Source organism: Agelaius phoeniceus, chromosome 3 (assembly GCF_051311805.1).
Source record: "Agelaius phoeniceus isolate bAgePho1 chromosome 3, bAgePho1.hap1, whole genome shotgun sequence".
NCBI lineage: Eukaryota > Metazoa > Chordata > Aves > Passeriformes > Icteridae > Agelaius > Agelaius phoeniceus.
Window position 1 is genome coordinate 56372459 of NC_135267.1, and position 72089 is coordinate 56444547.

Genomic DNA, 72089 nt, shown 5'->3' on the forward strand with positions numbered 1-72089 from the left:
AGAAAAGATTTGAACTTACACACATGATTGCAATATCTTTTCATTTTTATTTTTAAAAAAAAAAGTGAGGGTCCTACTGCCACTTGAGCTAATTATTAAACCCACATTCACTGAAAAAACCCGAAACCTAAACAATTTGACTATGTCAGTTTTTATGAGAGTTTTAAAATTATTGCACAACCAGTATTCAATTTGCAACTTTCACATGCCAAAAGCCTTGACCATATAAAAAAGTCATCTCCTCAGCTGGACAGCTGTTTGAAATGCCACATTAATGGAATAAATGAGATTTTTAATGTAGGCTCAAGGGCTTAGTTATCACAGTTTCTGTTGCCTTTCTCTTTCCTATGTGACCAAGTGAAACATTAGGGTAGAAATTCTCAAGACTGCACCTATGGTACCTCATTAGATGACAACAGGCACGTGGGAGCAGCCCTCGGTGACCCTCAGCATGCTGTGAGCTGCAGCAGCAGCACTACAGACCAGCAGTAATGTACATGCTGCATCCTGGCAATTATTTTTAATGGGAAGTTGTACTGACAGCTTGTTCTTGCGACTCAACTGAAATAGAAAGCAGAGCAACAACATTTCAACAGGGATCAAGATCACGTCCAAAGGAAATTTTCATTTCAGTGTAGCTATTTTTTAGAAAATATGGATTTTTGTTGGAAACTATGCAAGGGCCACTCCTTTCTGAGTACATTGACAGTTAAAATAAATCTGATATAGACTCCTGAAGCCCTAGGAAATCAAACCCACCCCCCATTAAAACTGAAAGACTAAGCCCAATGTCAACATACATAACTGTATAAAGTAAAAAACCTAAAAAATTATGGAGAATGATATACTTTTAGTGATTTTAAGCTTAGGCATACTTTGCAAGTCTTGATGGTACTCAACCCTCACTGATCTATTACAGAAAGGAGGAATGACCCACACCTGGAGCCAGCCCTGCAGTTGGTGTTTTACCTATATACCTGGAGTGAACTGCCTTACCCCATGGACAGTCAGGGTGTGTACAAACACCTCTCTCATGCCAAACAAGCAGGGCTGAATTTAGTGGGAATGATTGGGAAGTGGCATCTTGGAGCCAGATGGTGCCAGTCCCAATAAAAGGCTCTGAAGGGCATCAAGCATGGATTTCACCCCAACAACACCAGCCCTCTGAGCAGGGCCTGGCTTGAGGGCAATGAGTCCAAAATCTCAGAATCAGAAAATATGCTGAGCCGGAAGGGACCCACAAGGATTATCAAGTCCAACTCCTGACCTGGCACAGGACCATCCTCAACAGTCACACCGAGCGCCTGAGGGCATTGTCCAAGTGCTTCTCGAGCTCTGTCAGGCTTGGTGCTGTGACCACTTCCCTGGGGAACCTGTTCCAGTGCCCAACCACCCCCTGCATGAAGAACCTTTTCCTAATAACCAACCTAAACGTCTCCTGATATAACTTTAGGCCATTTCCTCGAGTCCTGTCGCTGGTCATCACAGAGATCAGTGCCCGCCTCTCTTCTTCCCCGCACGAGGAAGTTGTAAACTGGGATGCTGTCTCCCCTCAGTCCCCTCTTCTCCCGGCTGAACAGACCAAATCACCCTAAAGGAGTCGCAGTGTCCCCCGGGCGGGCGATGACACCGCCTGCTGCGCTGCGCCCCCGGTGTGCGGGCTCTCGGCTGGCCTGATGCCCCGCATTGCGGGGGTTTCCGTGGGCATCCCGCAGGCACTGACGGACGGGAGGGGAAAACCTCCTCGGGAAGGGGCGAAGAACTGCAGGCAGGGACGGAGGGAAGCACCTTGCGAGGGCGACCAGCAGCCGGCGGCGCTGTGAGTGCAAACGCGCACCGGGGGCCGGCTGCCTGCCTCTGGCAGCACCGGGAGCGGGACCCCCGCCCCCGCGCACACCTGTGCCACCGCCGCCGGGCGGCTTCGGGGAAAGCCGCGCCACCGCCTCCGCCCGGGGACCGGGCAGCGGAAACTTTCTCCGCGCTCCCTCGTAAACACGGCCCGGCGCCCTCCCCCGGACGCTATTTCGGAGCAGCGCCGTGTCCTCCGGCCCCGCACCGCCTCCCTGCCCGCAGGGAGGGCGGCCGCGCCCGCCCTTTACCTGCAGGGGGGGTTCGGAAAGCGAGGGGCGGCCGAGCGGGGGTGACCGAGCGAGGCGGGAACATCCCGAGGGAAGGACGGGAACATCCCGCTCCCTCCTCCACGCCGCTGCCGGCGGGGGAGCGGGGGCCGCCGGTGTCCGCGTTCCGGGCGGGGCGGGACCGGGCCGCCGGGCTATTAATAGCCGTGTCCGGGCGGGCGGAGGGCAGAGCCGCGGGACCATGCAGGGGAACGGGCAGCAAGCGGGGAAGGGCCATGAGGACCACCTAGACGGGGTAGGGGCGGCTGATGGCGGGCTGCAGACTGCGGCTGTGCCCATGCTGCCGGCCATGGAGGTGGCCGAGGAGCCGGAGAAGCCTCCGGGCGGCAAGAGCAAGGATCCCAACACCTACAAAGTGCTCTCCCTGGTAAGAGCCGGGGCCGGGCGGGCGGAGCTGGGTCTCACCGCGCCGGTGGGAGCGGGGGAGCTGTGCGGCTGGCGCAGGTGTTTCGCCCGTCTCCAGGCTTCGGGAGATGGGAGACGAGCCCGTGGCGGGACCTCAGAAGCCTCTCGGTGGTTTTGGAAGAGGGTGACTGCCCTCGGGATGCCCGGGGCAGCAGTGCTACGGGACGGCTCCGCTTCGGGAGTCAGGACCGTGGCACTTGCGTATAGACAGCGACCTGCCTCGGAGAGCGATTCGTAACTCTTGATTTATTTTACTCTTTTGACGGTCCTCAGCGTTGAATCTTTCAAAATTCTTTTGTGGTGTCAATGGTTGTCTCGTCTTTCATCATGCGGTTTTAGCTGTTTGCTGCAGGGGGGACACCAGGGAAGACAAAACCCAGTTAAAATAGGAAAATATGGCTGGAAAAGCTAAAAAGAGTTAAAGAGCTAAAAGGACAGAGGAAGTGTAAAAACTTGCCTTTCTCTGAATTCGAGCTACCGTGGGTTGAAAGTTTGTCTCCAAGTGCTGTTGCGAGGCGCTTTTGGCCCTTGTTCAGAAGCCCCAGCAGCCAAAGCCATTGTTAGCAGGTAGGTCACTTTCCAGTTTTAGCCATGCTGCTGTATTATAATTATCCTCCCCATAGAGATGTGAAAATAAGACCTTCCAAACTGCCTGGAGTAATCATTATGAGGCTAAATTCATTATCAGGGTGAAAGAATTATGGTGTTCTTGGAAGGAACCTTTAGTGGAACTGCAGTAGACATCACTATGTATGTATGCATAAATAGTCCTCTATACATTGAAGCAGAAATGTCAAGGTACCTATCCAAATTTACTGATATCTTTCTAATCTGGCTACCTTTTCGAATGATTCATCCACCCATACCATTGTGACTACAGGTTGGTCATACTTTCTGACATAGCAGGAGGTAAATTATGTTTCTAAGTTTGTCAGAATGTTATAAGAAAAAAAAATCATGCAAAGGTCTATGGTAGCTTCCATGCAAAAGCTTTTTTTGACAACTTTCTGATGAAATGTCCCCATAAATAAAGGTTGTTGTTAGTAGCTCGTTTCATTACTTTGTTGTCTTCTGGGGAGATTAAGGTTGTGCCATAAAAGCCACTGCAGTTGGATGGTGAAAACAGCTCAGCTCTTTTCAGCCTTAGAACCTAGTATTGCTGTCCTGAGCTTTTTAGGCTCTAGTGCACCAAAATTTTTAGAGATGCACAGCTACTTAGAGACTGGAGTGGGCACAAGTTAGTGTTTGCAGTTACTTATTCTTCTGAATTAAGTTCTTATTTTCTAAATGCCATTCATTGAGAACTGGTAAAAATTTCCTCCTGTGCTCATGAAAGTGTCAGAGTGAAACATGTCATCTATACAAAAATAATTTAAAAATTCTAAATATTTATGGCCATACACTATTTTTTGGGGGTGACTGCAAACACAGAGATGATATAAGATATTCAGTGAGAACTTGGAAAACTTTCTAAATACTGCAGGTGATACTGGCTTGAATAAAACAAGAATGTATTTAACCTAAACATATCAGAAAGGGGCAAAATGGAGTTAGGAATGCTAGTTTGTTCTTTCTCAGAAACCAATGTATTTATGAAGCATTTACGATATCCAAATGTCCTAAAAAAGTGAGTAGACTTACCTGCTTGGTGTTTGTAGTTTTATAGTAATGTGAAACTGTTAAAGTGTCCAGATGTTAGGTAAATCTCATTTGCCTGCATTTATCCTGGCTGTATGCGCTATTGCCTCCTTTATTTATGTAGATAAAAAAATCCCACAAATGACTGCTTTCAAGTGAGCTTATGTTGAAATTTTCTAAAACCTCATTAACGCATTTCTGCTGATTAAGGAATACTTGAATCACTCTTCTTATTTTTCTGGAAAGCTGAGACTGGACTGCATTCTACTCTTCCTTCACAAGCACCTGCCACTTGCAGATGTCTGTGCAGTTTGTGAACCTTAACATTCCCAGCTCTTGTCCATGAGCCAATCTTACCCTATGACAGGGCAGCTGCTGCTGCTGCAGAGGGAGGATTCCACAAGTGGTGGATTTTACTAACCCACAGTGCTTCCCTAAGCACATAAAGCCACCTTTTTATTTACTGTCTTGCCAGTTTTCTAAGCTCAAACTTCTGTTCCTTTAAAGCCCAGTGAACTGTCTGTAGTGTCTCCAGGCTGTTATGTGAGCGAGCAGTATGCTGCTGCCCAAGAGCAGCATAACCTTTGCTTATGTTTGAGGTTTTCCCATTTGCCAGGAACTCAGGCATTGCATTTTGGTCTGATTCATTCATTCCATTAAAATAAAATTTTCCATGCCAGTCTAACAGCTGAAACATTGAGAGAAATAAAGTAATAATGTAAGAGAATGTTTCTTTTCAACAGCTTCAGACTTTTTGTCAGAACTGGAAAACTCATTTAAACTGAAGCTTTTGTTAGAAAAATTCTTAAGGAGTTTTGCAGCCTGAGGATTCCAAAGTAGAAAAAAACTGCAAAAAAAATTCCAGGTAAAGTCCAGACTGAGACATTGCTAGTGTGTTAGTCTCATCTAAAGAGTAACTCAAGCATTTCAGATTGCATAAAGATAATAAATTGTGAAGTTTAAAAAATGCTGTGGAATGCACTTAATATTTTTATAGTCTGTAAGTTTTTTCCCCCTTTTTTCATTAAGGCTGTCCAGTGTTTCTTATTTTTTTCAAGGCACATCCTAAAAACTAGCCAACTTCCAACATTGGGCAAGAGATTGAACTGAAAACCTCTTCAGATCTCTTCTAGCCTTATCATATCATAGAATGGTTTGGGTCTGAAGAGATCCTTAAAGATCAGCCAGTTTCAACTCCTCTATCATGGGCAGGGACGCCTACGCTAGACCAGGTTGCTCAAAGCTCATCTATTCTGGCCTTGGACACTTGCAGGGATGGGGTATCCACAGAACTCTGGGCAATCTTTTCAAGTGTCTTGCCACCCTTACAATAAATAATTTCTTCTCAATTTCTAATATAAACATACCTTCTTTCAGTTTAAGGCCATTTCCCCTTGTCTGATCGCTACATGCTCTGTAACAAGTCTCTCTCCTGCCCCTGCAGGTAGTGGAAGATGTAAGGTTTTCCCTGGGCTTTCTCTTCTTCAGGTTGAATAGCCTCAACTCTCTCCACCTATCTTTACTGAAGAGGTGGTCTAGCTCTCTGTGTATCTTTGTGGCCCTCCTCTGGATTTGCTTCAAGAAGTCTTAAGAATTCCTTTTATGCTGAGGGCCCCAGAGCTGGATGTAGCACCCCAGGTGGAGAGTCTCACAAGAGTGGAGTAGAGGGGCAGAATCCTCTCCCTTGACCTGCTGGTCACACTTCTGTGAGTACAGCCCAGGATGCAGTTGGCCTTCTGGGCTGTGAGTGCACATTAACAGCCTGTGCCCAGCTTTTCATCTACCAGCACCCCCAAGTCCTTCCCTGCAGGGCTGTTCTTAGTGAGTCCTTCTCCCAGTCTGCACTCATCTCAGGGATTTCCCTTACCCAGGTGTAGCACCTTGTTTTTGTTGGACTTCATTAGGTTCTTGTGGTCCCACTTCTCAAGGTTCTCCAAGTCCCTCTGGGTGTCATCCCATTCTTCTGTTATGTCAACTGCACTGCTCAGTTTTGTGCCATCTGCAGACCAGCTGGGGGTGCTGGGTCACATTGGGCTTCTCATCCACTAACAGTCCCAAGTCTTTCTCCTCAGGGTTGCTTTCAAACCATTCTCTGCCCTGCCTGTGCTGGTACTGGGATTGTCATGAGGGATCACACACTTGGCCTTTGCACAGTCCCACCTCTCAAGCTTGCCCAGGCCCCTCTGGATGGCAATCCCTTCCCTCCAGTTGATGGCACTATGCAGCTTGGTGTCATTGGCAAACTTGCTGAGGGTGCCTTGATCCTGCTGCCCATGTCACTGACAAAATGTCCAGCAGTGCTGGTCCCTATGCTGACCCTGAGGAAGGCCACTCCTCACTGGTTTCCACTGGGACATCAAGCCCCATAGCATAGCTCATGAGTGTGACCATCCAGCCGGTTCCATGTCCCTCTGTCAAATCCATGTCTCTCCAGTGTAAAGACCAGGATTTCATGCAGAGCATGCCAAATGCTTTGCACAAGTCCAGGTAGATGATTTTGGTTTCTATTCCCTCCTCCACCACTGCTGTAATCCCATTTTAGAAGGCCACCAAATTTGTCAGACACAGTTGGCCCTTAGTGAAGCCACAATAGCTATCGCCTTCTTATTTTCCATGTGCCTTAGTGTAGTTTTCAGGAACATCTGCTCCATTATTCTATAAATCTGGTTTCAGTCATCCATTGGTTGCTATGTTAAGCTTTTATGAATCATAAACCCCTATTTATCATAAATAAATGAGACAATCTCTGCCCAAGGGAAAATTTCTGTTGCCAGTTCATATTTGCCATTGCTGCAGTCAGCAAAGAGTCTAAGTGTTGAAAAAAGATCTATTGGATGTAAAGATATTCTGTATGAGTCCTGAAAGGTATTCACCACTTCATTTGAAAATAGCTCATAGCTGCTGGCTTTAGGCTCAGGCGGGGAAAGATGGGTGTGCTATGTCAGGATTTTGGAGATAACAGTAGGTTTGTCTGGTTTTGTTATTTGGTTCTTTTTTTTCCTCCCCATAGATGAAGATGTGGGAACAACCTTCTTTTATTATTATTGGGAAGATTGTATTCCTGTTTGGTTGTTTTCATGCTGATGGTTTTCCCCTTAAAGATGTTTGAAGGTACCCAAACATTTGTATAGATTAGTACTTGAAAACAAAATTATTAATGTGTATCCATATTCTTTTTTCCATAAAAAACGCAGAATATATATTTAATTACCCAAATCTTGTAATTTGGACTGTGGTTATTGACTTCAGCTTACTTCAGTGTGGATATTTTTATATGTATCAGTCAGTTCTCAAGCACTGGATTGAAGGATGCTGTTGTCTGAATTGGAGGGGCCTGGGTGCCATGTTCAGTCTTTAATCTATTTTTGGCTCTCAGCAAACCATTCAATTTCATCCTTTTTTTGAATTTTGCTTTATGTGGCTTGTAACTTTTTCTTTATTTTTCAGTAGGGAAAGGTGGTCCTTGCTGAAATTACTTGCTTCCATGGCAGTGCTGGACTGAGCTTAGATGGGACTTCTGAGATCCAAGAAACACCACACATCTCGACAGTAATATTAGAGTAACTGTTGGGTGATTTCAATTTTTTGGCATTAAACATCCCTTGGTGAAATATGAAGTAAAGAATGATGGTAACAAGATTGCCATATTTTTAATAGACTTTGAAACACTTTCAGTTTAGAAATATTAAAAGAGTTCTTGGCTGATTTCCAATATCTTAATAATTTGTAGGAAAATCTCTTCCAATGTTGGGAAGCAAGGATAATTTACAGCTGTCTTCTGCCAATGTTAGAGCTCTCCAGCTTCCATTGTGACTTGGTTTAAAGTCTGAACACATGGTGTTTGACAAAACATTTTTTTTATTGAGTTACTGTTGATATTGCTTAAATGCATTAATTAGAATAAAATTGTAACTATACATACAAAAAATAAAGACATTGTTATCCAATTTAAGCCATCAAAAGAAAGTTTGGGGTTTGAATTTAAAAATCATAGAGCTGAATGTTTCTCTTCAGTCTACTCACTTTTTAGGGAAGACTTTGCAAATAATTCTCATTATACTCAGGGAAATGTAACCCCAAAATTCCTTTTTTGCCCTTCAAGTGGCAATTTTCATGCTGGGTATTGAAGACAAAAGTCATAATCTTGCTCTATACAATAAAAAAAAAAAAAATAGAAATTTTAGCTCTGAAGAGTTTTGAGGGTTAATTTGTATTCTTGCTTTATTTACACTTCATAGAGCGAGTTGGCATAACATATCCTAAAAGGCAGAAGCTATGTAAAGTAAAAAAATACTGTCCAAAGAAACACTTGCAGGAATTAAGGAATTAGAAAAAAAGAACTCAAATCAAACAACAGTGAACACAGATAAACAAAACCCAACACCAACTACAAAACCAAAACAATAACAGAGAAAAACAGCTCCTCAAATTCCACTTTTATAAAAATCTTCACAAAGGGAGAGTAGAGACCATCTTTGTTAAAAACTGTAATCAGAACTCAGTTTAAATTTTATTGCCCTACTGGGTTGGACTTGGATGCACAATCAAAGGGGTGATTGAAAATTTGCCAAGCAAACTTCAGCTCGCTTTCAGCTGGGTAGTTTAGGTATGGCTTTTAGCATCAATAAAACAGCACAGAGTTTAGGCTACCAAATAGTCTCTTCTGTAGCTGAATTGGAGGATTTAAGCCATGCAGGAGGTTTCAGTCACCCCTTGGAGTGCAGTGTGTGTGGATGCTTCTGGCTGCCTGGACTCCAGCTGGAGTGCAAATCTTGGGAGAGGCTGAAGCACACCCAGCCGTGTGACTGATGCATCTGTCAATGCTTCTGGCTGGCTGGATGCCTGAAAACAGGCACACTGGCCTAGGAATAGGAGTGTAGAATTAGGGAATGGAGAATGGGAGTGTAGATTAGGCCACACTGTGATGGCTCAACCCTTTGGTCCATTCAGGCAAAATGAGTGAATTGGGTTTTGATTGGTGTTGTGTGCTCATACTTACTGCTCCAGCATTCAGAGTTCTGATGCAATCTGTGACTTAGGGTTTCCATTACATTTCTTTAATTTTGCAGTAAAGTTTCCAGTAAATCTTTGCCTACCTGTCAGGCACCAGGTGAAGGCAGGTCATGCTGGAAGAGAGGGTAAAGCTGTATCCAGTCATGGCAACAAGCCAGTGCCCTTATTGGAAAGGGACAGTCTTGCTGTGTGTGAGCCAAGTGAGCACAGTGGATTTGGGGACACCAACCAGGTTCAGCCAATAGTCTAAATTGCCAGGTGAGTCTGTAATGGTAAGAGAGGTCCAAGGTAAGGGAAGGCAGACCTGTGAGTTTGGATCAACAGAATAAATGGCCAGGATGGACTTGACTGCAGTGTGGCTGTACCAAATTCCAGACAGGCCACAGAGGTAAGGCTGGCTAAAACAAGGAGTGACTCTTCTGAGGCTTTCTCTAGCTTTTTATTGAAGAGCTATCTTCAAGACTGGTTGAGGTCTCCCAGATAGTGCAGATAACTGAACCAGTACCAGAGAACTGGCCTCAAGCACGTTTAGCCAAATTCCTGGCAGAAGGGAGGCAGCTTTTGTTCTGAACACCTTCATATAGTTCTGCAAAACTCTTGGATACTAAAATAACAAAGAACACAGTTTAAGTGGATAGGCTTTCTGTAGTAATAATTTTGTCTTGAATTCAGAACAACTTAGGTACTGCCCTAAAACTTGGATTTCAGTCAAGGCCAAAGATACAAAAACTGTGCAGGGCTTCCTTCCAACTCCTGCTCTTCAAAAATTTTCCTTTGCATTTTTTTACTGGTCTCACTGGAATTACACAGAGTGAATTGTTCTGATTTGACTTGCAGTAGAAGCTATGTTATTGTTCCTTCCGGCTGAAAGGAGGAGCAGAGTAAATAAAGGCTTTAAAAACATGAAAGGTATGAAGAGTTTCTCACCTTGGAGCTGAAAATAGAAATGAGTATATTGGCAAGTATCACCGTGACCATACCCTATGATAGAATTTGTCAATGTGCTGCATCACAACACTGTCCCATTTGAATGAAACAGTAGCAGATGTAATTTTAAGAAAAGCTTTTTTATAATGTTGAATATTGGAATGATATTTTTACATTGTTTTGATATACTTCCTGACCTCTTTTCAAAAAAACACTTTCTGCACTGAAAAGCAAAAAGTACTTTTCTGCATAGATGTTGCACAAGTCACCTGTATAAAAAGTTACCTGTAAGTGGGTTTATAAGGCAGCAGTGGCTTTCATGGTAAATGGGGTGTGATGGAGGACAAAGAAAAGTAGCATAAGTAAGGATTTTTTGCAAATGAAATAATTTTAATTGTTTAACACAGTAGGTTAGCTAAGGAGAAAAGGAAGTAATAAGAAAAAATGTAGAATTTGCATTTCTGAAGAAAGTCAGTGAGCATAACCTTGTCACAGTTCTGCTGTGTAATGGCATATAGGCAAATCAACCTATATAAATGCTTTCTAATGTGGTGTAGTCTGTGGATACAAGTTTGTGTTAAACACTGGTTGCTTTTGTTCCTAGGATAACAAAAAGAGTTGTTATAGCTTCTTCAAGAAGATCAATAATCCAGCCTGGCCATGTATATTTCATTTCACTTCACTGTTTAACGCTGGTAAATGGGCCAGTTCTAGAACCTTCTTCTGGCTCAAATATGTTTCCATGTTGTGAGGTATCAAAATTTGATAGTCTACCTTTTGTTTTTTGAGGGGCTATATTCAAAAGGTGCTGAGGTAAATAATGCCCTCTTTATCATCCCTTGTCTTTGTTTTGGGAAAATGGTCAAAGGATTCAGGGCTGAAGATGTGTCTTTGATCGATATCAGTGTACTTAGTAAAGACTTATAATGAATAACTGAAATTGTTTGAGTTGATCTTAAAGGTCTTTTCCAGCCTAAATGATTGTATGAAACCTGATTTGTCCTACATTCTTCTCATACTGCTTGTGGTTCTGCAATTATTTGACACTCCTAATAATCTTAGTGTTTTACAGGATTTCTTCACTTATTCTTTAAGGTCATTTTGTCTTCCTGTGGAAGTTAATATTGCTGTCATGGTGGCAGTTGTAACAGTATCTGACAAAGAAAAATGGATGTGGATATAGGTTTACTTGGTATATTTTGTGGTATAATCAGTACCCTGTAGAAGCCACCCCCTCTGTACTCTGTTCTTGTCACAACTCTCATGACAATAATCTAAACAGGAAAAGCTTTGGCTTCATTCTTGAAAAGGGACATCTGGAACAGAAGGGCATGAAGATGGCTCAAGGCTATATTTTGAGATCCAATTTTGCTTTTATTTATGATTCAAGTGCCAGTTGTTTGCAAAACAAATTTTAGTTGGCATAATTACTAACAGTTTCTTTCCTTTCTATGCAGTTGTGCATTCATATGTGGTTGCCACTAAAGCGGATGACATGCAGTGGGCTTTGTTCTGTGTTCTTAGTCTACTATGTTGAATAAAAGAATTGTGCTTGAAATTACAATGTTTAATTTTTTTCTCATAACATGAGTTTTCTTTCCTTAGGTCTTTACAAAAATCTACTTGCTGATTAAATAGTAGAGTCAGCTGCTACCTGCTTTTTGTCAATTGAAGTTTTATTTCCCCTTCTTCTTGGCTAGCATATTGTTGCACTTTAATTTTTCTCTAAATTCTCCCATGATCTTAAGTGCAGTGAAAAGGTAACAGCTGGGGTAAAGCTTTGATAACAACAGCTCAAGTGCTAATGATTTCCAGGAGAGTATGTACCTTCACAGCTGGGCAAGCAACAAATAAGAAAAATATTTTACATTCCAGCTGACTAGATGACAGATGCTAACTCTTCTATCTTTTGGTATCTTTTTGTTAAAAGTAGATGCTTGAATAGTTTTGGAAGGTATTAGAGATCTATAGTATGATGATAGTCTTCTGCTGATAATTCTCTACTGAGTGAAGTGTTATCACTCTTTGGTGAGCTGTGTGAAGGCTTTTATAATACCTTACAGTGGCTCAATCTACATTAAAAACACTCTTGTCCTTTGAATGGCCTTTGGTTGCAATAGCACATAATAACAGTCCTGAGAACATTCAATAGAAAGAATGAGAGTAGACGTCCTATGTGCCTCTTTGAGGAAGAAAAACAATAATGCCTATGCATTTTCATGGTAAATAGTTCTAGCTCTCAAAACGTTTTGGGTGTTATCTCCAGCATTTTGATCCACTGACTTCAGAATTATTTAGTCACCTCCAGTGTTGTACAACAGCCAGGACCTGGGAGCCTCAGCGATTCTCCTCCTGCTGGCCTCTATGAGTGGAATGTAGATCAACAGAATCAAGTCTTTGTAGACCATAAAAATATTTACAAATGTGGAAAGAAGAGATGACTGGTGCAGAAGGAGGTGGTGCACTTGGTTCAGTGCTGATTTACTTTTTTTTTTTAGGTGATTTACTAAAGTGTTACTTAAGTAGCTGTGCTGATGTGACTGAAGTATCTACCTCCTTTCAGTTTATTAAACTTTATTAAGTAACCCCTGCTTTTGAATAAAACGGAGCTGTTGGCACGGGGTTTATGCTGGTTTAAAAATAATTTTTACAAGCATGAGTAAGTGTTCTGCTGCCCCTGGCAAGTGTAGATAAGTGTAGTTTTTTTTTCCTTTATAGAGTATGCTGTCTGCATTTTTAACTGTCAGAAGGTGACACTGTTCTTGCTTGAAATTCATTATTTGTTACTGTGTTCTTTACATTTTTGCAGGTGAAATTCTTTCTCGAAGATATTTTAGTGTTAAGGTTCAGGTCAGTAATCATCTATTCTAGGTGCACAAAACAGTGAAAACACAGCATGCCTTTCTCAGATCCCAGTGGTTTTGGAAAATTCCATGGGTTTTCTTAATACTGGCATTACAGACCCTGTCTAGACATCCTCCCTTCATGGATACGTATGACACAACTGTGAGAACCAATCATGGAGATTAGGATGGAAAAACATTATTTTGCATGGTTTCCTTGATAATTGCATAGTTGTTAATGGATGTATCTTAAACTTTGGAGTGACAAGTTTTGTTGGCCATGGAATACCACGGATGAAGGAAGGGAGACAGAAAGCAACTGGGTACATGGCAGGCAAAGAGTGAGGAAGATCAACACAGAAATAAATGTAATTCAGCATGATAATTCCTTAAAAGAAGTATCAGTACATTCTTTGCCAAAGAAAATACAGAATACAGAATACAGAATGAGGAGGGGAATGGGGGAGGTGGACAGAGCTAGAGAAGAATGAAGAGAAAGGGACAGTAGTATTAACTGTGTACAGGAGGACTAAAATGTGATAGGAAAGGTGGCAGTAGCTAAGGCCAGTGAGAGATTTCTTTGTGTGTCAGTAAGACCTGTACAGCTGAGGAGTCTCTTTGGGATCAGGTGTTTGCAGCCTGCATGCTTTGGTGACTCCAGCCCTTCCAGCAGCTCCCCAAAATTACTGCTGAAAAATTCTCTTCAGCTGCAGCTCTAGAGATGAGTGAGGGAAATTATTCTCTTCTCTAACCATGCTATCATATTTCCATTTACCCAGCTCAAAATGAAAGGCTTTTGAAATAAAAGGCTTTTGAAATGTTCTCGGGATTGCAGTGTTCCAGACTTTCAACCACCTATTCCCAACCATTATAATTGTTTACAAAGCAAAGCTTTTATTGCTTCCTCCCACGTAAAGGAAGCAGTGATGGGACAAAGATTCATCCCTAGATGACAATGTTTTTGTGATTCCAAAACAAACTTTCTAAAAATTATTTTTAAACCAAAAAAGGACATTTTCTTCTCTGCAGTTGTTACTGTGTTGTTTTAAAAACCTTTGCTCAGATGCGACATTAGAACTGAATCTGACAGTTTGTGCTAGTAGCCTCATAAGATACAGATCATAAAACTTTAATTTTCTACCTTTGTGTATTACAAGGCCAGGTTCTTTAATTTTACTTGTTTTCCTATGAAATATTGGATTCCCATATTCTTTCTTAATGGCATCTTGTTCTCAATTCTTGCATTCTCTTTTGAGTGGAAGAATATGGCTGAGAGAGAACAGGTAAGATTTCTTCCTATGGTTTAAAAAGGCAGATTAAACCTTCAAGGCAGGTGTTATGTTGACAGTGTGGTAGTAGCTAGAGCTTTGAATTTGGTGCTTGCTGCAGGTTGCTAAACAAGGTCCTTGTTAGTAAACAAGCATGCATGCAGCTACTTGTCTTTGTATGGATTAAAAAAATATACAATCTTTATGTAGCAGGCTGCAGCATCTCCAACCTGACCTACCTGTATGTAAAGCAGGTCAGGTAAAATTAGTAACCTACTTGCTGTGGTGAGGTTTTCTTATAGAATCACAGAATGGTTTGGGTTGGAAGGGGCCTTAAACATCATCTAGTTCCAACCTCCCTGCCATGGACAGGGACACCTTCTACTAGGTTCCTCAAAGCCCTGTCCAACTTGGCCTGGAACACTTCCAAGGTGTCCACAACTTCTCTGGACAGCAGAGATATGTTGCAATATAGAAAGAAGCAAAGTAAACTGGTTCATCTTTAGGGTGCAGCAGTGAGATGCAGTGAGTATCTGGAACTTTAAAAATAGTTTAAATATTCTTCATCATCTACAGAGTTGACAATCTTAGCGCCTTTCCACTGACAATAGGTCAACTACTGGTGTAACACCTCTTACTGTGCCTAGTCAGGACTGCTGCTGCTGGCCAGTATTAGCTGCTCATTACTGTTCCAGCAGAACATTTTGCCATTTGTGTGGATAATATCCATGTGACTGAAGTCATTCAGGCTCAAAATAAAGCTTCAATTCAAAGCCTTAAACAGTAAGCTGCAATTGCATGAGGTTCCACTGGGTTAGATTTGGCTGTCCTAGAACACTGTCAGATGTTTAATGGGTAAAATTACCGTTTTTGTAAAAAATCTTTATTAAGTGTTAAAGAAGGGAAGAAAGAGAAAATCAGAAAGGAGGGGGAAGCTTTAGTGTTTTGCAGTAAAATTTTTTTAAAACAAAAATTTAAGCTAATGGGACTAAGGTTAAGAAAACAAAGGATTTAATGTAGTGAGTCGAGATTTTCAAGATCTTAATATATAATTGCATTTAGTATTGCATTTTATAGTATTTTGTACCCAAAAGAGTACTCATTTGCCTCAGTGAATATAATCCTTTTGTTTTTGCTTCTTGGAATTATGTTCATAGAAGCATAAAACTGACAACCTGGAATATAAGACAGGTTGTGATGTTTGTGATAAAACTGTTATTTTATTACATTTGGTGCCAAAATCACAGAAATTATTTGGGAGAATTTTAGCGAAGTTCTATCAGCTTTACATTGAGAAGTTGCTGTCGCTTTTGGGTGGGTTTTATGTAAATTTTATTTTTGCATTAGTGATTAAACTCCTGCATTACCTACACTGAAACTCCATCAGGGAATATTAATAGTCCATTTAGTGGCCCTGCAATGTGTTTTCTGTACAGGGATGCCTTAGGTGGCCAAAGTCCCATAGGTCGTAGGTCTAGGTAGCTATTTGAAGATATGGGAACAAAGCTGTTACAAATAGAGTAGCTGTGGGTTTTGCTTGTTTTAAAGCATGTTTGTGTTCACATCTCAGAGGACATTCTACTTCTTGATCTTAGTAGTAGGGCCTGGTGGGAGCAGAGAAGCAATAAATCTTCACCCTGAAATAAAATGTTCTCAACCTGGCTTTTAGAAGATAAATTAGTCCATTTGTAATTTAATAATAGTAACAATAACAGAATAATAATGTTAAAAGGACAATAACAGGTCTTGCGTTCTCCACTGATTTTGCTGGGCTTTGACATCTTGCATTTGAAGTGTCACCTATCTCCCTGCCCGCCTGCTCTTATCTAGGTGATATTTTGTATGAGGGATTTCAAGAGTCCAGAACAATTTACATTGAAGATAATGTTGTTGATACTGATGTAACAGAAAGTGTTGATGCTGCACCTGTTAGTATTCTGATTTCAAAACAACAAAACAAAAAAAAAACAACCAAAAACAACAAAAAAAAGAAAAGTACAAAGCTCTGTACTTGTGTTCATTCTTGATAGCTAGGTTTAATGGAGACTTGTATATTTCTGTAAGTTTTTTCAGATGCAGGTGAATAGATGATGCTAGATTTTTTTCCTTTTCAGTCTTTTATTATTTTGCTTCTTTCCCTGTCAATTCAAAGACTGTAATTTAACTGAAAAAATGCTTATTTCTTTGCTACGTGTGATGTTGAATAAGATTCCAGTGACTTCCCTGATTCAGAATTCGAAGCCACAGCTTCATCAGATCCAGTCTATTGCTCAATTTTAAAATAAACGGTACTTTGAAATATTTTTATATAGATTAGTTTGGTTTTTGATAATTTTTATTTCAAAAATTCAGAGTAATAGCTGAATTCCAATACTACACATTCCAGAAATTGCTTTCTTACTGTCTTTATTAACTGCTTAGTGAACAAAATTGCATAGTAAACTGTAGAGTTGTTAAAAACAACACAAATAGTTTTTAATTACTGAAGTATCACAGTATTTAAAAAGAATAAACTTGAGAAATAATTAGGTGCATTTTAAAATGGAAGGAATTTTTGCTGCATCACATTATGATTCAGGCATCCTACTCAAGGCTGACTCAGCAGAGTTTACTGATGGGAAAGGAGAAAAAAATGGACAGAATTGTGTAGCCAGGTATGTGAAGTTATTGAAGTATTGCTTCAATGTGATTTTTCTGCAGAAAACAGTGACTGGAAAGGTGGTATGAACACTCGTTCCCTACCGAGATCTCCCCAAATTCTTACGTATAAGAAAGCCTGCATTATTGCAGCATGTTCTGTTTCAGGACTTCTGGCAAAGTTATTACATTCTGCACTTAAATAGAATAGCTGTTGTAACTGCATTCTTGACTTCTCTTTGATTACTGTCTAAGCACTGATAGTACACATACTTTTTCAAAGAGTTTATGGGAATAAAACCAATACTTAATGAGGTTAAAAGAAATCTGTTTCTGCATTTGAGTAGGCATTAAATCCTGCTGTGACCTGCTGGACCAGGGTAATACAGTGCTTGTTCCATAACTTCAGTACATCCAAAATCCATAATGAAAACAGCTGTAGTTTCTGGTCAGTGCAAGACACTGTGGTCAGCCTTAATGTGACATCCCACAGTTGCTTACCATTGTGTGGACCCAGATCTAGTATGAACTGGATACTAGGAAGTGGGAAAGGGTTTTCCTGCCTAAGAAAATTATAGGTATCACTTAAGGGCTATGCCTTCTGTTTGTCATCGATGGTTAATGGCAAAACTTCACCCTCTTAGAACAACATACAAGGAAGGAGTGGAGTAAAAAAGTTTTCTATAAAATGTGTAAGAAATAGAAATATATCATCATGAAAGAATGATATAAAGAAATCAAGGAAGACATGATGATATATGTCTATGCTAAAGGACTTGAGAAGAAATGATATACATAGGCCCAGTTGTGACGAGCATGTTCACACACTGCTAATTAATTGCAAACAACGTATCTACTTGTGGAAGTGAAAACTGCCAGTGAAAACAGTGAAATCGGCCTCTAAATCAGCATATTTATGAATTTTAGTACAATTGTGTAGCATTACAGAGAAAATGAGCACTTTCAAAACCATTTAGTGGTAATTTAATATTATTTCTTTTCCTTCCTGTCCCACAGGTACTCTGTGTCTGTGTGTTAACGACAATCCTAGGATGTATATTTGGCCTGAAGCCTAGCTGTTCAAAAGATGGTAAACACTATGTCTTTTATTTAGTAATGTTACTCAAAAATTCCTTTTTTTTTTTTTTTTTTGGTGAAATAATTTTCATATTATCAAAATGCTACCCCCTTCTTGCTGCAGGAGGAGGATTGCATGCATTGCTTGAAGCAGCATCAGTAAGAGTGGAATAAAAATACCAGAAAATAAACCTCAGGTGTAATCAATGATTGTGTGTACTCACTTGAGAGGTAAAGTGATCCTGGTACTCAGTGTCTGATCTGGCAACTTCCATGTATCCCAGCTGTCACTGTGGTGAATGGCTGGCTTTTTTCAGTTCACCATTAAAAAAAAACTAAAATGAAACAACAAAACACAACAACTTCTATTTCATGTTGTCCTGGAACATTTGTTTTTCATCTTTTCCAGTCAATTATGGAGGTAAAAAAAAAGGTTATTTTTTTTACTGGTTAGAATTGTAGCCTGAAAACATTCCTGGTGGAATTCCTCTGTCTGTTTTCTGTTCTGAAAAATATGTGGTTTTTTTCAATAGTGAAGTTTCTTCAGGTAGAAGGTTACGAAAGATTTTTTTTTTTTAAAGAAATTAGGCTTCACTTTGGGAACAACTATGAAGAATAATTTCAAAGCTGAACATAAAATGATTTTCAACAGAAGTTCAGTTTATACAATTTCTGTTACAATATATATAGGTTTCTTCTCATTTTATTACAGCTCTGCAATATTGGTTCATTAGTATCTCATTTTCCTAATATCACACACCTCAAGATTCTTCAGAAGATGAGCCAAATGATGGATTTCTCTCACTCCCTTCTGGTGATTGCTCAGGATTAGACAGTGTGACCAAATCCTTTATTTTTGTTAATCCTTCACATCACTAGTTTCTAGTTGGGTGGTGGTGGGGTTTTGTAGGGTTGTTTGTTTGTTTGTTTTTATTGTTTTGTTGTTGCTGTTTGGTTGGGTTTTGGGGTTTTTTGTTTGGATTTGTTTTTTAAATTTTTTTTATGATCATCCCCCTGCTCTCAGCAACACCAATCTAGTGGAAGAATGCTATGTCTTTTTTTGATATTGAAATTGAACAAAAAATAAACCTGTGAGCAGTATACTCATGTTTGTATCTCTTGTGTCTGCTTTGGAACAACCATCCTTACATCTTGAGACCTTACATACTCTGAGGGTCTGTACTCACATCTTCCTGTGACACAGGGGCGAGGACAGTCACAACTAGCTTTTATTTCATTGGTTTCTGCCAGTACTGAAACACGATGTTCCTGCTAAAAGAAAACAGAACCTTTTGTTCAATATGATGAAAAATTATTTTTGTTCAGTAAGAGGAAATTAGCATTTGGTTGGATCAAGTGTTTCCTTTGGCTGCCACTGTTTTTGCAGCCATCCTGTACGTTGGAATCACCAACTGTATCATTTCACACGTGGGCTGTGTTAGTTTCTTTTGCATGTTGACTGATTTGGGCTCAGCCACTGATATCTAACACTATCCAATATTACAGTGAAAACCTGCAAAGGTCGCTGCTTTGAAAGGACCTTTGGAAGCTGCCGTTGCGATAAAGATTGTGTCAAGCTTGGAAACTGCTGCTTAGATTACCAGGAAACATGTATACAACCAGGTAAGGATGGAAGAAACTGAGGGAGCAATCTCTCCTGCTCTTTGACTGGGGACAGCTCAGCACGTGTGAGTACTGCTCTGGTCAGGGCTTAGTTCAGATGGGCTGTGAATGCAAAATGGGGCTACTGAGCAGCAGAGTGTTTCTGATGCCACTCATCTTCCCCGTTTTATACTGTGCTGCATTCCTGGATGGAGTTGCAGTGATGATGGTGGTACTGGGGACTCCTGTGGAAACATCAGGGCTCTGGTACAGCTGCTGTTTCACACAAGCAAAGGTTGTATTTCACCCAGCTGGACTACTTAGGAGCTGACAAAGCCAGTAGGCTGGCTTTCCCATAGCTCTCCTGTGAGAAGAGAGGCTGCCACAGACTGTGCTGCTGCCCTCCCCCTTGGAAGGAGGAGGAACAATGGCAACTCGAGGTCTTAGCCAGCTTTTTGTTTGCTGGTGGTGAGACAACAGTAACCCGCATTGTCCCTGGCATCAGGGATAACTCCTACGTTCTTGGGCAAGCCTGGAATAGAAGTGCATTCTGCATATTGCATTTGTCTGTCATCGCCTGAGTGAAAAAGGGGAAGGACAGAGCAGCTCTGTGAAAGCTGCCATCTCTCCCTACCCAGCTGCTCAGGCCCACAGCCTTGCTACTCCCCTGCCTGAATGTGAAGCAAGGGTCATGAGCATGAATCAAGGCAGGATGACAAAACAGATTGCACTGGTGAAGGATTGCGAAATGAGAAGCAGCTGCCATGATTTGCCAGAAGGCAAAGGTCAAAGAGACAAACGTGTGAAAAATACCTAAGAGAAATTTTACAAGGAAAGATGTTAGTGTGGGTAGAACAACAAATACAGCAGTTAACTATTTTCTTTCCTTTGGTTTTGCCTTTATGCTTCAAAAGCAGCATTTCTTTCAGATAAGTTTTTTTCTTCTTACTCCTCTTTATATACATTTGATTAATTTCTGGGTGAGACCACACAGATACATTTAAAATTCCGACGTGGATGTTGAAAACCAAATGATTAAACTGAGCTCAGATCCCTGCTTCAATTGACTGCTACTGAAAATCAAGTTACACATATATAGTTGATATATCTAGGTATATAATTGCATGGGTTTTACTCTGTTTTCTTACATCACTCCTCCTGAGTATAAAGGTTCTTTAGAAACAAACTGGAGAGTCTGTCTTAGCACTAGGAATATGAATGAATTCATTGGTGCTGGTTTTTGGGTTTTTTAAAATTAGACCTAACATCAATGGAGAATAAAATTCTAATTTCCCAATAGTATCATGTAACTCGAACCATAATAGATTCTTCTCTCTCTCATGGAAATAGAGATCTATTTGATATTAGTGGAATTACTGAAAGTGAGATTAATCTCCTGACAATGCTTTTAGGGATCTCTAATTGCTAGTCATGTATGAAAATTATTGAGTGTCTTCTGCTCAAACATTTAGATTTGGCTTCCACGTTTCTGTATCTGCACTAAGTATTCACTCAGCTGGTAAATTCACTGGTGTTTATCCTCACTGAATGTAAAGGATTTATTTGTGTTTATGACTGCTAACAAATCATAGAATCACAGAATATGCTGTTGGAAGGGACCCATCAGGATCATGAAGTCTGACTCCTGACCCTGCATAGGACAGGCCAAGAGTCACACCATGTGCCTGACAGTTTTCCAAATGCTTTTTAAACTCTGTGAGGCTTGGCACTGTCACCACTTCCCTGAGGAGCTTTTTCCAGTGCCCAGCCACCTTCTGGGTGAAAAATCTTTTCCTGATGCTTAACCTAAAGCTCACCTGACGCAACTTCATGCTCTTTCCCTGAGTCCTCTCACTGGTCATGAGAATGAAGAGCTTGATACCTGCTCCTCTGCTTCCTCTCCTGAGAATGTTGAAGACTATAATGGAGCTTTTCCTCAGTGTCCTCTTCTCCAGGCTGAACAAACAATGTGACCTCAGCTGCTCCTCATAAGGTTTCCTCTCCAGACCCTTCACCATCCTCATGGCCCTCCTTTTTGGGCACTTTCTCATAGTTTAGCACTTACATTGTGGCACCCAAAAATGCCCTCAGCACTGGAGGTGAGGCTGCCCCAGCTCAGAGCAGAGCAGGACAATCCCTCCCTTGCCTGGCTGGCCATGCTGTGCCTGATGCCCCCCAGGACACGCTTGGCTCTCCTGGCTGCCAGGACACTGCTGACTCATGTTCAACCAGAACATCCAGGTCTCCAGACAATACAATGTATTGGAATATGCCATTCAGAGAAACCAATATTGTTCTCTAATAAAATCAGCAGTGGAGCTGAAGTCAGTAGGTCTTCCTGTGAGCTTATGTATAGAGTCTTAAATAGTGGCAGTGATGCCTATTACTAAGAGGTGCTGAAAGAGGCTGGAGTGGCTGATGATGACTGGTAAAATCCACTGTGACTTCAAATGCAAGTCAGAATAAATTAATGCTGCTCAGTGTTTTCTAGGCATTCCAAATTCAGGCTAATTTTTTTTTTATCTGGTGGAGTTTTGGGGCTTTTTTTTATAGTATGAGCTTAACAAATTAAACCCACATAAATTACCATATTTTAGAAGATCTGTAAAATGAATTCTTTCTGATCTGTGGTATTTATACCCATATGCTGCATAGTTGTATTCAGATGATTGTGCTCTTAGATATTTACTCATGGGTGTTCCTACTTCCTGAAGTGCTAAAGTTTGTGATACTATGCATGTATGAGATAACTCATTATCTCTATTACACCTGAGGACTATTTCTCAGTGAGTAGAGATTTGAGACTGAACTTAACACTTGCTTTATTAGTTCTGGACTTAAAGCAGTATTAATCATTGTGCTGTCCTTCTCTCTCACCTGTTTTTTAGCCCACATATGGACCTGCAATAAATTCAGGTGTGGAGAAAAGAGGCGACTAGAATATCGTTGTTCCTGTTCAGATGATTGTGTGGAAAACAACGATTGCTGTGTTAATTATCAAGCTGTTTGTAAAGGTAAGTATCATCAACAAATTGCTACCCTCTTTCATATGTACCTAAATTTGTGTAAACGGAGCAAGAACATAATATGACTTTAAAAGCATCTGGTAACATGAAAAAAACCTTGCATCTATCAGTAAGAATGTACTGTCTTAAAAAATATATTGCATTCATTTGTTTTAAGGAGAGGCAAGCTGGGTTGAAGAAGAGTGTGAGAACATTACTGAACCTCAGTGTCCGAAAGGGTGAGGAAATTTTATATTTGCGTAGCTCTGCTCTTTGCTTGCATTTCATTTTTGACATTGTGCTCCCTGCTGTGCCTTCCTGGGACCTGCTTGCCTTTTACACACACAGTGAAAGCAGCTGCCAGACAGAGATGAGCACCTGGTCAGCCAGCATTTGGTGGTGCTTACCAACCCACCAGGTTGCTCTATCTCAGCAATTGCTTGACTTGCAAGATTTGCCTATTCCTCAGTCCTGGTGTTTCTCACAGATATGTGTGCCCTGGGTAAATCTGCCTGGTTGCCAGTCATATTATTGACCTACGTGTGCTACAATATCCATCATTCCAAATATTTTGGGACCCATCCAGCAATCTTAGACTCCTGTCTCCCTCTCTTGTCTCTTTAAAAGACCTTTCCAATACCTTGCATTTTCCAGCCTCAGGACTGCAAATTGTGGGCAGATCTGTGTTCCAGCTCTACCAGGAGTGGGACAACACTATTTGCAAGCTGTCTGAATTACTTTCTTTAAAAGGTGTAAAGTGCCAAGGGATCCTTGTATTCTCTGGCTCAGCTCCACATTGGGCCTGCTCCTGCAAGTTATGTATACAGTGTGTGAGGAATGACTCATGTGGTTTATGGCATCAGCACTCAGGCTTGAATAGTACAGCAAAGCTCCCAGCCAGGAAAAAAAATCTTGTATTACTTGAACTGTTTTTGCTGTGGGATCTTCTGACTAAGTTTGTAGTTAAAGTTGACTATAAACTATGGCTGTATATCTAGGCTGTCAATAAAAGGGACTTCAATTCTAGGTTGATTTATGTTCCTGTAGTAAATACTTACTAGACATGTTATGGGACAACTATATTCTTTTCTGTGTAGTATCAAAAAACACACACCTTTTTATTTTGATTTTGAAATTATAGCCCAATGGGATATTTCTAGTAAAGTAAAACCATTTTATTTTGTGCTTATGTCATTACAGTTTTTACTTAAGATATTTAAATCATGCTATTTTTATTCATTGGCCTTATAATACTGTCAAACAAAATACAAATATTTCCATGTGAAATATTTCATACCAATTGAGTACCCTTCACTCTGATTCAGAGCACTAACAGTTGCTGAACTTTCAGAACCTTCATCAGGACAGAAACTGGAGCTTCTGTCCAGCTTATAGTCCAAGTCCCCAGTAATCCCCTATGTAGGAAGGGGTGGTTCTTGAAGTTTTTGTCGTTGAATTGTGTTCTGAGTTCAGGAGCCATTTGGGACTTCTTGCTGAGAACTGAGTCTAGAGTGATGATTTCTCTAACAGGGTTAGGAAGTGTTGCCCCCAAGAGGTTGGTAAACAAAGAGTCTTGTGCAGATCTACAGTCAAAGTTACTGACGTAAATGCTGTAGGGCAACTCCTGTTGGTTAACATGTTTTTAGGGTTTTTTGTTTGTTTTTTTCTGTTCAGCTCATGAAAGGGATACATAGTTACTCCTCTAAAATTGTTTTAATCCTGGTAAACCCCAAAATGTTGCAATAAAACCCAGCCCAGGAAAGGGTGATGTGTGGTCAAAGCTGAATCAAACAGTGTTGACTGAAGGTTCATCTTGGACTATTAGCACACAAGCCTCTCCCAAAAGTAACAACTCTGTAAACAATCCACTTCTTCCTATGCTGTGTGGTAGACAGTAGTGCAGGTGAATTTAGTTGCAGTGCTCGTTTTGAGACTTCAGGATATCAATTCTGATTCTGTGCATATTAATACAGCATATTTTGTGGGTTCAGAATGCTGGTTTTATTCTGTTTTAGTTTTAGCTGGGTTTTAGCTGTTCCTGTGGTGCAGAATGGACAAAAGATGATACAGCATTCAATGAGGTACTTAATCTGAGAAATCCCACTGATTTCAGTGAGATCAACTGCTCACTGATTTCACTGATCAACAACTTAAAATTAAGTACACAACTAAGTCTTTCCAAAACTGGGTTCTGTATTGTTTAATAGGATTATAAAGTTAATAGGCTGTAAGACCTCAGGAGTGATCTAGTCATTCCTACCATTCTAGGAGTGAAATCATACTCAGACAATTTAAACCTACTTAAGCAGGTTATCCTAGTACTTACATAGATGGCTTTACTGATGACTTTTTGCTGTCTTTTTGTCCTCATGTGCTTCAGGCCTATTACTATTTGCCCTATCTTCATTGAGCTGTAGGAGCATCTGGTTACTTTCCTCTTTGCTGATCTCTCTTTATATTTGGGAATTGCTCTTATGCCTCCTGCTGAGGCTTTCTGTAGATTTAGTGGAAAAGAAAGCTTTTCCTCCTGTGCTTTATGTCTGTATACAGGCAGTATGAATGTGTGTGGGATGACAAGTCTTCTGTGTATTACATTAAGATTTTCAAGGGAACTTCCTTTTCCTTCCTATTTTGTTTTCTTTCTATTTCTTTTAATTATGGTCTAACCTGCCTGCAATGAGGTAGGTCAACTTGGCAATGTGTTCCATGGTTCTGGCCTCTTGATCATCCAGAAGACTGGTGAACCTACTAGACCACAGCAAGCCTGTGTTGCCTGCATAATGTTTCCATAGAACCCAGTTTATAGGAGGGGATAATTGCTACTGCATTTCCTTCAGTTTGGAGTCAGGATGTGTGGGATACCTATTTATCCAAGAGCTGTGAAACATGCTTGTCTTACTGTTTGGACACAGCCAGCATGAATCACCAACAGGACCAAAACTTGAGCCTCCCAGGCTTGCTTGCTCATGACAGCCCATTCATTCAGTAGCAAGCACAGTCTTGGCCACTGACAGGAAAAATGCGTGGAAGTGGCTGCTATACCTCAGAATGGAGCTTGGGTCAGTTTGTCTGGGGATTTTACTGGAGCTGTTCCAAAGACAGTGTGGTTTAACATGGTCTGTCATGCTTTGCTTCCCTGAGCACTAGGGCAGATCACTAAATATATGAGTTTTGGCATGTGTAGAGTATACAAGAAGTGAAATGGGCAATTGCTGTCATTGTGGCAATGGCCTATTTTGCCAAGTTTAATTTTACATGTGAGAAGGGGTCAGTAGCTAGATTTGCAGACAACCAAAACATGTATTTAACAGTTGGTTTACTTGTAAATGCCAAACCAGAAACAGTTGCGTAAAGTCCCTTTCTAAGTGCTTGTTTTAAGTTTGGTGGGGTTTTCTGGTTTTGGTTTGGGTTTTTTTGTTTTTTTTTTTTTTTTTTTAAGTTAGACTTGTTGGTAAGTAAATTGAACAGACTTTGCCTCAAAGCTTGCATTTTATTGCACAGAACTTTGCAGTGAAGATTTTTAGACCTCTGCACTGAAGTGAATCAATTTATTGAGAAGGGACATGGGGAAGGTATTTGCAAAACTTGAGGAGATCAGAATTTGTGGTGCAAAAAATACTTGTAATATGGGCAAAGGTAGTGCATAAAGCTTCCTTACTCTGTTCTGCCATATGGCTTTAGTTTTGACCTGAAAATTATTCATTTCTTGTTCCCACCTGTGCCAAATAAATTAAAAAACAGGCTACAAACATACATCTTAGAAATGCATCTAAAGGTTTTATTCTACCTGAGGTATAGGGTAGGCTACGTAATAATTCTGAACTAAGTATAAATCCTTTTGGCTGAACTGTTGTCCAAATTGTTGATTAAAATTTTCTTAGGATTGACATGTTTTGGTTGCCCGACTATTCCTTAGTTTACATTTGTTTGACTGACACACAGCTTATAAATTTTTCATTTGTAAATGGCTCTTCAGATTTTTTTTGTGACGTACATTACTAAAGAAATTGTCAACACTTTATAAATAATATTTTTCTTCTATCCTCACTGTTTTATTTTTGGAAACTAGAGTATAACAAAGTTTTAAAAAAAGTAAATATAAAAAGGGAAAATGAGCTGGCAATAAACCAATATTTTAATGTTATAATATTATAAATAGTAAATTGTTTTATGAAATTCCATATTTTCAATAGTTATTGCTGCACAGCAGTGATTTTTTTTCAGTCTCACATGCCCTCATGTCTATAGGTCAAACACAGGGTATGTTTTCTTCAAGGAAGAAGTTACTGATGTTACAGAAGTTACTATTCCTGTCTGTGATGCAATGTTTTAAGTACTTACAGTTGGAGAGAAATTGTTTGAACAGGGCTGAATGTGGGAGCAAGTCAAGACTGGAAAACATAGGTCCTGTGGAGACTGGAAGGGGAGATTTTGTTTTTGTTGGTTCCAGTGAAATCAGTATCTGAATTTATCTGTAAAGTTCCTAGCAGAAATGCTGTTACGGTGTTTCCAGTCCCAGGGCCACATTTTTGAGTTTGGAGATTGGTAGGACTTTTGGAGCAGTAAGCAAGTTCTTTTTGGTTGGATAATCTTCCTAAGACAAGAGGAAAAGTATGTGTTTTAGTTGCTGATTTAACATACCCTGTACATTAGACTTGTTTACAGTTCTGTGCACTGTATGTGTGTATATATATATATAAAATCATTTTCTTTCATCTAGGTTACAGCTTGTTCAGGAGGAAAGTGAATAAAGGAAAGTTTGGCCTTGCATTGCCTTATTTCTTTCCCTGCTCTTAGCTCGTGGTGGGAGAACAGGGTTGGAGGGGCTGAGTGTTGCTTCAGGGGACTGATTTCAAGCTAAGGAGTACCAAACCCACCAGATGGATCACCTGAGCATCTTAAAGGTGGTTCACCTTAAAGGTGTGCTTGAAATCAGGCCTTGCAATGACTTTTCTGTGCATGCCCTGCTGCAAACCTCAGCCTCTTGGGGCATGGATTGTTCTGCCCACCTTTGAGCAGAGGGACTGGAGCAGTTTGCTCACCACTGTGCCAGCAAAACTTCTGCTGAGGAGGATTTTCTTGCCCTGGCTTATAGCCCCATAATGAACACTTCCACTGTCTGGGGAAACTTTCTTGAAATTAGTGATAGGAAACTGTTTCTCAGAGTCTGTCTTTTAATACTCAATTTCTGTTTGTTCAGATTTACCAAGTCTCCAGTGTTACTATTTTCATTGGATGGCTTCAGAGCGGAATATTTGCAGACTTGGGGTGGACTTCTACCTGTTATTAGCAAATTACGTGAGTAGTTTCTTTGTCTAAGAACTATTATGATGTCTTTCCTGAAAAAAAAACCACAAATGCAGCTTTCCTCACTCTTTAAAATCCTCACTCTTCTGCCATTATTATGGAAGTTGTTGCCCTAAAGAACACCCATGCACAAAGAACTTCTAGTGTTGGAGAGTGGAAGGGCAAGAAAGAGAGGGCTTGAGGAAAGGGCCTTTTTGATTTTTAGTGAAATCTTATAAGTTATAGCCCCTTTTATATTTAGGAGATGGGGTTTTTTGTGCTGTGAGGTTATTTATTCAAAATAGAAGTAGTTTCTTTTTACTCTGTAATGCATATCATCTCATATTTAGGTGGAATGGTTTTGGAAAATTAAAAGCATTTGAATATATTTGGAAAAAGAAGACATAGAAGGAATAGACTAAGAGGAGATGATATAGGAGGGCTGGTAAAAATGAAATGAGTCCAAGAAAACCTTAATTTAACGAACATTTCCTGAAGAAATATTCCTCAGCTTTTTTAGTGTCTTGATTTGGTGGTGTCTAAATAATTTTACTTTTCCTGTTTCTGTTTTGGCTGTGGTCTGTAGAGAACTGATGGTATTTCTTGTCTGAAAAATATGCCAATCTTCTTGACATTCAGAAATTACTACCTGGGGTGCCTGGTTTCAGTTTGACTAAAAATAAATCAGTAAAAATACTTGCTTTTTTACACAGTGGTTGGTACAACTTGAAGCATTCCAGAGGATAACAATTCGCAGATGTATCTGAGGTTTTGGGTTCTTTTTAGTTTTGTTCCATGCTAGAATAAAATGAGACATTTGCAAAGTTTTCATTAGCTGCAGTTATAAAAAAATATAAACTGGAGAAAATTTCTGGGACATTTCTAGGAGAGGCTGGCTAGTACAAATTATTCTAGCTCTGCCTGAGATACAAGATAGAAGTGTCACAAAGCATGTGTAGGACTTCCAGTCTGCAGTATCCACTTACACATATAAAGTTTCTTCATTCTTTGGTCTGGATAGATTTCAGTGGGACTTCTCTCATTGACTTCTATAATTAACTTGCTCTCTTTGCACTGAGCCCATGACAAATTCTGACCACTAAGAAATACAAATATATTTGTATTTCATCAAAGTCATTTCACGTCTCCACAGCAACAAGGTTTTTGATGGTCAAACCGTGAATTTTAACAGATTCTTATACCAGAATGCCTAATAATACATGTTTTATATCCAACAAAATACTTGCCCCAGTCTGGGGGCAAGTATTAATTCTGCATTATGCTTACGGTTCTAAAGTGCTCTGGATCATTTTTTGGTAATATGCTAGGAGGGCTTTGCTATACAATGTGCTATGGGATCTTCAGTTTTCTTCTTTTTTCCCTCATAGTAAAAAATTGGTGAAATACTCAGATAAAGCAAATTTTCTTTAGTAAGAGAAAAATATTCTCATCAGTGAAACTTGGTGTCACTGAGGTGTACATCCACTCTGAGGGCCTGTGGCTTCAAATCTCTTATGTGCTCTATGTTCCATGTGTCCAAAAATGGTCATGGCAGTCATATTGTAAAAATAAACTTCTCTATGAGTGAGTAAATACTCCTGTAAGACTTCACTGGTCAGAAAAGGGTAATGAAATCTATTCCTCTGTGTAGGCAGGTAACAATAGTGAATAAATTGCTTGACTATTGCTGAAAAATTGTATTAAATAATTTTGGAGTTCATAGCTGTCCATTTATAGGACTATTAAATTTTCAAAAAGAGTTTAAGAATGACAGCATTTACAAAGCAGTGAACAGCTACTCACATTCACTACTCACATTCATGGGACTGCCTGATTCTGTGTTAAATTAGGACCATGCTAAATGCCTGGATTTTCCTCTTTAAAGCATTTGATGATAAGTGCAGAATTCCAGTAGATAAAAATATTGCCATTATTTGGTCCTGTTAATTCAGCCATGCTTACAGCGATATTCTGGTGTCTCCTTGGAGAAATCTGTCAGAGTAGATGCCTGTAAGACTATCATAATTTCACTTCTATCATGTTTTGTTATATGTTTGCTCTCCCTGCTATTTGAAAGATGAACAATTCAGCATGGAACTGAGGGATTTTAGTGAAGCAAGGCATAGTCTTGCTGTGAGCATGTGGTGTTCAGAGAAGACATTTTCATATACAATTATGCAGTGATATTTTAACTTTTAGATAAATGATTCTTTTGTCTTAAAACATCTTTAACAAAGCCAACGAGCCAAAAAGAATAATGATATCTCTGATGGAAAGTCCTAGCAAAAACTCCCTTGGATTTTTGGCAAAACTTTTTAAGAGTGTTTCTCTATTACTTTAAAAAGCAAGGGAAAACAAAACAAAAGAAAAGAAAACAACCTCCCCAGACAGCCACATCAAAAAACTAAGATTTTGGGAAACAGTCTCAACAACAGATTTGGAAGTAGTTGAAATGTGCTAGGTGTTTTCCAGTAATAAAAGAAGATGCAAGTGATTATTAGTTACTTACAGAACACAAGTGTGGGAGGTGGTGCCTGTATGACTTGAAAGGATATATTTTTCTGGCCTGGCTTCTTTTATCCTGATTAGCTGAAATATACTATTTCAACTGAAATCTAATTGAAGCCCCAATCCAATGAGTTCAAAGTGCCTTGATGCAACACTTCCTATGTTATGAAGCCTTTAATTTCTATTCTATTTATATTATATATAATTACCCAGAGTCAGTAAAGATGATGCAGTGATGTTCTTCTTATAGGGTCATTAGTTTTGGTTCTTTAGCATCTGTTGAAACAGTTTTGCTATTTTTTAAGTTGTCATGAAAGCATTTTTTTTCTTTCTGAAAATTGGGGCCCACACATTTGCTGATGAAAATTTAGACCCCTTAAATAAGGCTTGCCCAGTTGCTTTGGCCTTGCTAATGCCTCTTCATACTAGCAAATACTGTATACTAATCTCCCTAAAGCCATATGATTTGTATATTGAGATAAAGAAAACTTTGACATTAATCCTAGAATAAGAGCTTATTTTTTATATTTTAAAAGCCCCACAAACAAGAAAGGAAGACTGCAAAACAAGCAATCATTTGACAGATGGCATAGAGAGCCAGGCACCACTGTGTCAGTGGCCGCTTCACCTCTCCTCTGGGAGCACCCAGGGTTAAGTGTCTGGTTGGTCTCAAGCTGCAGACTGCATTTACTGCATACCAGGGCAACTTTGGAGAGTGTGATTTCTTTCATTTTTGATTCTTATCTGTACATGCTTTTCACAAAGGCTGTAGGTTTTGCTCATGTGACCATTGCAGTCAGACATTAGACATAGATAAAATTTGTGTTAATAGGCTTTTAGTCAGGTTGCAAATTAATATGGGAAGAAAACTTAAGTATCAAGTCCACAATTTTGAAGAGTGAAAACTTTCTGGAAATATATTATGGTTTTGGGTTTTTTTTTAATAGCTATACATTGAGAGAAACTTGCAAGCTATTTTTTTCAGTAATTTTGCTGAACTTTCTTTGTTACTTCCTCTAGAGAAATGTGGAACATACACTTCCAGTCTGAGACCAGTGTATCCTTCAAAAACCTTTCCCAACCATTACTCCATTGTCACAGTAAGAATTCTTGTATAATATGTTTCCACTACTGTTCATTATCAAGTTTTCTCCAAGGGAATAGTACATTTTGATGTGTTATTAAAATAATTTGCTTTCCCTTCAGAATAGGAAAAATGATGTATTATATTTATGTAACTTAGGTTAACAGCTATTATATAACACTGCAACTAAGTGGCCAGATCTAATGTTAGTAAATCCAGTCCTTCCAAGAGTAGCTGTGAAAAATCCCATATAGCCAAAACTTCACATCACTTTACAACTCCTCATTTGTGTAAATATTTGCACTAAATTGTGGTTTCCACTCTTGGAGTGGGAGCAGCCTAACTGCTTTAAGTTGCCAACCTTATTCCACTTCATTAAGGTATCCTGGCATGATGAAAAGAAGGGTATGAAATGAGAGGAAAGATTTGAGCATCATGCTGATATTGGCTCTGTGTGATGGACTGTACCTAAGCCTGCATAGAAATGTCACAAAGCTGATCTTGTAAATTTGACACCTCTTGCATGTAGAAGGAAAAAGAAAAATTGAGGTTTTCAACACAAATGCAGGGTTGGAATCCAGGACATCCTTTTTAGTTTCATCGTGCCACAACTAAAATTCTATCAAATACTAGGATCTGCACTTTCTTATCTTCCCAGTTTGTCAAGACCTTTGGTAGGAGCACAAGGTCAGGAATGAAGTGCTTAATTGTGTAATCCTCACAAATGTCCATGACTGAATATGCAGCTAACAGTCGTTGACCATGCCCAGCAGCCATGTGAGGTGTACAGTGCAGAGGTTTATCTCCACTCCTCATTCTTGTGAAAAGTAGCAAGGTCCTAATGGTGGTGGTGTTTTATCCCTTATAAATGTAAAAAGGAGCTTGCCTGATTAAAGACAGAGCACAAAGTCTGCTAAAACTACCCAAGACCTGGTGCCTGCACTTCTTGGACTGCTCATGTAATGATTTTCTAGAACTAGAGCTTTTGCTCATGTGATTGAGGTTTAGCGTAGGTAATTGCTTTATCTTTGGTACTAGAGATACAACAAATGTGTGAATTCAAGCAGTGTCTTTCAGTTTGATCCCAAAGGACAGTGCCCAATATTTTTTAAATCTCACTGAGAAGCAAATAAGGATTGGAAGGGAGGGCTTGGACGCAATGAGAGATGATGCTGCTAAATTTGGGTCCTGAGCTACTGGTGGAGTAGAAGTCACCAGCAGAGTGACTATTCAATGGATATATTTGTCTAAAGGATATGTCTGAGTAGCTGGAAGGTTCTTTTCCTTTAGAGCATTGCAACAAGGCATACTCTCAATTACAGGGGCTGTATCCTGAATCTCATGGTATAATTGATAACAAGATGTATGACCCCAAAAGAAACGCATCCTTCACCCTTAAAAGTGAGGAGAAGTTTAACCCACAGTGGTACCAAGGCCAGCCTGTAAGTATTAACACCCTTCTGAGAATGTACATCATCCTGTTATGTTACTTAATATGGCTTGGATGCATAGTGATGTTGAAAGAGGACAGGGGGTAATTCTAAGTCAGCCAAGAAGCGTTACTCAGCACCACTAGGAATTGCCGTACTAGAGCCAAAAAATAACAAATGAAACAAAATGTAACAGCTTTTGTTGAATTTAACGGAATTTTCCCTAAGGAGAATTCTGACTTAAAATAGCTAATATAGCTACCAGATTTTCATCTGTTTTTATGAGTGGGCTTGCAGTTAAACTTCTGTGAGGAAATCAACAGACTGATAAGATTGAGTAATAAGAAGCACTAGTAAAGGTTTATGGTCTGCTTAAATTTCTTCTAAGTCCGAAGATGTGGTTTTAAAAGAAATCGTCTCAGCTCAATCATACAACTATGGCAAAACTGATGACATCACCATGAAAATGAAGTGGCATGGAAAAATTTTAGTGAGCACTACCTAAAGAATAGCAAGGGACGAGATGTAAATATTTAGTGTGTGGGGAAGACTGGGTTTTCTTGTTGTTGTTTGGTTTATTGTTGTTGCTTGTTTTGTTTGTTTGGTTTCATTTGGTTGTTCTTTTTTTCCTTGAGGAGAGAACACACAGGTGTAGAACTTGCAGTCCACTGAGAATAGAGTGATGCATGAGTTAGGCAGGAAAGATGCAGAAGGCATAAATCTGTAAACCATGAGAGCAGCAGTAAAATCAAAAGAACTGACCAAAATGCTGTTTCTGTATGTCAAGAGTATGTGGGTAGTATGTCCTTGGAATATTCCCACCCCTTCTTTTGTCACTGTTTTCTGAGACATTTCCCCTTCCTGGTGTTCAGCCATGGTTCCATCATTGCATTTCTGCTAATGGTTCCTACCTCTGTCCTGGCTCTCCGTGGCATTGCAGCACCGGGGATGTGAGTGTTTGCCACAAGGAATCAGCCCACAAGGTGTAGATGGGCTGGAGATAGTGATGACAGGCAGGATGGACTGGAGTGCTCAGTGGAATGATTGGGTTCTGATCTCACTGAAGGGTGTGGAGTTGGTGAGGGGCCGTGGGCCTGGCAGGCTCTCAGCTGGTTCAGTGATGGGTGCTAACCATGGTGAATGTTCTCCGGCAGATTTGGCTCACAGCCATGTACCAAGGGCTGAAAGCAGGGACCTTCTTCTGGCCTGGGTCTGATGTAGCAGTGAATGGAACCTTTCCAAACCTGTATGAAATATACAATAGGTATGTAAACACCTTTCTCTTGGAGGAATATTTGACTTTAACGATTGCAGTGGGACAGATGCCAGAGAAAACATACTTTTTTCCCCTACTTTTCTAAATAATTTTGTACAATGGGGAAAAAAGGCTAGGATCCAATTAACTTTGTTTCAGTATAATGTAGAACCTTTGTTTAATTATCTTTTCATTCCTCAAGAAATGTTTTAATGGTAAGATGTGTAAAAATCAACTTTAAGCATAACCAGCTTTGAAGCTCTAGTGCTTTACTCTTTCTATTTATACAAACCTTTTGTGGCTGGTGTAGAATATTTCAATCCAAACTTCTCATGAGTGAATGGATCAGGCTTTGATGTGATATTGTCAATGGAAACTAAAGTTTTACTGTTGACTGTGGTAAGCTGTTCCAATTAAAAATTATTTTCGTTGCAGATTTGAAAATATTAAGGCACTCATATTTTTGTCAGTGATTGCTCTTCACTGCAATTAAACATTTTCTGCTTAATGAAAATGTTTATCACCATTTATTTAATAATCTCAAATCTTGCCCAAGAAATCAGGCTTTTCATTTCTATCTTAAGATCATTTTCTCTTCTTACACCCTTCCAACAGGATGGAATTTTTGAATCTTGATTTTCTGCCTATGTTTTCTTCCCTAGGAACTGATGATGCACTGTTACTTGAACTTGTGTTAAACACCGAATACTTACTTTGTGGTTGCCTCATGTTGTTAAAAGTCAACATGCTTATTGTTGGTTTACTTCAGTAATTGATGCAGAGATCTACTTTGTAACATAGTATGAAAAACTTTTATTCAACCCAACCCTACTCCTAAACTAGCAATTTTTCAAAACATAATATAGAAATAAAAGCCTGTATGTGACTTTGCACCTTGAAGCCAATTATTTGCTTTGTATAATAAGGATAAGCACTACTAGAATAAGCATTATTCCAATCAGTATTTAAGGGAGATTCAGATCAGGCCATAAACTCCTGTAGAGTCAGGCAATTAAGATAGATAAATTTGTATCCTACTAAAAAGTCTGTAATGATTTTTTTTTTCTGCTAAAGTACAGTGATTTTTTGGTAATGTATGGCTAAAAGATTTAGCTCTTGGAAACACATGGTTAGTTGATATTGCATTATTTTGATGCAGCTCAATCCCCTTTGAAGAAAGAGTGGTGACTGTCCTTCGCTGGCTGCAGCTACCTGAAGATGAAAGGTAGGTATACATTTGTGAGTGTGAATTCCTGTTTGAGTGGTACTGCAAGGAGTTACTTTGTAAACACAATTTCTGTTTTAAATAATATCTTTTGCTTTATTTTAAAAATGTTAAAATATTATTTTGGGCAAACTTGTTTCTATGACTGAAGACTTTTTAAGTTAAGTTGCATCTTTCAGTTTAATGTATTTTTCCTCTGAATGGCAGCATTGTTTCCAATATGTGATCTCCATTGTTGAAATATAATCTCTTCAAACTGTCTCAACATGTATGTAAAATATTACATTTTTGGTACCGTTTGATATAGACCACACTTTTACACTCTGTATTTAGAAGAACCAGATTCCTCGGGCCATAAGTTTGGACCAGTAAGCAGTGGAGTAAGTAGTTTTGTAGTTTCTTATTTTTTTTTTTTTTTTAAAGCTTGACACTTTGCTCTGACTCTATAAGTTCCATAATTCATGTTAGGTTACCTGAGATCATGTGAAGTATGCTTTTTAGGAAAAAAAATTGCAAATAGACAGTCCATCCATGATTAACATTGACATAAAGCATATAATAGCCTATTTAGTATGCCTCATTTTTATTTTCTTTATTTCACTAACTTTTAAATTACCAATGTATGTTTGGGTATGTCTTGTATGTTCTTTTATCTGCTCCTACTTACTAATGGTTCATGTTGATTTTTGGCAGGGGAGGGGAATGGGAACAGAATATTTGTATAATTTCAATTTAGCAAGAACAGAGGTTTGCATAACAATGTCCAAGTTGTGGTGGTGACGTATTTGTGTACAATTGTCATTAATTTTCCCCCAGTCTCTAAACTAAGGTTAGGTGGATTTTGGCTTTATCTCCCTGCAGTTATAATTTATGCCTTCTCAGACAGAGACAGGTAAAAGGAACACTGGCCTCATCACTGTCTGTGATTTATTATATAAGTAAGAAGTCTTTGGGACTGCTACTGTCTTAAAAAGTACTAAATAACTTTACATTTTAAAATATGAAAGTGAAAAATTGAAAGGAAAAAGTTCTTGGAAATTCAGGACCTTTGTAAATTTATCCCATCTTGAACAGTCAGGGAGTTTAGGCATCATAAGTAAGTATTTAGCCTCATTGGTGGCAAGAGTAAAAAAGCTCTTGCCAATTCCTCTTGAGCTGTGGGTAGTTGCTATTGGTGTAAGGAAGTAGCAGACATAATTAGAACTGCAGTATGGGAACATGATTAAATTGGTTACCTTTTTCTTTGCTTAATGAGTGGATCTAAAGTTCTGTATGTCAGGAATGCTCTGGAGAGGAGAAGCCTGAGGATTTGCATATAGTCCCTGCAGAAGCATCTCTTCTTCTATGATACAAAGCAAGACAGCTTGTACTAGTAGTTTAGAGAGGTGACAGAATCACTTCATTGGAAAACACTTTTTTTTTAACCTCGCAAGTATTCAAAAGTAGCTCCAATGCTGTATCTCTGTAAGTGAGCTAGGGCCCCAGACCCCTGATCACAAGCAGTGCTAGACTGTGTAGACAGTGTAGACTGTGTATACTGCTAGACTGTGTAGACTGTGTACACTGCTAGACAGTGTAGTTCATTGTTTAGCTTTTTCAGTTTCTTTAAAGTTGTTTGACTGGATATTATTCTCAGAGCACAACTTCAAGGATAGTTTGCTCCAATTCTCAACAGGCATTTTGAGGAAGGGTATTGCAGGCTTGGCTTCCTCTATTCTATCCGGTACAACAGTATCTGCATTCTTTGTCATTCCCTGCTGTCCTGCATCCTCAATTTCATACTTTAAAACCACCCTCACTGGTTATAATCTGTGAGGTGTTTTTTGTTTGATGCTTTTGTTTGGGTTTTTTTTCCTTTCTTTTTTAAAGCATCTGCAACTGAAATAGCACAAAGAAATGTGTAGCTGTGTCATGGTGCAGTATGCAGAAAAAAAATTTGGCTAAGTGCTGTATAGTGTAGATATAGCCAATCTTCTGTAGGCAGAGGTAACTCTGAACAGTGCAGGTGATGTGCAGTCTGCAGGCTCTCTTTTTTGTTTAGATATATTTAACAGTAATTTTAACACTTACTTTACATTCCTATTTTTGTCCTGCAGGTCATTATGGCATTACAGAGAGTGGACAAAATAGTAGGGATGCTGATGGATGGTCTAAAGCAAATGAACTTGCATAAATGCCTGAACATTATTTTTATATCAGATCATGGTAAATTTGACTTTATAAAATATATCAGAACTTTGAAGAACTGTCTTTATAAAGTAATATTCTGAATTTATACTTATATGTTTCTGGCAAGGTTAACAAAGCAAGTAATACCTATAAAATATGTTTTATATTATCAAGATGATATGACAGATAATCAGTGTGCGAGAGAGTCAGACTATTTTATGAAGGGGTAAAGAAGTGGAGCACATAGGAAGGAATTAAGTAATTTTCATATTTTATTTCTAATTCCTTTTGTGACTATTACCAGATGATAAAAGAAATAGAATAAAAAATGTGAACTGTAAAAAAATGGATTTAATTTTCTTCTGTCTTTTAACTACACTGCACAGCAACAGTTTACAAATTACTGAGGAACTGAAAAGACAACCTGTATCTTCCTTTTTATTATCAGTTCCTTTATACGTTATTAGAAGACTGTGAATATGAAACTCTGATTTATTTGTCTAGCTTTTCTGTATATCTGGAATTATTTCTATTAAGTTACATATTTAAGCATTTTTTTCTACTTCTTTTCTTGACAAATGAAATATAACCACTCTTTCATGCAGCACAAAATTGACTTGCAAAGCTCTTTGCCACAGGGAATGATGCAAGGCAAATATCTGTACAGGCTTATAAAAATTATGACATTAATCGAGCGTAAACCTGCCAGGAATTATTTAAAGTAGGAGTTTAAATGCAATAAACAACTTGAAGCCTCTTTCTGAAAATTGATAAAGAGCACAGGGAGAAAGACCAGTCAATAATTCTGTGCCTATTGGTTATTTCTTTAGATATGTACTGAACATTATTAGGTAGGATACTGGGCTGAATTATTTGGTCTGACCATTACTCCTGTTCTTAGGCTCATAAGAGTTTTTTTCCCTTTAGAGAAGAAAGTTTGTCTATTTATTAAATTGGAGAGTCTTTCTCAGCTGAGGAATTGGCTCATAGTGTTTATCTGTGCTTGGTTTTTTATCTTCTATGCATGACTATTATGGTCTTCTTGGGTCAGATGCTTTGGGATTGCTGATAAAAACACCAGAGAAATTACATTTCTGACTTCTACAACTAAAGTTACATGTCTCCTTAGCAAGGTGACTCTACACTGATATTCCCATTTTCAAAGAAAATGTATTTCCTTTACAGGGATGGAAGTAGGGAGCTGCAGAAAAACAGCATATCTGAACAGCTATCTCGACGATGTCCAAGATTTCATAGTTGTACCCGGTCCTGCAGCTCGCCTAAGACCTAATAATGTTCCAGATGAGTATTTCTCTTGTATGTAGTTGCTAAACTAACTTTTGTTATTGGGTTACATGTTTTTGTACTTTTCAAATACAAGCATAGGATCCGCATATTCCATTAGTAAACCTGAGTGCACGCCACTTAGCTACAGTCTGGACAATGATGAAGAGGAAATACTGAGTAGCGTGTGCACTTGTGTTTTTCAAGACCATTTGACTTTCCAAGTCTGAAAGTATATTTGAATTCCACATTCAAATACATGAAAACATTTTATGGGCTGCCTCAGAGTTACCAACTGAAAATCCCTCCTGCCTTGTGAATGGCATTCCTTCGAATAAGATCACCCGTGCACAAGACAGCCCAAAAATCCTTCCTGCATGTCTCACCTCATTTCCTAATTTATTAAGTTTTGCATAAATGTGCAAAATTTCTGTCTTAGAGAAATGTTAAATTGTTACTATCATTTATATATTATTTTGAGTATTATGTTTCCTAGTTATAAAAAATTGGCCTAATGGCCTGACTCAGTAATTGGGTAAACTGCAAGTAAACATAAATAATAAAATGGAGTAAAAAAATCAATGAATACTTACAGATTTTAAACTCTGATTTGTTAAGCAGTCTTATTTTAGGCAAACATTTAATCCCTACAATTTTTAGTACTTTTTAATGTTGAGTGCAGGAGCTTTCTTCATGTTTCATAGCATTTTTTTGAGGGGAGGTTGGGTTTTTTCTGTTGAGATTATTGTTCTCTGTGCCCTTTAAGACTTGTAGACCTCAACCCCAGTGACTTTGTCCTATTTACTTCGCTGCTTGATGCTGTTCTAAACTGTTTTAAATGTTTACTTGGAGAACATGGGAGTTAAATGCAGTGTCAGGTTCTCCCTGGAGAAGTTCAGGAAGAAGAGAAGTGGCGCATCTCCTCCTTTGGACATGTGCTCTGTTACAATGAAGGAGCATAGCTGTCTTTGTAGCACGGCGTGTATCTGTGCAGGAATTATGAATGGTTCTACTGCCAGGGTAATCCTTTAGGTACTTGAGTCAAGTGTTGTAGATCAGAGTCAGGACAGAGTAACTGTGAAATGTAGTTGGTCCTGTGTTACACAAAATGCCAAGCTACATGATGTAATGGTCCCTTTTGGCTTGAGCCTAAGCATCTGAAACTTAGCCAGCTGGTGCTTGGCTTTCTTTCTAAGGATAGCTGCTAAACAAAACCGCTGTCCTGGTAGTTGCATTTGTGTCTTTTCGTTTAAAGGCTTATTAGCAAAGAAAAATTCACCTTGATTAACACAGCCTTTAGTTGCTTTTTTTCTGAAAACTTACTTCTTGGTTTATTTTTCTAACTGCGGCTAATATAGTTTAAATGCAAGTATACTTAACTTTTAACTCATAAATTTAACTAAAGTTTAACTAATATAGTTTCAACTTAAAGCTGTAAATAAGTAATCAAAGGGAAGAGAGGGTGAACTGAAATTTTATAAAAGCAATAGCTTGACAGTTTAGGAATTATCTTTCTCTATATGGTTTTCACTCTGAAAAAATAATTTCTTACGCCCAGAAATTTATTGAAACTTATAATTTGTATTACATGATGGGAATGTTTTCATTTTACATCTGATCTTTTTAAACTTAGGTGACTAATACTTACATATGATTCTTCCAGTTAATTATGAAGGCATTGTCAGAAACCTCACGGTAAGTGTTATTTTATTTGTTGCTCTAGCTTAATTTCTGTTGACATTTACAAGTATTTTATAGCATTAGCTGTTTGCTGGGCAAGTTACATACTATATGTACTTTGATTCAGTGACAGGATGAGGGGACATAATCTCATACTGCACCAGGGAGGTTTAGGTTGGACATCTGGAAGAATTTTTTCTAGTCGACAGGGTGATGTTTAGTCATAGTTGTACTTGATGATCTCAGAGGTCTTTCCCAACCTAACTGATTTTGTGTGTGACCTTTGGTAAACAGCAACAATAACAAAAGTAGTTCCACACAGGGGAAGGTGAAATTTGAATAAGGTGACATGCAGCTATTGGGTTGTGCATTAACTAAAGCTCTGTGTTCATTTCCCCGTATTGTATTATGTGTATTGTGTTTTTCTTCCAACTGGAGAACTTGTGTATCTGGACCATACTAGCTGAGGGCCACGTCAGTGTAAAGCTCAGCTCTATTGCCAGGATACACGCAGGATTTTCTTGCTCACACCTTTTTGATAAACAGCTTTGAGAGAGGATATTGAATTTTATTTTTCTGGGGGGGGATGTCAGTTGCAGTGTAATGAATTTGCTTTTTTGCTCTGTCCCTGGCTTCTGTTCTCATCCCTGCACTGTAATCTGTTTGCCTCTCATTTGTGCAAACACTGCTGTTGGTGAGAGCAATGCTGTTTGTATAGATGACTTCATTGAAAATTTCCAATGTTATGGTAGAGATTTTGTTTTTTTTTCCTTTTTAAAATCATTAATGGATCTTGGTTCATAAAAAAGGTTATTTGTCCCTGTGTGATCAGCCTAAAAATCCTAAATATCTGTTACCTTCTCTATTACAGAGCTGTAGACTTTTTGCACTGGACAATCTCTTATAACTTGTGAAAGTATCATGATGTTCATGTCTTAGTGTAATTCATTATTAATTCTATGCAGTACAGTTTGGTTCTATACAACTGTAGGCTGTAAGAAAAAAAAAGCAAGTTTTGTCCATAATGCAATATTAAATATCTTTTAATAGCTATTGAATCCAAATCCAGTCAGTATTTGTGATTTAAGTATTCATTCATATGTCTCAGATCTTATGACTCCAAACCTGGTGGAGTTACATTGTTCTTAGTGGAAGTTATTGCAGATCATTTTCAATTGATGTGCTTTTTAAGAACTGTGCATGACATAAAATACGCATTTCACCAAAATTTCCTTATGTTTTAATTTAAACATTGCAGTGCATAAAACCAAACCAGCCTTTCAAAGCTTATATGAAGCAGCTGCTGCCCAAGCGTTTCCATTATTCCTATAATGACCGGATTGAACCGCTGCACTTTTATTTAGACTCCCAGTGGCAGCTTGCTCGGTAAGTTTCAGTTCTCAGTACCCAAGCGAACAACAAATAATTTATTGTTTTCTCTTCCAAGTGCTTAGAGTTCAGTGATAGCTGTTAGAGTGTGATATTCTTATTTGTTGTAGCAAAAGGACATTGCAAAGGAACAATGCATGCTTTTTTCTGCAGGTTTTGCTGGCCTGGAGAGGCTAAATTCTAAACCGGCAGCTATTCATATTCTGCCTGCTGGGTATGGAGGTAGTGGCAGGTTAGAAACTAAAGTCCTCACTCTCAGATGCTTGAGCACTTCTTGCCATGCTGTTGGAATTTCCAAAGTGAGTTCATGAAAGCTGAGCATGTAAATAATTTCTAGGTTAAATCAGTCTTGTAAGTCATTGAACTTACTGAGTCCATGGTAGTCCATTACTTTATGTGTTTCGATTAAAGAATTTACAAGTCCCAGAACAGTGGTATCTGTTGTAATGGTATTAATTTTGAGCACCACAGTTATACTTCAGGGCTTTCATCATGGAAGAATTTTTCAGTGCACCTCTTCAATAAATCTTTTTGTGTAACACTATAGATATGTGCAAGTTGTGCAAATCAGGTTTGGGTTGATAGAACTGTGTGTTTACATAGTGTGTACGGACCTAGAACAGGTTGGATGTTTGTTTTTATTAGACTGTAAGATTCTCATCTGAATGGTCTAAATTAGATTACTGTTTTTATTATAAAAATATTGAGAATATACTTAAAGTACTGTAAAGTTGTTACTCAAGTGACAGTGAAATGAAAATCTGTTAGCCTGAAATGAATTTTTTTTTTCATATGTCATGTGCTTTGACTTTAAATGACTCTAATAGACACATGAAAATTCCAAAGGGATAACATTTGCAGAGAAAATTACTATTCTGATTTTAAAGGCATTCTCTTCCCAAGCACTAAAGGCTTCTCATTCTCTATGGATAATCCTAAGTATCTTTTAACAGAGAAGTAAATATGTCATCACTGAATGTACTTTATGCTGATGTGATTTGTGAGTTATATAAACTGTGTATTTTTAATAGAAAACCACTTGAGATTAAAAGCTGCAAAGGTGGATTCCATGGCTCAGACAATCGCTTCCCCAATATGCAGGTAAGGTTTAAACTTATGTTAGCTCTTATTTTTAGTTCCCTCTGTTTCCAAATGCTGTGTTTGCTGGGTGTTGAGGTTTGTTTGTTGGTTTGTTTAAATGATTTAAGATCTGTGATATTATTCCATCTGCAGTTCAAGAAATAAAACATTTATAGGACTGATATTGTCATGTGCTGGATAACCCATAAAAATAAGGAGAGTCTTGAACTTCTCTTTAATGAGAAATGGGAAGACATCATAGGAAAACATGAAATCTGATCCTCAGTTTCATCTAATTTGGGAAAGTCACTTAACCTATCCTCTGCTTTAGTTTCTGCTATCAATAAAACGAAGGCCAATATTCTTGATTTCAAAATGCTGTTTTCAGGATTAAAATCCGCAAACCATTGTGAGGTACTTGGAACTATTACAGTGAATATGTGTAAACACTTTTAAAAGAGAAATCCATGTATTACATGGACTTTGTAGGTCTTCTCATGAAACTTGTTTTCAATCATTTTCTTTCATAAAAGCCTTTTTTTTTATGTGTTGTAGAGTTATGTAATGTTGGCACCAAACTGTTTTTAAAAAAGTCTTAATCTTGCATCAATTTACGCTTCCTACCCATCGATTTACCCTTTATATTTCTTCCCTGATTTGACTATGGAAAACCTGCTGATAGTGTTTCTAGTAATGGGTTGCAATCAGCAAGCCACGTGATGCCATATGTACTCCATCTCTCTCTGCTGCATTTTGACTGTGTAAATTTTTTTCAGTAGACTGACTCTATTCAAACTTTTTTGCCACACTTGGGATTGTCAGTTCATAGCACCCCTAACAAGTCCTAAACCAGATATAATTTATCCTTTTTGTGGCTACCATTATAGCAGCATAACAGTATTTCATACTCTGTAACCAAAAACAACAGAAAGGAGGTAGCGTGTCCCTGCCTCATCTGGTTTAAATTAGGCTGGTTGAGTACATTAATAGCCTGCAGATTCTAGTATCAACAGTTGCAAAATAATGCCTGTGTTATGCTTTGATCTCAAAGAAAGGACTTAAGAGTTGAGTTTTAGCCTCTGTTTTTGCCACACAGCTATGAAATCTGAGACAATTGCATTGTTCACAAAGAGCTTGGAGATCTTGTCCAGGGACGTGCTATACAGTGTAAAACATCCATCACTCATTTGGTATCTTGATACCACAGATGTGTGCAATCTGTTTATCTTCATTAAAAATAAGCTGAAAAACTGAGGACAAGTTTTAAAACAATGTTTTTGGCAGCAGTTGAGCTTAAGCATTTGTTGCCCTTTCCTCTTTGTTCATGCTGCAAACCCTGCAGTATGCTGGTGTAACATTTGTGTGGCTGCAGTGTAAAGTAGGTTGGGGAATTAAGCCAGAAGGAAAAGAGCCAGCAGGAAAAAAAAAAAGGAAAGGTTTTTGAGCTGGCAGCATTCCTGGATCAGGTCCAGTACAGCTTGGGAAGTGGTGCAAGAAGGAACAGCTGCAAACCAGGCATGGAAGCCTACGATCCTACCATTGCTTGAACCACTTAAAGCATTGCTACCAACAGATGTTTTTAGAGCCCCATGTTAAAAGCTTCCAAATTGTTTACAGGATGTGATATGTAATGGTTACTTTGGATCAACATTTCCATTAACTCTTTTAAAGCATTTAAGAAAATACCTTTTAATTTCTTCAAAAGCAGAGAAGAGCAAGGGACATCATAAATGGCCAAAGGCAACAATGAGATAGAATTGGGTTTCCTAGTACTCTTCTACTATTTTTAAAAATTATTCTTGTACATCTACTTTTTTCAAAAAAGAAAAACACATGCTTTTGACTTGATATATACTGTGTTGGTAAAAAGCTTAAGATTCCAAGATTAAGTTGTTGGAAGAAAATGCCCTCTGAATATAAAGATAATTTTCATTTCAATTTGTCTTAAACAGAATTCCACTATACTTTTCTCTGTAAATCCTAGGCTATCTTTATTGGTTTTGGACCAGGATTCAAGTTTGGTACTCAAGTTGATCCATTTGAAAACATTGAAGTATACAATTTAATGTGTGGTAAGTACAAAGGATGGGCGTCAGTTTTGTTCAGTAAAGTATAATATCTTTTCGGCATTGTAAATCTTCTAATAACAGATTGCTAAGTGTCCTCAGAAACTCATCCTTAAGAGTTGCTGCTATTTTCACAAATCAGCTGTTTGTTTTCCTGAGAAAGGGCCATGTCTAAATGACTAACAGCAGTTTAGGATCTACTGGTCTGGCTACCTTGTCTATTCCCACTGTGTATTCCTCTGGCTTTTCCAGAGCTGGTGCTCACTTGAGCACCAGAGCTTGACCACTACTACAAATAGCTACTTCAGAATGTCTCTATCATCATGAACAGAAACCTCCTTTCCTTCCTCTTTCAAACACAATGTTACTGTGACTCCTTATTCCTGTCTCCATTCTTCATTCTGTATTTCATGGTTTCTCCAAAAGTCTGTCACTAGATCTACCACTTTCTGTTCATTTTTTCCCCTTGAGGTCCTCACCTGTTTTCCATTATTTCCTACCTACTTCCCTGTCTGGTTTGAAACTATACTGCTTCTGGGAGAAGAAAAGTATACCAAAGAGTTTGATCCAGAAAATACTTAAGAGTACTGCAAATGCTTGAGATTGGTGGCTGTATTCAAGCGACTTGCTCAACATTACAAGAAGACTAGTACCATCCTGAACACTAGCTAAGAATGTGTGTGGCCCCTTTTAAAGAGGTTACATTGCTTTTCTTCTTGGGTGTTATAAGCAGTAAGCCGTGAAGCTTTGACTCATCCATACTGGTAAGCACAATATAATCAGCTGTGTATTACAATCTTTCTCCTCCTGTTAATATCACTTGAATTCTTTCATAGATTTGCTTGGTGTGAAGCCAGCCCCAAACAATGGAACTCATGGACGCCTAAACCATCTATTAAAGCACCCTGTTTACACCCCGCACCATCCCAAAGAAACCAGTCATCCTTCTGAATGCTCTGTGGTGGGAGAAAGAGCCTTTTCAGTGAGCCTTGGCTGCTCCTGCAGGACAGGGGTAAGAACTAAAATGGTTAAAGTTGTGGAGACAGAAGTCTGTTGTATTTAAAGACTGAAACTTTGCATTCTCCAGATAGTTTTACAGTCCCTTACTATTGGTTTCAAAATCTACTCTTGCTTGGGGTTAATGAGTGCTATCCTGTATTTGTGTATTAATTTTTTGCAGATTGCTTATGTTAAGTCACAATTATCTCTGAAGAGCCTGGAAAAAACCCACAGAAGCTTGATGGGGAAAGCATTCAGTTTTTGCTTGCCTCACTTAATTATGCTGAAATTTCTGTTCTGTGAATATTGTGTTTGGACTGTGATTTTCAAGCCTGTAGATTTGCTTGTGGCAAAACCAATTTGTTACAGGAAATTCCCTGTAGTTCCTCTCCAGTACATGTGTTCTGTGTATGTATAACTTGCAAGGCAGGAGTTATGTTTAAGGGTGGTACCAATTCATAATGTGCTTTGTAGAATCTCACTGCTTTTCCTTTATAATTATAGGGCTTGCCAATAAGGGATTTTCATCAGCGTTTAAATCTTACTGATACAGAAGGTAAGAATTTCAAATAATAATATAAAATTAAAAAGCTAACAACAACAAAAACTTGTGTGTCATCAAACATTTTATGTTTTTAAACTTCTGAGCAACTCTCAAGTAAATGATGTGAAAATTCTTTGAAATACTTGCTGGAACTATAGCCCTGCCTGGAGAATTTGTGGATGCCTCACCCCTGGAAGTGTTAAAGGCTAGGTTGGATGGGGATTTGAAGAACCTGGTCTAGAGGAAGATTTCCCTGGTCTTGACAGGGTGGTTGAAACTAGATGGTCTTTTTGGTCTCTTACAGCCCGTACCATTCTATGATTCTCATGTTTTTGAATACAGTCCTCCTGAACCATTTGTTCTCAGGTAAATGTGTATCCTTACATGTGTGTCTTTATGGCATATGTGTTATCTGTTACTTATGACTTCTCTAGTACTGAAGTAATGAGCATTCCAGAATGGGAAACAAAAGTGTTGTTACCCGTTAGCAAATCAATGCAAATAATGATACCTGTAATGGCAGCATACTTTTAATGAGGCATAAGGAGTATTTTACATGTTTGTTATGTGGTCTTGAGTTGTTACTTCTCTTACTTATGCTTTATTTCCATTCATTGGACATACACATGCCATGTTTAAGCTGCAGTTTGCAAGGCTGTAGGTGTGCTCATGAGTCATAAAACAAAATAAACTATTTTGAAACAAGTAACAGAAACAGGTAAAACAGCACATAAATAATGAAAACTGTAAGTCAAAATGGAACCTAGTCCCAGGTGCTAATGCCTTGATAGATGATATCAAGAGTATTAGGCTGCCAGAAATAGGCTGATAGAGACCTTGCCTTGTGTGTGTGTGTTCATGAAATCTATTTTCTATATTTGGCAACACCACACTATAGCTCACTATTGTTGAGAACTGGACATAAATGACACTTACTGGCCGGGTCCAGTATTTGCTGCTTATCCAGAGCTAATTCAAGGCTTCTGTTGATTTGTGTAGTTTGTCCTGAAACAAAGAGTGGATAGAGCTTTCTTGAATCTTTTCCACTAATGACAGGTCATAATTTTAAAACATGTCCCAGAACCCTTTTAAAGTAAGTCTTTCAGTATTGTAACACTCATGAGAGCAGCAAAATAAAATCCAGTTATAATGGTACAATGTGTTTTCTCCAAAGTGTACCAGGGGTTTTGCTGAAACAGACTCTGAGTATCTCTGAGGACTTTGTTTACCTGGCTTTGAAGAAACTTGACAAGGCCAGACACAATAACATATTTCAGTTTTCTTTTGTAGAAATAGGAACTTAAGGCTCTAAACCTACATTTTTGAAGCAGTAGGATTTTGTCTTGAATTATCAGTGAGACCTGGTATAGCCCTGTTTTAACAGTAATAATTTCATTATGAATTGTATTGATTGAGAACTAATCAGATATTAAAGCATTTCACAGATGAAAGAATTCTAGTAAACAGCCTAGAAGTGCCTTAAGACTGTATAGAGTTTATTAGTTACTTCAGTTTGCATGTTCTCTCATGATTGTCACAACTTGACAGTTTGTAAGGACAAAAAATTATAACTGCATTTTTACTTTAATGAAAAAAATATGAATTGTTTTTCCCTCGTGGGTGGAGAAGTAACTGTCATAATCTTCACATTTTTTGGTACTGTGGAAAAAACCCTGCACATTATTGCTCAATTTCTTTCCCCATGTAATACACTTGCCTTAAAACTGCATAATTATTTGTGGATGGTGAGGACCTATTTAATGGATGATATACTTTGACACCGTCTTTATAATTTTAGTCATGTAATGATTGAAAATACTTGAATTTTCAAAGGCAAATAGTGAGCCCTTGCACAGGTGAAAATCCAATCCAATATGTCACTGTATTGTTTACTTAGACCTCTGTATTTCCTAGTCATTTAAATGCATTTTTTACATACAACAATGTGGTATCTACTGAAATAGTAATTTCAAATCACCAGAATTGGTTTCTCTCCCATCTAACTGTTTACATAAAAGCAGATTCCACGTTTTTAAATTGAAACATAAAATCAACAAAGACTTTAACCTTGTGACTTGAATTTATCTTCTGTTTTTAACAGCAAAAGGTTTTGGTTCAAATAGAAGCTTAATTTGTACATAAGCTACATTTGCACATGTTTTTTAGTACAGGTTTAAATAATTTTTACTGGCTTCATCACTTAATTTATTGTTTAGTATAGAAACTATGCCTTTGATATAATAATGAAAATTTTTTGTCCCATTTCTGTGACTTCTGTTTGCTTGGCAATTGAAAATTAAGCCAGCCTTAGGTGTATAAAAGAGGAGCGTATTTAACAACTAGTATAAATTGAAAAGCAATAAGCACTATTTTTTGTTGCAGTTAAGAAGACAGAGAAACTTAATTTACCCTATGGAAGGCCCAGGGTTCTGCAGAAAAAACATAATTACTGCCTCCTTTACCAATACCGCTACGTGAGCGGGTACAGCAGGGACTACAGGATGGCTCTGTGGAGCACGTACACTGTTGGCAGAGATGTAAGTATAAGAAAGATTAGAAGCAGCCTTGAAAAGTAAAAATCTAGAGTGTCAGTTATTCCTGAAAGCTTCTTATATCTGCTCATGATAAGAGTCACCGTGGTGGTGGATTCACCATCTGCAGAGGTGTTCAGGAAAGGACTGGGTTTGGCACTTAGTGCCATAGTCTAGTTGACAAGGTGATGGTCAGTCAATGACTCAACTCAATTATCTTAGAGGTCTTTTTCCAGTTGAAATGCGTCTGTGATATTATCTCCCAGGGAACTAAGCTGAACCACATAAGATATAAAGTGGAAATTTGTGTGAGGTTGGCTATGTCAATAAGGATTGGCTTTGACTATTCCATTTCTCAGAATGAAACAGTTTTGCCCCCAGATTGAGCAGATCCATCAGGAAGTGAGGAGTCCATTGCCATTGGTATAGAAACCTATATAGGATAATGCACTGGTAGCATAGTTCTGCTATAGCAGTCTACAGCAGTGCTACAGCAGTGCTGTCCTTAAAACTGGCCTCAATGTGGGTTTCATATTCTTAAAGCTGTTTGTAATGTGGCAGGATCCTTTTAAAAAAGTAATCTCAGGACCATCTTGAACCGTTCATGCCCTGATATGATCCTTTTCTCAGAATATAATCCTGATTGGGGAAAAAAAGAGATCGGTGAAAATAAAGCTGGTCTTTGTGGTCCTGAACCCTATGCTTAAGATATACCTATTCAGAGTAGAGCACTGATCTGATGAATGAAAGATTTTTCAATTTGGCCTTTCCCATTCACAGAAAATTTAGAAGCCAGATCATGCTTAAAAGGAATTAGGATAGTAGAGAATAATTTTAAATGATTATCTGGGAATCATAGGTTTTAGATAATGACTTATAATTAAATTTAGCTAAACTTTGGGAAAATTTATTTGATCCTAAATATTTTGAGGGTAGTGGCATGAAGCAACAAGTTACTTTAACAAGTGGCCCACACATCTATCTGTCAATTATGTGAGGCTGTCTATCTGTCAGTAAATCAGGTTGTCTTAAATGAGGGCCTCTAGATTATCTTTTAGAAGATGTAATAATTGACTAAAATGCTGCAGTTCTGTTAATTTCTAAGGTATATGAAGTGATGGGAGGGCTTGTTTTCCACTGGCATAAGAGGAACAATTCTTGCATCTTAATTAAGTCCTTCACACTCTTAAAGGCAGCTGCAGCCAAATATTTAGAATTCTGCAGTCCCTCATACCAAGAGAATTATTGTAAGTTGTGAGCTTTCACAATGATACTTATTGTAAGCTTTCACAATGATACTTTCTTCTTGTTCAATAGGACAAATGGATTTCTTCTACAGGAGCTGCCTCCAACTGTTTACATAAAGATGTTCGTATTTCACAGAATCATAACCAGACCTGTTTGTTTTACGACAATCATCCTCGCCTAACTTATGGATTTCTTGCTCCTCCAAGTAAGTATTTTGTCTTCATTGTAAAGCATGTCTGATGTACATGGTTTGTAATGTAGCAGGTGTAGTTTTTTGTGGGTGTTCTTGATACCTAATCAGAATTAAAGCAGTAGTTGCTGAATTGTTGCAGTTCACTTCAGCATAGGAGAAAGGAAAACACTTTAGATGCTTCAGCAGTTGGTGGGTTGTCCAAGGTCACTTAGTACTTCCCAGAAGTTTTGAAGCACTTATCATGCTTCTAAAGTGGCGTCTCACAGAAGAAACTGGGAAGGACATGTAGACATTGAGTAAAGTCCAGCAAGCTGGTAAAATGCAAATTCACTCTGTATACATGGATAAATTGTTTGTGAACTGTTGCTGACCTGATACGGAAGTATTTTATTTACTCTACTCATTGAATACCAAGTAGCAGGTTATTTAAACATCCACATCAAACATAGTTTGCAAAGTTTTAACATAGTCCTATATTTAAGCCTAGATTCTGCAGTCAGGGAAAGTTGGCCTGACATTCATGAATTTTATTTCTCTCGCCACAATTCAGAAGCCTGTCCTGATATTTTTAAATCTCATGAAATTTGCCAACTGTATATCTGACAAGTGTAATTGCTGCTGCTACTAAATTTATTTATTTTAGGTGGAATCTGGAAGGTACTGAAAGTCAACACTTACACCCACACCAGTTTTGGAAAATGAAGTTAGGTCAGCTCCATCTCAATGTTAATACACTGATCACTAAAAGCATGAAAATGCAAGTTTAAAGTAAAAAATATGTGAAATTAATTGACCTTTTTTTGTTTCAGATTTTATGACAGATGCAAAGAAACCTCACTATGATGCCTTGCTTACCAGCAACATTGTGCCAATGTATCCTGAATTTAAAGGTATTTTATTTGTATGCCTATTTTATGTCCATAGTTGAACAGAAGACTGCTGGTGTTGTGCTGGCTTCTAAACCATGCATAGGACCCCTGGTTCCTGGGAGAGAGGGAACATGAGATGGTTGGCTGAGAGAAAATAAACATATTCCCAGTGAAAAAGAAGGATAACTGTGGTACTTCTGGAAAATAAGAGATATCCTGTTTTGTAATGGAGTACTGTTCAATTCTTAATTGTAATTTAAAATATTATATAGATTAGATATGTCAGGACATGGTGCAGTGGATGCTGCTGCCCACTTATATGCAACCTTTAACAACAGCAAACACATGTAGAATTTGTTTTCCTAGCTTATCATGTCTGTCTATACTCCACTGAATACTCTGCAGAGTTGTATTAGCAGCTTCTATTGTGAAGATTGTTTCCTGATTCCATTACTGTGTTTCAGTGTTATGGAACTACTTCCATCAACACCTCCTGCCTGAATATGCTGCAGCCAGGAATGGTGTCAATGTAGTCAGTGGTCCAGTGTTTGATTATGACTCTGATGGGCTCTATGATACCCCAGAAAAGTTGAAAAGGTGAGAACCTTTCACATTCGAATTCTTTGTTTCTTTCCTCCAATACTGGTCTGTTAGTAATTATCCTTCTTCAGAAAGACATGCAAAAGTTCAGAAAGAAGTAACAAGCCTGAAGAGAAAAATGCACCTTCAAAATGTGTCATCCTAAAACTAAAGGTAGAGCTTAAGAGAAGCTGTTGTGTGTGGAATGATGTCTACCAGCCTGAAAACTTAGGACACTGCCATTGCCCCTAGGAGAGGACAAGGCAAGGAAGGGCTTATCCCTGCTGGCATGGTTGATACTCCTTGAGCTGGCAGTGTTCTACTACAAGTTGTGGGTTACACCAATTAGCAAAATTGGCTCAAGATAGCAGGCAGAGAGGTTCCTGGACTTGGGCTGAACTCTTCATCACCTCTGGAGTTTTACACATTTTTATGGCAAATCAATTTGTTATACCTCATCAAACTTGTTATTTAGTCTAAAAGCCAAACTTGATTTTAAAAAATAGTGGTTTGGAATTTTCCTTCCAGACCTAAGTTTTCCTTGGACAAAATAGGTGAATTGATAAAATTGAATATAGCTGAATGTTGTAATTTGATCTTTGTGCAAGTATGATTTGGTGGATTTACAGAGAGATCTTTTGTATTTCAGATACCGTGGTAATTCAGAAGTTCTAGTTCCAACTCACTTCTTCATTGTGCTGACTAGCTGTAAAAATACTTCTGAAACTCCTCTGGAGTGTGAAGGTTCTCTAGATGCCTTGTCTTTCATTGTACCTCACAGAGAAGACAACAGTGAAAGCTGTGCAGTAAGTAGTCTGTTTGGCCCTCATAAACTTCTGAAGTCAGGCTGGAGTTTGTTTTGTTGGATATCAGTAATTAACTGGTTAAAGCCTTTGAAAATGGTACAGTCTACATGCCCATCTTGAGAGAGAAGACAATATTTTTGCAGACAGAATTATGTCAAAGTCTGTGAATATCATCAAATGGGAAAATAGATCTGTTCAAAGAACAAAGCTTAGAGCTAGCAAAGTGGGGTCAGAGTATGCAGAGAGCATGAATGTGATACATACAGAGACTTCTGTAATGCAGCTATTCAGTCTAGAGCTGAGAAGGATTAAGAGCTTCTAAGAGGAGTCACCCAGAATAAAAGGTCAGTGCTAAGGCCAAATGCATTCCCAGAAGGAGAAAACACAGATGTTTCTGAAGAGCACTGGTTGCTTCTAGTTCAGGCACCTTGGCATTGTGGTGAGAACACACATAACTACACTCCATATATGCCAGAAAAAAAGTGTGGAAAGTGTGTAGACCAATCCTGCAGCAAGGAATTAGAGCCACACACAGTTCTCAGAATATTTTTATCATACTGATGGTAGATAAATTGTCATTCCCCATTATCACCAACTGGTGCAGCTACAGGTTTTGTCTACTTGAGGTGGGAACAGCAAGAACTAAATTCAGACAAGCTTCTAACTATGTATAATCCTTGCACGCTCTGTTTGTTAGATGCTTGCCAACAGTTATTGATTTCTGCCTTTATAAAACATCAAAATGTCTTTTTTTAGTAGATTAAATGCATCTCAGGAGAAAAAAAGAAGTTTTACTTTTTTTTTTTCCTCCTGTGTCCCAATAGGATGGCAAGTCTGAGTCCATGTGGGTTGAAGAGAGAATGAAGTTTCATACAGCTCGGATCAGAGATATAGAATTAATTACTGGGCTCAGCTTCTATCAAGACGGAAAACAGCCAATATCTGACATTTTACAGTTAAAAACATATTTACCAACTTTTGAGACAGTCTGATTTTTCCTATGGAATGTTTTTATTCATGTCACAACTGATTTGTAAATAGACATTTTTTTAATTACCAAAACCTTTTTTTAAAAAATAAGCTGGAACTTTTATTGAGAACTCTTGACCAAATTGCCAGTAGAGAGGAGAGTGGGTGCCATATTTGTATCTCAGGGACTCCTGATGGACTATGCTTGTGACACAGGATGGCAGCGCCTGTCATTCCCACTTGGATGTGGTGGAACCATGTCCATTATCATGCTAAGATCATTTGGTCATCATAGTCATAGACACGAACACAAATGTTATCTTTGATATGCACTGGAGAGGGAGAATTTTATAAAGCATAGTTTATAATCAGCATTCTACTTTCAAAATGCAGGCAATTAGCAAATACCATTCTGGGAAAGAACTACAGTCTTGATGACCATTGAAATCTAAACAACAACACTCTTCTCACTCCAGTTTTCCTTGAAGTGTGAATTGCACTCTGAGCTTTGGGTGTCATAAAACAATGCAGCGTTGTGGTGTAAGAAGCTATACTGGGGTCAGCAGGACCAGTAATTAAACCTTCCCCCACGTGGAAGAGATGCCTGGCTACAGGAGTTCCGTGGGCTGGGAAGCCTCAACATGTTGCTGCCCTCTGATGGCTCCAACACTGACAGAGAATTGGATGCACAGTTCAGTGTTGTACATGCATCCTTGGAACAGGTGGATGTAGGATGCATTTTAAGTCACCTTAAAATGAGAAGAAACTACATCAGGAATATGTTTGAGCTCCCAGAAGTAATTATCTTACTTCAAGCTAAACTTAGATTTGATGAAAAATTTTGCATTATTGAAGTAAAGATGTGTTTCTCTGTTTAATACATGTTTTTGTCAGCTGTGGTTTTGAAATCCCATTTTTGAATGCAGATGCTGTCAGAGATGCAAATTTTGAAGAAGCATGTAATGACCTTTCTTGGAAGCTTTCAGGCTACACAAAACAGCTGCTACAGGCACTCAGGCATGTAGGAACTCCCTCCTTTTCCAGTACACATATTATCACCTTTGTAATTCTCCCACTCTCTAAAGCGGATGACCCAAAATTGGCTCTGTTATGTATAACATTCAGCATGGCCAATTTCACATTTATGGTCTTCTCATTTAAAAAGGAGAAAATGCATCACGCACAAGTATGTCAGAAGAATGAAGAGCCTGTAACTGAGCAGAGAGGCATTTGACCTTATAGCTTGGCCAGGACATGTTGAAGGCTGGATTCAGAGCCTGCTGAAGTCAGAGGAAGCTTTTCCATTAACTTCAGTTTGAATGGGCTGAAGTTCTGGGACCATTTTTTCTTTTAACCAAGCGTATTTTCTTGATCTTATGTTACAAGCATGAATTTTTTTTTTCTCAAGTAGTTTCACTGTGTGAAATCTAAATGTGTTGTAGCAACCTCACATTACCATAGAACTGTGACAGCATTATTCAGTGTAACTGCTTTGTAATGTTGCCTGTGACCAATAAACCCATCAGAAGTACTATGCTGCTTGTGACCCTTTCTGTACCAAATGCTACCAACTGGTGCAGTTATAGAGCACAATTTCACTTTCTTCGGGGGGCAGAGGGAATGGGAGTTGCTTCATTCTTTGCTCCATAAATTGAAGATAATTTCTCCATCTGTAACATTAGTTACATTTATTATTAGGAGAGGAAGGTAGGAAGAAAGATGGTCAAGGTATTAAGGTGTTTTTGTTGTTGTTGTTTTTTACAACTGGTACTGTCTCCTGAATACAAATAGATATGTTGACACCTTAAGGTGATGCCAGTTTCCATTCAGAGGCAGGGCCAGCCTAGCTCCTGGATAAAAATGGAACCAGTGTGTCTTCAAGCATGTGACTTCTGGTTTGACCTTTGATTTTGGAATGGAGAGCAGTTGTGAAAGCTATTATGGTCATCAAGACAGGGCAGGAGCTAAGTGAGGTTTGGAATGTGCCTTTGCCAGAAATTGACAAGTCAAATTGACAATGAAGAGAGTTATTCTCATTTAATGTTAAGTGTAAATATTTCTGCTTATTTAATTTCTTCTTTGATTTTTAAAGACATTTGTAATGGTGGTGTCAGAGCATATGAATAAATGCTGGTGCTAGTCCTGGTGTCCTGGGGCTAGTCCTACCCCAGGATGACAGAAACTAGGTTGTCCTTTTGAAGCCTGATGGGACCCAAGGAGCATCCTACAGTCGCCAGCAAACTCTGTTCAGAAAAACTTTACAGCTTCATTTGCCTGGATGTAAAACTTTTTCTGTTTCAGCTGGTGTATGGTGTCAGAGCTTGTCCTGGTTCCATCCAGGACAGGGTTAATTTTTGCAGTAGCCAGGAGAGGCATGACCAGGACTGTGAGGTTATTCTATAGCACCTCACACCATACACAGGGGGTGGGAGGGAGGTTGGGTTCGTTCCGGCTGTCTGGTGGTGGGGAGCACTCACCTGTGGAATCACTCGCCTGTCTTCTGCAGTCTGTTACTAATATTGTTGTTGTTACTGTTTGTTTACTTGTCTCGTTGTTTATCTCATCAGCAAATTGTTCTTATCTCAACCTGCAATCTAATTCTCCTCTCCATCCTGCTGCAAGGATGAGGGGAGAGGGGATCAGGGAATGAGCGAGTGGCATGTGGTTTGGAGTGTTTCAGGGGGAACACTAAATTGGGGAATACCATTCCTAAACCATGACAGCATTCCACTAAGCATTTTCAGTAGGTAAAGCTGAAAGGTGACATGGGTGTCAGTGTTACTCAATGTAACTGCTTCTTTGCTGTGTAGTGTGGCCTTCTTTCAAGTGAAAAAGGCAGAGGAAGAGCAGACTTCAGCTCATGGGTCTGGATGTGCCAAGAAGTGAAACGTGTCACAAGACAAGTAGAGTTGTGCCTTGAGAGATTTTTAGGTGGTACAGACTTATAACACTGGTTGCTACTGTCAGTAACTGAGAGGTAATTTGCTTGACTAATATGTTGGAGTTTCTTGCTCTTGTTAACCTCAGGATCTACCATGTTTAAAGAAAATAAACCAATATCTAACTGTCTGTATTTCAGACAGAACTGTTCTTGTAAATCTCTTCTCAATGCTTCCCAAATACACTAAACCACTGTGTCCAGCCTAGTGCACAACAGCTGTCTGCTAAAAGCACCTGCCAGAGGCTGCCCTGTGTCATCCGGTGAGTGGGTGGCCTGAGCTCCTGCCTTTCCTTAGACTGAGTAGATTCAAAGTACAAAATTATCCCTTTAAATACAAGGTTATAAACCATACTCAGCAAGTTGGAAGGAGCTACCCATCTGCTGCATGGGAGGGCACCCACTTTTCCAGGAAAATGAGATTCATGGGGATCAGAAGTCAGAAAGAAATATAAAAGGAAGCCTCAATCTGTGACTCTGTGGTTAGGATGCTAATCTAAGAGGCAAAGATCTAATTTCTCACCTCCCTTTATTCAAAGTCTGCTGCAAAGCCCAAGCTTGTTGCTGAGGAGGTTCCTGTGCCAGAAGGAGTTGCCCAATGTACCATTCCAGAGTGGACCCTCAGGAATAAGAGCACCGTGAGGAACTTCTAGTGCTGCAGGGTCACAGGGCAGCTGCTGTAACACTCTGTGCCCACATCAGCACCACTAATGAGCTTGGGAAACCAGCCCAGGGCTCATGGTGAGCTCTATATTCAGCACTTTTACTGCTGGGCTGTGGTAAACTGTTTTTGCTCTTCTGAGGAGTTCAGGGGCAGAGTCAGTAAGAGTCCAGCAACTTATTAAAGCACAAGTTTCCAAATATTTGTGTTTGTTTGCCAGCAGCAGCAACATCTCCTACTTACCCTCGCATACCTTGCGGCGATGTCTGGGAGGTGTTGGAGCACCATGCTGAGGTGGCTTGTGTACCACGTGTGGTATGTCTGCCATAGCTCAGGAACCTCTATATTACAGGAAACCAGTCCAGGTTTGGCATCCTGTGACTCAGACTCCCTGGAAAGGAGTTGAGTCCTTTGCTGAACCACTGTGACTCACCACACCAGGCTTGAGCCTCAGGAAAGGCTGCTATGGAGACCATGGACAAACTTGGAATAATTATGGAAGCCTGGAAACAGATTTTAGAGGATACCATTGCAAATTATTGTATTCCTCCTTAGCCACAACACGTGTCAAATTTATGTTGCCATTTATTGCGTGTTTAGTTCTCTCTATTTTTAATTTACTGAAATAAAACAAATATAGTGAGATGAAAGAGTTTTGAATCACTCCAAAACTCCAGACTGCTCTACTGATCAGAAGACAGCAGAATTGCCTTTTGTTCATATCCATAAGGCACATAGGCTGACAGTCATAGAATCAGAATTATTCTGGTTGGATAAGACCTCTAAGATCATTGAGTCCAGCCATTAACCCAGCACTGCCAAGTCCACCATGAAACCATGTCACTAAGTGCCACATCCACACATCTCCTAAATCCTTCCAAGGACAGTAACCACTTCCCTGAGCAGCCTATTCTGGTGCTTCACAAACCTTTTGGTGAGGATATTTTGGGTATTTTTCTAATACCCAAAAACTCCCCTGGTGCAACTTAATGCTGTTTTCCTCTCATCCTTTCACTTGTTACCTGGGGGAAAAGGCTGACCCTCACTTGGCTACACCCTTCTTTCAGGCAGTTGTAGAGAGTGATAAGGTCACCCTTGAGCCTCCTTTTCTCCAGGTTAAACAACCCCAGCTCACTCAGCCACTCCTCACAGGACTTGTGTTCTATACCCTTCACCAGCTTAGTTGCCCTTCTCTAAACTTGCTCTTGCATCTCAGTCTCTTTCTTGTAGTGAGTGGCCCAGAACTGAACACAGGATTTGAGTCAGGGCCCTTCTGAGCACAGGGGAGATGATCCCTGCCCTGGTCCTTCTGGCCACACTATGGCTGATAGAGGCCAGGATGCCATCAGCCTTCTTGGCTACCTGGGCACAGCTGGCTCATGTTCAGCTGCTGTTGACCAGCACCCCCAGGTGCTTTCCATCAGGCATCTTCCCCAACCAGGCACCCTGCCCTAAACCTGAAGGGTTACATGGGGTTGCTGTGACCCAAGTGCCAGATTCAGAACTTCACTGTAATGTTATTGGCCTTGGCCCATCAATCCAGCCCATTCAGATCCCTCTGCAGAGCCTTCCTGCCCCTACAGCAGATCAACATTCCCACCTAACTTGGTGTCGTCTGTGAACTGACTGAGGGTGCACTTGATCCCCTCATGCAAGTTATCAGTGAAGATGTTAAACAGAATGGTCCCAGTACTAAGTCTTGGGGAACACCATTAATGACTAGCCACCAGCTGGATGTAAATCCATTCACCACCACTCTCTGGACTCAGCCATCCACACACTTTCTTATCCAGCAAACTATGCACCCACCCACCCAAGCCATGAGCAGCCAGGTTTTCTGGGAGAATGCTGTGGGAAATGGTGTCAAAGGCTTTACTAAAGTCTAGGTACACAACATCCACACCTTTCATAAAGGGAGACTGGTCAAGCAGGATCTGCCTTTTTAAAGCCCATGCTGATTGGGATGATCCCTTGGTTTTCTTGTACATGTCATGTCATTGCATTCAAGATGATCTGCTCCATGACCTTCCCTGGAACCAAGGTCAGATGGACGTGTAGTTCCCCAGATCTCCTTCCAGCCCTTCTTGCAGATGTATGTCACATTTGTTAACTTCCCATCAAGTTGTTATGAGTCTCTGCATTTGTGGCACTCTGGCAAAGCCATGCTTTAGCTCCAGCCTCAGTCTGAAACTTGACAGGGAATTTCTTTATGTCTCTTCAAATGTCTCTTCTGGAGGCCTCACCTCTGCCATCCTGCATCTATGCCAGAGCTTTGAATTTCTCTGTGGCAGAAAGCACACTGCTTGAGGGCAATTTTTAAGTCTTGTGGCTTGAGTTTTAAGTCTTCTGCTGGCTGCAGAAGATGGCAAAGTCTACTATAAAAATTAATTATGCTCTTTGTCACAGTCCTGTAACTAGGTCTAAAACTGTATTTAGTCCCTTTACATGGAGAAGGAAATGATGTAAGGAATTGATTGTGTTGTTCAAAATAAATTGTTTATGGACATATAGATACATTATACTTTGAATGAATAGTGAACACAGATCATTTGCTGGTGATATCTGGCCCTCTTCTGGCCTGATCTGGAATAACTGGGAAATGATCTGTTAACACTCAGTGTAATTTTCCAAGGAAACATGGCCCCAGGACAGTAGAAATCCAGGCAAACCACCTGAAAATAATAGGCTCTTTATGAGGTACTTTCATTCTTGTAATTAGCTAACACAACTAGTAGAATTTTTAGAGATGAGAGCATGGGGAAGCTTGAATTACTAAGGTGCAAATAAACAAAATTCTGCAGAAGAAGGTTATGCTATCATTTCCCATCACCGAGGAAGTTTTTATTTTCATATAAATTACTGTATATCCTGTTTATGGAACATGCCAGTGGAACTTCCTTGTACAAGTGAACTAAAATCACTTAAATTGTGTGTTGCCATCTCCCACTGCTGGCTTCAACAGAGCAGAAGTGGATTGTGACTGTGTATCAACCATTTAATTTCTTAATTTCAATTATTCTTGTGAAGTCTTGCAGAAATGGATTTCATCTTGGAGATTATGTATTATAAACCAGGTTGTCCACAGCTTTCAAAAACCCCCAAGTAACCAAAAATAAGCCAAACAAAAACAACCCAAGAAGACTAAAGCACGACCTCAGACTCCCAGCCCCCATATGCTGCAAGCTCAGAACATATTGATGTCTTTTCAAATTCAGCACTAGGTTTTATGTACTTCCTTGACATGTAGCTTCCTTAAATACAGAAAGTATGGGGATTCCCACAACATCCACAATGACTTCTTCACAATGATAATTTGCCAAAGGATAGTCCATACCAAAATAAAGCTTAGGAAAAATGAAGAATTTTGTTATGAAAAACATGATGTTGAAACTGAAGTATTACAAGAAGAACCCCTACATGCAAGAAGAAGCCATGTGGAATTTAGTATCAGAGTCCACAAAAATTACAGAGCTATAGTTATTTCAGCAAGAGTGAAAATGCTCCATTACTAAAAGGATATCAAAAAAGGGCAATGTTTGGGTGTTGGAGGGAATAGGTCTATCAAAAAGAACAAGCCTACAGCTTCCTTAAAGAGAAAAAGCAATAACCAAAAGGCTGTTTTGGCCCAGAGGACTTAGATAAACATGTGACAAAGAAACAATTTCCACTGTTAATAAGAGAAATTTTGAGTTGGTTGATGGCAAACACTTTCCTAAGGCCTTACCTTAGAAACAAGACATGCATTGATTTTAGCCTTCTCCTCAGAAGATGGTTTTTTTCCAGATACATAATAGATAGCATATTTTGATGGTATAAGACGTGACACTTCATGAAGATAATGATTTTGTTGGAGTGTGCGTATAATAAAAATTTCAAAATCATCCTGAAAACAACGAGAACATCAGTATTAAGACTGAATCACAATGCAAAATACATATATGGGGAATGTAGTCCTCAGAGGAGAAGTGAACGTGAATATGTTCTTAGACCTGTTTGGCTGAGCCACTACCTTTTATATAAAAAAAGAAGCAGAAGGATTTCTGTGTAAAGCAAACTGTGTAAGCAAATGTTTGCCCAACCTGGGTTCTCAAAGCAGGAACATGACAGCAGTACTTGTGCACAGGTATTTATGGGATGTAACTCTTGCTAGGGATTTAGAAGCTGAAGAAATGGGTCAGTTAGGAGCAGGCTGATGGTGAGAACAAAATTGGGCTATCCATAAGACTGCCTCCTTTCCAAGGAGGGGGGTGACTCTAGGAGACTGAAGAGATTTTTCTACATCTGCCTGACTGAGTGGTACTGATACCTCAAGGTCTCTATACCTCAAGGTCTCTGTCTTCTGTGCTGGGCCTGAGATTCACTGAACATTTACAGTCAGGTTAGTTGAAAAAAGCATTGAAAAAGGTCTGAAGAAGACCTCTTGTTAAAAGTTTTTCACCTGGGGAAGATGATCTGAGGAAAGCCTCAGTTCTTTGCTCATGCAGATGAAATGCAGAGTGCTGTTAAGGAGAAGAGTAAGGAAAGTAAATCTCAGGTGAATCTCTGGTTCTGAGTGACTAAGAATGGCCAGTCCATCACTGTTACTATTGACTAAAGTTGTTATTCAAAGGAGTTGTACCAAACATATTAACTTCTGAAGGAAGATTATGGGCCTTAAAAACATACACATTTCTTACCACAGTCTCAGTAGTGTAGCAGTCCGTGTGTCAGACCCTGCTCCATTCTGTTGGGCAGTTGACAGCTGCAGCAGACACAATCCAGAGAAAAAGGCACAGCAGCCCTCTGGCCCATTTGTATGTCCAAATCCATTTCATATTAATGGGTCTCTAGTAGGGAGCTGGATCAGAGTTTTTTTTTACAGTAGGTTTGGGTTAGATCCAGAGCATCAGAGTCAAAGACCTATTTAGCAGACCAAATCTGCACAAAATGGATGTGATTCATTGTCTATGCATGTTGAAAAAGTCAGGAGGGAAATTTTCCCTTTCAACAATTTAACTCAAAAACTTATTGTAACATAATTAGTCATCTGGAAAAAAGGAGATGTAATTACATAAGATAATTTTATGATTCTCTGACAGATACCCAAAGCCTACATGTGAATCTGTATCTGCCTAAGGAGGAGAAGCAAGTCCTGCTCATCCTAAAAGTTGAACCTTGGATTAGTTTTTAAGAAGCATGCAAGATAAAAAGCAAGACAATTAAAACATACTCTCCTTTAATATAACCTTTAATAAATAAACCCCTTTTTCTGTGTATTTTTCCAGGTACCTGCTAGTGAAAACTATTGTGATGTGTTGTGGCATATTGTAGTGATTTGTTCCTTCAGGGTGGGTGGCATGCACTCTGGGGGTTTAATTTTCTATATTTTCAATATAGATAACAATGCTGCAATGATATCTAAGTACAGCATGGTGCTTGGGCAGAACTGTGTAGCTGTCACTTTAATTCACTTTGAGAAAATAAGAAAGATTTCCTGTATTTCAAACAAGTCTATGTTTACATCATCCTTCGTAACAAAATAGCACGAATTGTTTCAAGTGAGTAATCAAATACCTTCCACCAAAAAGAGCAGGAGCTCGTTTAGCTTCATTCGCAGGGAGGCAAAGTTTGTAGCCGGAGCAAAAGGCGGCCGCAGAGCTGCCACGCGGTGTCAGTGTGATGCAGAGAAAGAGCCCGGTCTCGTTCCTCCGCTCCGGCCTGGAGTCTGGAGAGACCAGGACCTGACAGGGTGTTTGTAGTAATTTGCTGTTTCGGGAGTTGATAGTCTGATAGGGGCTCACGTGGGGTATTACGTGCTAGCTAGGAAAAATATGGAATATATTGCTGTACCCCCTATGCCCCTACCCCCTATCCATAAACAGCATAATCTACCAGAAATCATATGCTTCATAGTCGCCTCATCAATGAAGCCACTTTTATCTGAATGAATGCATGAAATAAAATGATGGATCAACTTTTGTCTATTCCTTGTTTTGGGAAAGCAGACAGACAAAATACAGGTGCTGGTGTTTCTTTATCTTCTGTCTAAAGGACAGGATGTTTTTGTGCAATCCTACTAGCCCACAACTTGTCCTGGTGTGGATGTACAGAGCAAAAAATATTTGAAGACTGGTTTAATGAAGTCTAATAAATAATCTTAGAGAGATTTTAGGCATAACTGTAAACTATTTGGAAGAGGATCCTGCTGCCTCTCACAATCAGAAGTAACCATACAGCACAAAGAGATTTTATCAGCCTTTTGCTTGTTTTTCTCTGACTTGTGTTGAGAGGGCCATTGTATTTGTCTGTGTGTGGTTGTTAACAAATATACATATTGTTTCTAATAAATTGTTTTATGATAAGGTCTGTGGGGAATGACAGACAGAAGCCAAAGAAAACATTACATAAATAGCGTCTAATTTGCTTTTCAACTGTTTAAAATTAAAGCACTCATAAGGACAGAAGAGTCTTGCTTCATTTCTGCATGTAGAAAGTCCACATTTTCTTCACACAAAACCCAAGCTTTTACCCAGATAATCCTTGCACTCTTAAGGCTGGTTGTACTTACAAGATTTGCCATGCTTATTATATGCTTGCAGAAGTCAGAAAAGCCAGAACTAAAAATCCCCATTGCATCCAGTTATCCAAAGGGTAACACAAGCATACTCACATCTGTAGAGTAGAATATTGCATAAGGTGACTCATTTATATTATAACTGCATCTTCATGAGAATAGCTAGATGATACAGGCAGCTACAATGGGGATGTCTGCATGTGTAAGTGCTTGTGTATGTGTAAGGTTAAACTTCACAGAATATCCTTACTCAAGGTGTTTTCCATGTGGACTTATCTCTAAGTCAGGCACCTTCTTGTGAAGTGGGATGGCATTGCCAATTCTTCTCTAACAGCATTTCCTGGTGTCTGTAATAAAAATTACTGTAAAATGGCACTTTCTAGAGTGCTCTTTAGTACTCCTGTGGATCATAAGGATAAGCAGCAATGCTGTAGCACAGCAAGAAAAAACAAATGTTGCTTTCCCTTGAAAATACTGATCCCAGGTGACTTCTCACAGGCATTAGCCATGCTGGGACAGGCATTAGCCATGCTGGGATCCATTCAAGATCACTGGCTAGGGCATATTCTTATCTATGCAGTTCTTTCCAAGGTGACTACTTAGTGGCTATGGAGCTGTGGCTGGAAGAATCAATGGAAGGAAAGACATACTTAATTTCTTTGTCATCATATGAAAATCCTTTGAGTCACAGATGAAGAAAAACTTCAGCTGAGAAGATTCCCCCAGATGGGTAACTACAGCTAAGAGGCTGATGGGGAAGCCCACTGAGAGACACTTGTGGCAGATCCCAAGGTAAGATGAGCTGGCTTTTTTCATTAACTCCTAGCACATTAGATTTCAGAATCTTGATTAGCTTACTGATCTTGGACTTTCTAACCTCACAACAAGCTTAGAATTAGAACAGCATGTATGAATGGAAAAGGCCAAATATGACTTCTTACTTATTTCCATTGCTCTGTTAATTAAAAAAGCATATATAACACCATATCACAGTGTATTAAGATTACATCAAGTACCTTCCCACATGTTACATTGTCTAAAGTTTGAATAATATTTCAGATCTAATTTGAATCCTTGTCTTTCTCTTTCATTTACCAGATTCACTGGCTTATCACTTCCCTAGTAGGTTGATACTAGGTTGTAATTTTAGCTGTTTGCAGAACACTATTTTGTGCAGTTTGTGGTGCTGGAAGTGCTTATTGCCCAGCAAATGCCACAGGAGCCAGCCTGTGTCCTCCCAGGAGACCTCCAAGGCACACAGTCCCATGCAGTTCCCCTAAAATTGTACAGCCTTAGGATTTTGGGTCACAGGTAGTCCAAACCAGTCTGACTGCAGTTATGTTGGTTAGCTAGGCTGACCAGAGTCCTGTAAACTGGCTGAAAAGCTGGTTCTTAGCATTCAGCTCAGGAGCAGGAAAACATATTTTGTAGCTGCTGAAAGCCGCTAAATACCTGCTTTTAATAGGTCTAATTTAAACCAACAAACATTTATTTGGATTGCACATTTCTTTCAGTGGCTCAATTAACGGGGCTGAGTAATGAATGGAGGCACCACTGGATTGTATTAGCACTGCAGTACTGTGTTAGCAGCCTTTTGGTCCTGCTCAGGAGGCTGTAAAATGCTTTGTTCCTCACAACATAAACACCATTATACTCCTACCAGGGTTGAATTTACTTACCATTAAACAAATGTACACAGTCCTGCAATTGGCACTGCCCCAATAACAGACAGGAGCTGAGGAATGCTGCCACAATATGCATCCAGATGTTTCAGGGTGGGACATTTCAGAATGGGCCCATGTTCACTACTCTGGGGATGTGGGCTTGGAGTAGAACAGAGAAGAGCTGAAAAAGCCAGGGCAAGCACTAAGGACTGTAAACAGCTCTTCTCTGATGCAGCAGCAATGCTGAATCGTGCAGTGGAGATGGGACCTTAGTCATGCTTCTAAACTCTGTTCAAACACTAAATGTGTTGAAGGCTTTAGTACAGTTTGGGAACAGGTTCCTTGAAGAAATTCCTGGTATTTCCTGGTTCCAGGCAGGCTGAAAAACACTGTGAGAATGTAGTGGCTTTTGGTATGTCCATTTATGGACATGAATCAAAGGAACTGCAGGGAGGAAAAAAAGTGGAAAGTGAGAGGAAAAATAAGTTAACTGAACTACTTCCTCTCTCAGATTCTTCTTGGGTTTTGGGCAAAGCCTTACAGTGGTATTTCATCCCAGCTTCTCCTTGCTAACTACTTCCATATGTAGGCATAGTATAACATCAGTTAAAGCCACATTTAAGCACTGTTTTTAAAGAACTTGGGTTTTTGGTGGTAGGATACAAAGTCAGAATGGTTGAATTATTATATATTCAGGTAAAAATATTACTGTTCCTTCTTATATTTAATGTCCTTTTCAGTATAATGAAATGAAAGCTTTCTTCAAGTGCGAGGTCTGAAAAACTATGCTACATGAGAAAAATACAAATGATCTAGTAAAAAATATGCTATTTCTAGTGGTGTCCAAAAGTCAGTTTTCTCAGCTGAGTCCTCGTCTTTGTGAGACAAACAACTGGATACTGTTCAAAGACTTATTTGTTCCTGTGTGGTTGCAGATCATTAAAAGTGGCTCATTCTTGAGGACTTTTTTAACTAGTGTCTTTTGGATGTGTCTCAGCTCTGAGGAATCTGACAAATTTCCATCTGGAGAGTAGAGCCTATTTCATATGAAAGGGCTATAATCCCTGTCTGTTGTTCACATCTGTATTGTGTTAGAAAGCTAAGCTGCAAATCCATGCAAAAGTGTTATGGTACAAAAATCTGAAATACAATGGTTTAGAACTATTTCAAAGTATTTGATACTCTGGTCTACAGCCACCTTGAATTTCTGTTTAATATTTAATTGAATATCTTTTATCAAATTAGTATTGACTTTACAGGGATTCTTTACCAACTGTATTATTAATATAGCTGGAGATCCATTTAAAGGAGGTAGTAATTAGAATGAATATGCTTTCATATATGAATAAAATATTTTTTAAATACAGTAGCAAACTTGCTCAGTAGGATTTTCTAAGGATGCAAGCAACCAAAAGCAGACTTTCAAAACAAGGTATTTTGAAAGGAACATGAACCAATATTCTCTCCCATGTAAGTGACTTTGGACTTTTGAACTCAGGTTTTTATTCTTCCATCTATGCATCTTAGGCACAAAGAATGAAATCAGGAAACTTCTTTACGGTTGAAAGGCCCACATTGTAGCCATCATTTAAGATGCCATAAATTCCACACAAGGGCTCCTTTTTCCTGGGATACCTTTGAAAGAAAGCCTTGCAAACAGTATGATGCCTACCTATACCTCTAGGAGAACTTGCAGCAAAATATTTTAATTTCTTTACCTTCAGAGATAAAACCTTCAGAGGTCTAACACCTGTGAAATGGTGTAAAATGTATGCTTCTGTCAGAAGACTACACACATTTCTGGAAAAAGGAGTGCAATTCATTATAATGCATACCTGAGATTTATGATCCCTAATATGCTCAGGGGAGAGCAACAATGCTTAACAGATTTGCATATGTAGCATACGCCCTTATTTTAATTCACAGTGGCAACAGCAAACCACTACCAAAATATTCTGACAGGCCTCTTCTGTTCTCTGCTGCCCTGTGAAACAGTGCAATAATGTGGCAGATGGAAGGCAAGGCAGTTTCATCATCACACAATCTGGGAAAGGACAGGTAGTGGTCCTGGGCTGCTTTGGGGGAACCCCATTGCAGGTGTCCTTCAGACAACCCTTCCTCAACCAGAGCCCTGCTGCTGCTCTCTGACCCTCCAGCCTTGTTTGCCAGGCACAGCTGGACGACAGTGCCAGGGGAGGCCACAGTGTGGATTAGGTGTTGGAGATACAGCCCACACTGCAGAGAGCTGGGAGCAGAACATGAGTGACTCTTGTGGTCGTGAGGCTCATGGGAATGATGGTATTAGGAAATGTCATTCATTATAATATCTGATACTAACTGATAAAAGACTGCAGAGCAGAGCTGTTCATCAAAACGCTTAAGCAGTGTCATAAGCACCCCATTTCTCACAGGAATTAATCCCAACCTGCCAGGTACATTGTGCTTCTTTCTGTTCTGCTAATCCTGAGAGCTTCTATAGTGATGGTTATGAATGAAGTCCATGTACATCCTGTCCTTTCTGGAACTAGAAATGAGAGTTTTCTTCTTATTTGGGGGTGGAGCCACAGTAGCAGTCAGGCAACCAGTCCTCAGGGTTGTACGAGTGTTTGAAGCGTTTCTAGGGTGAGCTGAATGGCTGCACAATATTCATAATCTGAAAAAAAAACATTGTGAAAAAATGCCAGAGAGTCTCAGGGAGCATAAGAGCCAGAGGCTACCCAAAAGTATTTTGTATGGGACACAGAAAGCCACTTCCTCATGCCAGGAAAATTCCTTTTATTTTTCAGAGGAAGGGAAAATGCTTCTATGTCCTTGAGCAAAGCCTGGTGAAGCCATTGGCAAGACTCCCATTGACTTCCCATTAGTTTAGGGCTCTGTTGTTCATCATTAGTCAAAGCTGGTGTTACACTGATTTGCTGCTAATGCTAGCTGAAATCAATGGGATTGGAAGGTGCTCAGGAAGGATGGACATTTTTGTAAGCTAACACTCTTTCAGCACCAGGAAATTCCAGATTGAACTTGTTTGCCTGAAAAGGATTCTTGTTGGAGAGCATGTTTTTTTCTGAAAACAAGAACTAATGCTTCTAGTGCAAAGGTTAATTTTGAATTCAAAGAATCCCCTTGTCTTAATAAAGGGACGAAAAAAGTCTGTTATTGATGTAGGTCCAAGCACAGGACTGAAGCTTTTCTTTTAGCTTCAGGAGGATGAGGGAGTTGACTCACAACTGTCCTCACAAATAGTTCTTGCTTATCTAAGATGAATGTTTGGACCATTTTCAGAATGTGTAGCTCTTACAATACTTCTCATCTGTGGCCCTGCAGGAGTTTGAACCCATGGACACTCTGCACAGAACTGTCACATGTAATAGTTTGGCCTTGTCAGCAAGGAGGAATATAATCTGCATAACTGCCACCAGAGTCCAGTGCTCTATCATACCACACTTAGGTGTTAATTCAAGTAAAGCAACATCTAAATTAGCCTTACACTGCATGAAGGTTAAACTAGAAGTTTTTTAGAGGTCCCTTCCAGCCTGTCGTATTCTGTGATTTTTATGATACAACTCATTAGCTATTCCCCGAGAATTGCACCAAGTTTTGGACTTCTGCATTTGAGTCTAGAGTCAAGAACCACTTCAATGCTTTTAGCAATTAAAAATATTTTCCTTGCCTTAGTTGAAAACAAATCTTAACCAGTGGAACACCTCAATGAAATTAAGCATGTTGTGTGGTGTATTACAGCAGCCGCTGAATACCATGGTGACTCCTTTCAAACTACATGTGATGCATGAGGATACCTGCTTCCAGTCTCATGCCATACTGGGCTTGGCAAAGCAAGCCTGGCCCTTCCCAAAATTCAGAATTCTAAATTCAGAAGAGTAACAAACAGTTACAGCTGGTTCACTAGTAACAGAATAAGTAAATCTTTAGCTTATTCCCAAGTGTATGTGATTCTGAAGAACCCACCACACATTACTTCATTTTCATTTAGCGAAAAGGCAACCCCTTTAGAAACATGAAAAAGAATAGTGGAGACTAAAGGTAAATGAAATACCAAGCCATTTATATAAAAAATATAAATACTTTATTTTCAACTAAAAAGGTGCAAACATGTAACTTTTGGTCACACTTCTCAACAAATAAACTGTCCAAAAAGAGCCATAGTCAAAGAAAGAAACAAATGCTCAAGTGGAAAGACTGATGAGCTACAGAACAGCCATTTCTCTTAAAGCCACTTGTCTAATAAAGTAGTAAGTAAACATATTTTGCCAGACGAATGCTTTGTAACATTACAGGCACCTCAGCTTCATCTTGACTTCAACTCACCATTTGGCCCTATCTGAACAATTTCCACTAGAGTATCTATTTCATGCTTTGAATGCATTGTCAAACAAGCTTTAAATCTTACCTATCTTGTTCCAAAAAAGAAGGCTATCATTGAACTTTCAAAGCATTAAACAAAAGCACAAAATTTTAAATTAATTTAGATAACTGTACAAATATATATACACACAGTATTTACAATATTCATAAAAAGTAGCTTGTTACAGGTAAATTAACTGCCACAAGCTGTCCAGTCTAATTGACATGATTCTGATTCTTGTTGGCCAAGCCATCTGAATCAGAGTGTCAGAGCTGAAACATTACTGTCCTGACTAACAGAACACCTTCTACTTAGCACTTTGCTGGGTGTTTGCATTCCAGCTGTTGCTGTCTCTAAGCCAGCACCAGCAAACATGCTAATGGTCTCTTCTCAATTGCACTACTAGATGAAGCACGCTGTACCACATTAAGGGAACATTTGCTTGAATCTGCTTTTCCTGCCTGTTTCCCTTAACCCCATCACACCACCTCAGGAACATGTTCTGAAGCTGTGTCTCGCTGTGGTCCCACTGTCCGTTTTACGTTCTTCTTCAAATCACCATTTGGGGTCAGTAGAAAAATTGTCTTAAGTCACATGGAGCAGTTTGTTGAAATTAAAAAAAAAACTGATTTAAATACCTTGTGCTATTGAATCATGTTTACAAAATGAGATGCAAATCAGTTCAAGTTGAGAATGCATTTAGTGTCTCCTTCTGGCTTTATGCCATGTCTCCATACATCTTCCTGTAGTACAGAGACTCAAAGATGTCATTGTCTCCAGGGCAGTTGTAGTGGCACGCGCAGGTCTTGATGAACATCATTTTCCTTTTCATGATCTCCCCATCAGGGCACTTGAACTCCACAGGGAGGGTGGCTGTTCTGTGGGGTGTGCAGCAGCGCCCGTCAGTGCAAACACCACAGAACTTAGCTCTGTAGGTCTTCACGCTGGTGCAGCCAGACAGCTCAAACTTGACAGGCTTGGAGATTTTGGGGGTGCGAATGCACTTTTTGCCTTTCTGTCAGGATAGAAGTGAATACAAGATGTTTAGAAGGTAGGCTTTCACAAAGCACACTAAGCTTGCAAGTTAGTGGTGAGCAGCCGTGCTAATTCTACTGTGTTATCATTAGGCAAGATTGTCTTATATAGTGCCATAACACAGCATGAGAGAAAACTAAGGACATTTAACTGTAAATAGTGATCACCACTAGGGTAAAACTCAAATTTCCAAGTAAACCACTTGAAACTGACTACCTGTCAGCTCTGCACTTTTGGTCACTGTCCTTTTGCTAGTGGATGGAAGCAACCTAGTGCAGCATACATAAAGATAGTAATATTTACCTTGATGTTCTCCTCCAGGTCTGCTTCACAAGGTCTGACCATGCAGAGTCTACTCTGTTTCTCCAGTCTGCAGAAGGCATTATCATTGGTGACCCTGGTAGAGATACCCATGCCACAGGTCTTGGAGCAAGCACTCCATTCCGTGGTCTGTACCAGGCAGTTGGCACGCATCATTGTTGGGTCTGGACCATAAGTGTCTTCCAGTCTGTAAGCTGCAGGAGACAGAAAACCAAAATGAGACCAATGCCTAACCTCAGCCCTCTAAATGCTCCTTCCTTTTCCTTGAGAAATTCAGGCGGCTAAAATACGTGGGGTGATTCCACTAACTGCAGCCCTCCAGCCTCTGCCTGTGTCCATCTAGTCCACTGCCTTCAGCCTCCATCATGCAGGGTGCCCCCTCCCCCGGCTGCCATCTGCAGAGAGCCCCCCACTCACCGGCAAGTGCAGGTCCCACGGCAGTCTGCTCCTTGGCCTCATCGCAGACCCACTCCTCGCAGCACTTTCCAGGGAGCTTCACCCGACGCGGGTAGGGGCAGTCGGGGCTGGGCAGACGGACGTCCATGCTGCAGAGGGGCACGCAGCCCACGGCGCCGTCCAGGCAGGTGCACTGGTACTTGCAGCTGCTCTGGAAGGACTCTCCGCTCCGGTACACCATGCCGCTGAACACGCACGGGGCGCCGTCCCGAGCTGCGAGGGGCAGGAGGCAGAGCGTGAGTCGCGGAGGTTCCCACTTTCCTCACTCCCTGCCCGGCAGGACCCTGTTCCCGTTCCCGCGGCAGCCCTGGCCCCCACTCACCGGTGCAGACGCCGATTCTGCGGTTGGCAGGG

General features: G+C 39.4%; 2 protein-coding genes across 3 annotated transcripts in view; one reads left to right on the top strand and one right to left on the bottom strand.

The window, feature by feature from the left end:
* The first annotated feature begins 2074 nt into the window (after nt 1-2074).
* Nucleotides 2075-55279, top strand: ENPP1 (ectonucleotide pyrophosphatase/phosphodiesterase 1). 2 transcript variants are annotated; one of them, XM_077175336.1, is made up of 25 exons: nt 2075-2505; nt 17887-17959; nt 19453-19569; nt 22437-22562; nt 22732-22792; nt 27754-27851; nt 31368-31447; nt 32754-32873; nt 34016-34125; nt 35276-35341; nt 35649-35721; nt 37438-37546; nt 38696-38827; nt 40458-40489; nt 41733-41860; nt 42895-42964; nt 44928-45015; nt 45846-46021; nt 46513-46564; nt 48935-49089; nt 50401-50536; nt 51334-51414; nt 51858-51990; nt 52622-52778; nt 53603-55279. In XM_077175336.1, the coding sequence occupies exons 1-25, from the start codon at nt 2320-2322 to the stop codon at nt 53768-53770; spliced, it is 2727 nt and encodes a 908-aa protein (XP_077031451.1). In that variant the 5' UTR covers nt 2075-2319; the 3' UTR covers nt 53771-55279. The 2 variants fall into 2 exon arrangements, with proteins under 2 accessions (XP_077031451.1, XP_077031452.1); XM_077175337.1 differs by lacking the exon at nt 2075-2505 and adding an exon at nt 12880-14247.
* A 14342-nt stretch (nt 55280-69621) lies between these two features.
* CCN2 (cellular communication network factor 2) overlaps nt 69622-72089 on the bottom strand; it is a 3200-nt gene continuing 732 nt past the window's right edge. The window contains exons 2-5 of the mRNA XM_054629698.2: nt 72058-72089; nt 71697-71948; nt 71262-71473; nt 69622-70938 (exon numbers count right to left, since the gene is read on the bottom strand). The exon at nt 72058-72089 is cut by the window's right edge and continues 185 nt beyond it. Coding sequence (XP_054485673.2) covers nt 70642-70938; nt 71262-71473; nt 71697-71948; nt 72058-72089 — 793 coding nt within the window. The 3' untranslated portion in view covers nt 69622-70641. The remainder of the gene's footprint in view (nt 70939-71261; nt 71474-71696; nt 71949-72057) is intronic.

Bases quoted from the DNA above. Each gene is read 5' to 3' on its own strand.
- ENPP1 (XM_077175336.1), top strand. From the start codon at position 2,320: ATGCAGGGGAACGGGCAGCAAGCGGGGAAGGGCCATGAGGACCACCTA. The intron at 31,448-32,753 runs GTAAGAATTCTT...TCTCAATTACAG, and splicing joins ACCATTACTCCATTGTCACA to GGGCTGTATCCTGAATCTCA. The intron at 46,022-46,512 runs GTAAGAACTAAA...TTATAATTATAG, and splicing joins GCTGCTCCTGCAGGACAGGG to GGCTTGCCAATAAGGGATTT.